Below are 72,089 nucleotides of genomic sequence, written 5' to 3'. Positions count from 1 at the left end.
AAATCTGCCTTCCTGCATTTATCCTTACTGACAGACATTTGGTCAGGGTTTAGGGCCCAGGAAGAAGCATTCAATATAAGACATTCCCAGATATGCAAAGACATAGAATTACTACATTCCCAAAGTTGTTGATTCATAGCTGCTAAGATGGATAGAAAAAAATTTACTGCTTGTATTTCCCCTGAGAAGATAACAACACAGGTAATCAGTCCATTTGATCATCCTCAGGGAAAAGAACTTTCCTGAAGGCCTGCGCAGCCACTGAGGCCAGAACACTGGAAGGGCCAGGCTCTGCTTCTTGTGCAAATTAAACTTAGACAATCTCCCTTACCTACAGCCCTAAGCAATTGATGCTAAAAGTTTCTTTTAGCAGTTTTAGTTTATTGCTCTGCAAATAAATCTTATCTGCTTTGCTAACCCTGAGAAACATAAGCTTCATGTGGTATTGCAAAGATAATTACTGTTGCAAATGTATATATATTGGTAACCCCAAGAACTGGAGGGAAGAAAGAGAACAGGAAGAAGAAGAAGAAGAGGAGGAGGAGGAGGAGGAAGAGGAGGAGAAGAAGGAGATGTGGATAGAGAGATCATGTTGTAAGTAGATTATTTTTTCCCCTCAGATTTTAGTTCCTTCCCTTATTTGTGGCTCTTTTTTCCCCCCTGAACCTTGAGCAAAGATTTTAGAAGCTGGCTTTCTAAAGTTTTTGATAGGTATTCACTAGTCTGATTACAGGGGAAGACCAGTTCGAGCACCCTCTCCACTATTGTTAGGAGTCTTAGCTGGGGCCATCCTTGTGGATTCTTGGGAATTTCCCTAGCACCAGGTTTCTCCCTAACTCCATAGTGGCTCTCTCTATCAAGATATCTCTTTCATTGCTCTCCCACTCTGTCCCTTCTCCTGCCCTTACCCATACTATTTTAAAAATGGAGTACAGAGCTAAACAGAATTTTTATCAGAAGAACCTCAAATGGCTGAAAGACATTTAAGGAATTGCTCAACACCCTTAATCACCAGGGAAATGCAAATCAAAATGATTCTGAGATACCATCTTAAATCTGCCACAATGGCTAAGATCAAAAATACTGAGACAGCTTATGTTGGGGAAGATGTGGAGTGAGGGGAACGTTCCTCCATTGCTTGTGGGAGTGCAAACTTGTACAGCCACCTTGGAAATCAGTATGGTGGTTTCTCAGAAAATTGGAAATCAATTTACCTCAGACAGTAATGCTACTATTGGGCATATACCCAAAGGATGCACATTCATACCACAAAGACAGTTGTTTAACAATGTTCATTGCAGCATTATTCATAATAGTCAGAACCTGGAAACAACCTAGATGCCTCTCAACTGAAGAATGGACAAAGAAAATGTGGTGTATTTACACAATGGAGTACTACTTAGCAGTAAAAAACCAAAGCAAAACAAAACAAAAACAAAAAACGAAAAACAATGACATCATGAAATTTGCAGGCAAATGAATGGAACTAGAAAAAAAGTCATCCTGAATGAGGTAACCCAGAATCAGAAGGACAAACATGGTATGTATTCACTCACAAGTAGATACTAGATGTAAAGCAAAGGATAACCAGCCTACAATTCACAGCTTCAGAGAAGCTAGGTAACAAGGAAAGCCCTAAGAGGGATGCAAGGATCCCCCTGGGAGGGGAAATTTGACTCAGATCTCCTGGGTAAAATGCGAATGATGGGGGTGGGGGGGTGGGGTGGTAAAGGGGAGAGAAGGGGGAGAAAAACAATTTTTTTTAAAAAAATATATTTTTAATTATCTTATATATGGCTTGCCTATATGGTCTTAGTTTTGGTTTACCCTCCATCCCATCCTGTATTTCCTTCATTCCTCTGCTCCATACCTGGTTAAACCTTTCCAATTTTGGTAACACTTCCTCCACTTTTGTACATCTTCCTTCTTTCCTTCGTCCCTCCCTCCCTCCCTCCCTCCCTCCCTCCCTTCCTCCCTTCTTTCCTCCCTCCCTTCCTGTCTTCCTTTCTCCCTCCATTCTTTCCTCCCTTCCTCCCCCTCCTTCCCTCTCTCCCTACCCATCCCTCCCTTCTCTCCCTCCCTTCTCTCCCTCCCTCCCTCCCTTTTTCTTTCTCCCTTCTCCCTCCCTCCTTCCCTCTCTCTCTCTCTCTCCCTCCCTCCCTCCCTTCCATCCTTCCTTCTTTCCTTTCTTCCTTTCTTGGGATTCCATTTGATAATAAGACATACAATGTAAAGAGAAGATGATGCTGACTTTGATAGCTGACCATCTGTTTTTACCCTTTTCAACAAAAATAGACTTCTTAAACTTTAGCTGAATCATATCAGTGCATGATGAAGACCATATTTCCCAGCATCACTTTGAATCAGCTTTGCAATGTGCCTAACTTTGGCTAAAGGATATAATGATGATGAAATGTGCAATGTTTGTGGATTATCCCCAAGGGGTGAAGTGCTCTCTGCTACTGAATTCTTGCAGGCCAGAATGTGAACATGATGTCTGAGTTTCAGTGGTCTGTATAGATTAGGCACATTTCTGGTGTTCATGCCTGGAGCCATGTGTAGTTCAGCACATGCTCGAATTGTTGTATTTTCCATTTTTCTAGTACTGGGACACATACTAGAGATAATTAACTTATAAACAATCATGCTTATGTGGGTAGAGGTGGACCATAACCCAACTTCAGAGTCAGCTGTAATAAAGTAGAACAGCATAAGAAAATGCTTAAATATTATCCATACCTCACAGATGCTTGAATCATTGCAAAACCGAATCCTGTGATCAGAGGGAGTGACCAGAGCAGGCAGAGAACACAGACAGCTTAGGGATAAGACATTCTGTGTGAGGACCAGCTGCAATAGTGCACTGAGCAGCAGGCAGAGGAACAGGGGGCTTGTGGTGCCCTTAAAGGCTGTGTGCCAGAGATGCAGGCGGCACAGGGGTGTGCGGCAGTGGCAGCCAGAGCTTCACAGGTGTCAGCAGGGGGATAGAGCAAACAGGTAAAAAGAATTCTTCAAATAGAGGGAGGGAAAAACATCGCCACGAGGAGGATATAGAGAAGTCCCTGATGCACCAGGCTCCAGCAAGCCAATGAGAAGGATAGACTCAGAGCTTGTGTGGAGACAGCCAAGAGATCATAGCATTCAGCTCAGGGACGACTTGGCTGTGCTCAGTCAGATGCTCATCCCAGCAGCAAAACTTGAAAACACAAATCCAACAGACAACAGAGAACAATGGGAAAGACGGTGTAATAACACAACCAGGGGAGACTAGACAGGCTCAGATATGTGGCGATCACCTTCATTCATATACCCAAACTGGAAGGACAGAAGGGCATCCCTTCTGCCCCCGATACTGGGTCTATGATATGGTCCATCTCTCTCCTCTTTGTCTCTCCAAGTATTTGGACTCCAAAACAGAGCGGAACAACTCAACAGTGGGTCTGAGCTTCCAAAGCATGCTGGCCAGCAATTCTTACTTTGCTTTCTCTTTCAACTTGCAAATTTGGGGCAGTTGCAGTCTGGACTTACTGGGGCCTATCAAGTTCCCTTGGGCTTTCTTCCTCAGGGGTTCTATCTAGCTCCTTTGATTTATGGAAACCATGGTCTTGGGCTTCTTGGACTTCCAAGTCCACCAGGGATATCAGATCGGCCCAGAGTCTGATGTCTCCCAGGGATCTTGCTGGGGCCCTCCAAATGTTATAGAGCTTCTGACCCATGGGAAAAGACCATAGATGCAATTCAACTATAATCAAAAGATTTATTGACCAGCTGGTAGCAGGACAACAATCTCAGTGCCAGACTTGAGAAAGGCAGTGAGGGGAAGGATTTTTAAAAGGTGAAAACCGGTATCTACACAAACAAGCCAAGAGTAGTTTTGCTCTGCCAAGATTGGGTAGTCAAGGCCACCTGAATATCTGCATAAGCAGGTTATAGAAACCAAAAAAGCAGTTAGTCATAACATAACAAGGAGGTGGTCACAGCTGTACATTTCTGGGTGGAAGGTCACTGAGTCACGGTTACTTGGAACTTATCTTCTGGGGACTGGAGTCAGAGACAAGTGGTTAGTGGGTACCAAGAGGAATGCCAAGCAGAAAATGGAGCCCCCCTCGCCCCATCACAGCTATGGACATTTAACCATCAGAGAGCAGTACTTGCCTTCTTTCTTCAAGCTCTTGTCACGTTGGGGTCCTTAATTATGTCAACCAACCTATTCAGTAAGAATGAGCAAGCCTGGATATGGAGACTGGCCAACAGGACCAACAGGGAGCTACTTATGAGAGCCTGAACTCATTAGTAGCAGCTGGAGTGGTGAGGAGAGCTGCTGCCAGAGTTGGGGGGAGCGTGGCCCAGCTGGATGGACAACGGGATAAATAAAAGGAAAGGCAGAGCATTCACTTGGGTTTCTGTATTGGATGGTCAAGTGTGAAGTCCTGAACTCTGAGGAACACCCAGTAAAGAGTGAGCAGTTAAAGAGACCGTTGGCTAGAGGGTACACCAGGACCAAGGACTGAGAGATGAGTGGTGTCACTGTGGGAAGTAATGTTTGATTCAGAACTCAACCCTTGAAGATCTTTTCATAAAATCCCCCAAGACATGGAAGCGGCTTAGGAGTCAGTGTGAGGTGAGGACGGATACCTGTAAAGGCGGGGTCCACTGTAAATGATGTTAGTAATGGAAAGGAGAGAATGCTGCTGTTGTGGTGGGATTCTTGTGGTGCATACCCTCCGCAGGGTGTTCGGAGGACAGGAGGGAACAATTTGCTTGCGATGGGAAAGTGAAATCTCTGATGGAACACTGAAGGTAGGGACCACTGCCCAGGCAGGAGCCGGGAATAGGTGCTCTGGTTCCTCTGGGGGCTGAGGAAAAGTAGCATGTGTGGGGTATGGAGAGAACAATGCCTTGGAGGTGTTGGTTCGAAGAACTGAGGGGGTTTATACTTTTCAGCATCAGCGTTCTTGATGAGGTAGGAGAGACTGACATCCTTGAGGAAGAGAAGGTGATGGCACCGATTCAGTTTGAGGAAGAAAAAGGTCTGAAAGAGTACTTTGGGGAAGGAGAAGACAAGCCAATCCGAATCCTGTAGAAGTGGGCAGCTGGCCTCTAGGCTCTGTAGTGTCAGTGTGACTTTAAGCTTTACTGATGGCAAAGGAAAAGACTAAGCACGGCAACGTGACCCTAGAAGTTGATGTAATAACTAACGGCACAGACACGATCTGCCTAATACCTTTGCTGTCAAGGCTTCAGTTTGTGTGGATGTAAAGATGTCCAGGGACTGATGCTGTGTGGACAGGGCCTTCTCCATGTCCACCCTCACAAGCAACCACCCCCAAAAGGATGAGCAGCAGTGGCCGGTGCACTTACTGGCTTGTTTCCCATCACGGTAACCAGGTTATAAGAAAAATAAAGAATACAGATTGGAATCCGTCCTCAACAGCCCAGTGGTGGCATTGACAATGACAGTATCAGGATATCATCCAGTAGCCAGGAAGCGATGCTTCAAACACGCATGGCCTGTCCCTAGCCTATAAGTGTGAAGAGGGCTGAGGCTGCCATTCAGCATGTCCTGCCCCATAGCAGGCTTTGTTTAGTGGCCCAAATATTCTATCGTGCTTTTCTCAAGTTCTGACTTTCAGAAGATGAAATCGGTCTTTAAAAAAGTTTCTCAGATTCCACTCGCAAGGCTGCACTGGATGTGGTGTGGCGATTTTAGCACCAGGCCTCTGACATCAGGCATAAACTTTTCTATCTTGGCACCTATAGTGCTTGTCCCCAAGTTGAAGCTCTACCTTCCAATGTGATGCCACAAGATGAGGCTGTGTGTGTCACGTGATTCCAGGAGGACATGAGGATGGGCTCTCTGGGTGGAGTACTTCTACTTATAGGAAGGTGAAAAATCTCTCTTTCCACACACATGAAGAAAAGGCTCCATGAGGACATAGTGAAAAGCTGGCCATCTGAATGTCAGGAAGACAACCCTCACAGGAAAATAAATTAGCTGGCACCCCCATTCTATACTTCTAGTTTCCAAACTGAGGAATGAATTTCTGCTGTATAAGCCACTCAGTCTATTGGTGTTTTATTGTGGCCACTCAAACCAACTAAAGATAGCATCATAATATTAAACCACCCGTACATCGAAAAGACCACATGTATAGTCAGTCAAATTACTTTTTATTAGAGGATTCCTCTTGGCTTTTGAGCAGCAAGTATCCCAAATGCTGGATAACATGCCTCAGAAGACAGAGTGGCCTGTCTAGCGCACTCAGCATAGTTTGTAGCCGCTGTTTCTTCAGGCTTGTTTAGGTGCTTGGCTCTTGATCATGGCTTTATTAGGACTAAGTTTCAGCTAGAGACTGGTATGAAGTATGCTGGGAACACTTGCTCTCTAGGGCCATTAAATCACCTGGTTATTTATCACCCTCTAGAATCCTCTAATTTACATGTGGTCTCTTCTCATAGAAGTGCCTCAAGTTAATCTGAATGTGTTTAGACAATTTTATGGGTATTATAAAACCACAATTGAATTTCAGACCTTTGTAGCAGCCCAGCTGAGATGCACTCCAATTAGAAGTAATTGCTGTTAATGCTGTTATGATGTGGTGGGTGCCCACTCAGTCTTGGACCTTTGTTCTGCTGAATTCCCCAAGAGCCTCTTCTTTATCCTTCAACTAAATAGACAGGCCCCAGAATACATGCTCTTAGAATTGCAGTATAGGAGCAATATTGTGCCTCTCTCCTAATTAACCTTGTTAGCCAAGGATTTACACCATCAGTTGGTTGGTCTGAGGGGTCTTTGATCATCTCACTACACATCCACAGTGGTGGAGGATGGCTGTGAGAAATGAAGTGCTTTGTATTCTTTGGCATACACTAAATCCCCTTTTTCATTCTTTGGGGCTCGATGGAGTGGTTTTATTTAATGAAATGATGTGTGGGAAGCATTTATCTTAGTGCTGGACATAATAGATGTTAGTCATCATTGCTGTCACGACATGGTATTTGAGGTTGAATGTACAGGAACAGAACCATGTTCTAGGATCAGGAAGGACATGCGAGAGCATCCAGTCTGCAGTGTCCCTGGACCTAACTGACCTCAAAGAGCATCTCACCCAGAAGAAACTTAAATTCTGGGTTCTCTCGGCTTTTACAGAGTCTGCTAAGATAACGTACCCTTCCAGCTCCATCAGAGGCAAGTCACAAAAAGAACCCATGTCGCCCACAGGGGGGATGCTCCAGCAGCTTGGGAATGAGTTGCTGGGATATGGTAATTAACATGTGTTTCTTAATCTTGCTTTTATCGTTAAATTACAAAGCATGAAAGCAGTTTGCCAGTTGATTAGACCTCAAGAACACAGTAGCGTGGAGGCAAGGGTGCCTCTGATGAATACAGATGAATGAAATTGTTCACTCTGTGAAAAACAGCTAACTGTGAATCTCGGCTTGAATTACTAAGTTAAACAGGGGAATCAACCCTGGGTGTGGCCTTCGGATCAGTTAGTAATAACAAACCAACTCAGTAGAATTTCATTTTCAAAGTAAGAAACACGCAGGTTTTGATCTCACCTTGGGTAAAAATGTGACCCCATCCGAGAGTCTGGACTAACGTCACCACCAGTAAATCCCTGGTGCCGTGTGTGTGTGTGTGTGTGTGTGTGTGTGTGTGTGTCTGATAGGTGTTCATCTAACAAGCAGCACTGGTTGGGGCCTTGTGGACTGGGATGCTTAATGCTACCAATCTGACAGGACCCAACCAACTATGAGAGCTTCCTCTGTCTGTGAGGGTTACCCGGGGTAGGTAAGCTAGGTAGGAAGACCCACTGTGTGTGGGGCCCCAGTGCATGGGCTGCATGAACGGTCTGGGGCTATGTGGGCACCAGCTTTCATTTCTGCTCCATGACTTCCAGGTACAACTCCCCCACACTGGGGACTGTCCTTTCTAACTGAGTCAGAATGAATGCTCTCTTCTCCAAGCTACCTTTGTCATGGGTTCTGTCACAGCATAGGAAACAACTGAAACAACAGGCCCCTTGCACACTAGTGGCCCGGATTTTGTGTCTTGCAGCAAGACACTCATTAAGCCTCTTTGGGCCCACAAAAGTTCAACCACAACCACCTGCCCCATAGGAGTCACCATACTCAGGGCAGCTCTCCTTTAATTGAAATTTCTGTTTTATTTTAAAATGTTTTTAATGGGTATAGAATGTAATTGAAACACCCCCCCCCAATGCTTCGTCTTCCTCTAGCCCTTCCCAGTTACTCTCCCTCCAGCTTCTTCTTACACCACCCCTCATATAGACAGCCTCATTTTCTTTGGTTATATTTGTTTCATACATGTGCATGCATGAATGTATGTATAAATAGAACTCTCTGAGTCCACTTTTGCTGTTTGTGTGTACATGGTTTCACTGATACGGTTGTTGAAATGGAAATGACAAAAGGGCTATTCTTTATTTTTCCAACAACAAACAACAACAGTATTCAACAAAAAAGAAAACAGTAGCATTGCATTTAAATGACACTGGGCGGGCATTCTGGTTCATAGAAGAACATGGGTGCTACCTGTCTGTGGGTTTGGTCAAACAGAAATACCTTTCTTCTTTGAAAGAAGCCTGCTGGAGCAATGGGGATCAGATGACGTCTGGGCATGGAACTTAACTTTGAACTTTCTTCTTTTGGCCAGTGAAGCCATCCATCACATGAAAGACTCCCAGATAGTCAGCTATAAGCATTCCTGTCTCGATAGGCAAGAAGCTGAAAAGAACACAAGAATAAGTGTTTTTGGCCATCAGCTGTGAAAACATCATGGCTAGATCAGCTGAAGACTGTCGCTTTTACAGATCAAGCCATTGGTCACTCACTGATGACTAAGGCTTGGGCTCAGAGGTCTCCTGCACTGCTTACGACATTCAGCTCACTTACTCTGCTCTCCAAAATACCACCAATTTAGTGTGCTCTAAAGATGTACGTTGGAGAACTGGCATTGTCAGCATGTTTGGAGGAGGCAGATATGCCTGCAGATTAGCTTTGGCACTTTCAATACCAGTTTAGGCAACTTACCAGCTTGTATACTTCCATATCCTTAGATATAAACTGAGGGCATCCTTCTTCCTGAGGCCACAGTGAGGATGAAATGCAACTGATCCTCCTGCAGATGGCCAGCCAAGCTAAGATGCTTATCCCTTCCATCCCCATCTGCGCCTGAGAAGACCCACAAGATACCCCTGACCACATCCGGCACTCTGCCCCTGTTGACCTTGACACCTACCATTTCAGAGTGAGTAAATTGACAAGCAGGTGCAGAAAACCTGAGATTTGTTTGAGGGGTAGAGTGAGGGAAAGGATCTGTGTTCCCACTCCTGTTAGACACATGGAGGCCTCCAAGTGGTTTATGCCCTCCACGATTTCCATCAGCACCTAAATCTCCACTTGCTTCCCTTTATCACTGCAGCTCTGAGATTCCCTTTTCTGGCTTAATATTTATGCGCAGTACTTATGATGCCCAGGGTAGCTTCTTTTGGCAGGGGTGAGTGAGGGTCTCGAGACAGGATCGCACTATGCAGCACAGGATGGCTGCAAACTCAGCCGTTCACTAACGCTAGTGTCAGAGGTATGAGACAGCCTGCCCACCTGGCCAACTTTCCATCTCCTTTTGTTTTCTCACCTGACATCTATCCCTGAGAAGACAATTTCTACCATGATAGGGGCTGCTTTGTGTTTTGTTCTTTTCTATGGTGAGCCGTGCCTGGTTCACACACTGCTTTCCCCTTGTTTGAAGGAGTGTTTAATGTAATTTCTCTCATTGAGCATGCTTATTTTCCTTCCACTTCTTAAGAGTGATCTAGACCCTTCCCAAAACATGTCCTAGAACGGATATGCTGTTAAAGTGATATAGCTTCTACAATTATTCAGAGTTAAAAACGAGGCTTCGTGTTCTTAGAGTTGTCATAGCACAGTCTGTTACTACACAGGACATACCCACTGAGCTGTGGGGACACATACTGTCCAATAACCAGACATTATGCTAATCTGTGTGCACTGCCAAACACTATCATTGTGAACAAGGCAAGTGAGACCTGGAGAACACAGGGCATGTAAGAATTACAGGCTTGATAAAGAGCATGGTTATAACCTTGGGTTTCAATTGCTACTCCAAGACCCCCACAGCCCACCAGCCACAGGGATCCCTCCTGCGGCAGAGGAAGTGTGGAAAGGGCAGGGGTGTAAGAATGATTTCTGGTTCAGTGCACAAAGAAGATATAATTAGTAATGGGAAAAAGCAGGTCTGTGACTGTTAGCTGTGTGACGAACTTGAAGACTAATACCTATGCTCAAACATTTGAAGACTGTCATTGTCCTAGGGAGTAGAGCTGTGTTCAGAACTGGTGGACCAAGAGAGAAGGAATAGGGACACAGAAGACCAATTCAACTCAACAGAAAGTGCTGGCTGGCATGGAATGTGTTCTTTGTGAAGGGGTGGTCCCTGTCCGGAGACACACACACACACACACACACACACACACACACACACACACACACACACACACGAGGCATCACTGAAACAGAACTGAGAAACTGGGAAGGAACAGCAGAGTCAGCATGTTAGCAGCAGCCTGCACTTATGCCAGAGATCCCAAGTTGTTGCTGCTGGATTTCAGCCCACAGGGAGTAATCAGCAAAGCTCTCTTTTCCTTCCTTCTCTCCCGCCTTCCTTCCTGCCTTTCTTCCTTTCATTTTTTCCACCCTTCCCTTTTCTTCCTTCATTTATTTCCTCCTTCCTTCCTCTGTTCTTTCATCCCTCTCACCCACTCTCTTTTCCTTCCTTCCTTCCTTCCTTCTTTTAAATTGTTAGAGAGGGTCTCTCTAATCCTGGCGGTGGGCACTGCAACTGAATACATTTGAGGTTGTGTCAATAAAGGGTCATGGAGAGGAAAATCAGTATGGAGAAGATGTTCCTTTTAAAATCCATTAATTTAACAAGTATTTTCTGGATGGTTCTTCCTGGTAGGACCTGGCATAATCTGGTGATTGGCACACGGGAAGACATAGAAGCAGATACCATTACCTTTTTAAGAACATAATGAAGTATAAAAACTTTGGAATATACAAGTATAGCTTCTCCTGCAGAATAGCTTGTACTATTTTTCTGACTGCATAATCTGGGTCCAAAATTGGTAACAAAGTAGGACACCTGAGGACAGAAAAAAAAATCAAATAAATAAAATAATCATTCCTTAAGGTTAGGGATAAAGAATGTATAAGACATTGTCATTCCCCTTCTCTCTCAATCCCCATCTATTTCTATATTTACTCACTTATTGTCCAAATACTAATAGCACAAGTATAATGTGGAATGGAAACTCATTGCAATTGATAGATTGATTTTACAATCAGTCCTCCAAATAGAACTTTATTGAATGGTGTGAGAGTGAAGTGAGTTAGTGGGAACAAACTGGGTATTTGTGTCTGTAAGGGTGTGAACGTGTTCCCCCACATTTACCCTTAAGCCCAATCACCGCATGATGCATCTGGATCAGGAATTGGAGAGTGGGGCCGCTGCGAATAAGATTAGTGCCCTTATGGGAATTGCCACAGCGGACATGGACCTTCCTTCTGTCCTCCCCTCTCCTTTTCTCTTGGTAAACAAGGTCTGACAAGAAGAAGGTGGCTATACGCCTCACTCCATACTGGCTCTTGAACTTATAGCCCATAGTGCTATGAGTAGGACCTGTCTGTAGTCAAACCACAATTCTGACATTAATCTAGTCAGGTAGAGTGATTTTAAGGATTCCACCAGGCTGTTTTCCTTCAGTGGCTTCTGGTTTGCCTAGGCTCAGTGAAGTTCTCTGAATGGCACTGGGTGGCAGAGAGGAACTTTGTCCTAGACAGCAAGCAGAGGAGCAGATCAGGGACCACAGAATGGGTACCAGTTGGATGCTGATGATAAACCACATGTATCAACCAACCCCTTTAACACACACGTGAGAGACAATTCTGAAACCACTCATGGGTCAGAAAATACTTTACAAAAAGACCCAAGCAGCTCCAAGAAAAGAATAAAATTGGATGGGCAGAAAGTCAATTTAAATGCCTTCAAAATCAAAAGGCATACTTACTTAGTCGTGCAACCTTCAAACATTCCAGTTTTTATAAAGAATGGGCACACAATTGTAGTTTTGATCCCCTTTTGGTTTTGGGCAAATGTTTCGATGAACATAGATTCAGCGAATCCAAAGGCTGCGAATTTACTCGCACAATAGTCTGGAAGAGAGAGAGCGAGCTGAAATGTCCAAGCCTGCGCGGCCCTTGCATTTTATGTCACCATGCAGCTCAGTACTGAGTTCTTTATGGTTCAAAGATGAATGACAACCTTGGACTGAGCAGGTTTGCCTTTGTCTTTCCAATAGCTCAGCTGATCATTAGCACCAACTTTTAGCAGTTGCATTGTGCTGGCTAGTCTTAAGTAAGCTTGACACAGCTCGAGTTATTGAAGAGGAGGGAGCCTCAGTTGAGAAAATGCCATGATTATACCAGTCAAGCAGGCTTTTAAACAAACCCCTAGCAATTTGCACACAGGTGCAGATAATGTCAATGTAACAATTTAAAACCAGACTCCTGGAGAAGGCGAGTGTCCCAAGTTAGCCCTTATTGTGTATCTCTTTGTCACCTGCCAACTGGGATTATCAAAGAAGTGAGGTGTGGGAAGAGAGGTGATAATGACACACAGTGCAGGCATCCAGCCAGTGGAAAAGTGAAGAGGTTCCATTACTTTCCATATTCTGTAGGTTCACAACTAGGGACCACCTAATGGAAGTTCAGGAGAAGGCTGGTGGTCTTCTTAGCATCCTCCACATGTGCCCAGTGAATTTGATCTCTGCTCACACAACTGTGCTGGTGAGTTTTCTTCCTCCCTCCTTGTCTCCATTCTCCCTTAAATATAGCGGGCTGCACGAGACCACATGGCCCAAAGCACATGGTCTAGGTTGATGTTAGTCTGTGTGACAGAGGTTCTGCCACACAAATTCTCACTTCCCTTATTGATCAGACCTTTAGTTCATTGGTGTTTTTATTATGAGGACATGGAGTGAATGGCAGAGACTTAGTGGGATTCTGCAAGTTAAGGTTGTCAGGAATTCTCTTACCTGCCAGCCCATTTACTCCAATTAGTCCAGCTGAACTTGAAATGCAAACCAAATGACCATGGTTGTTAGTAATCATAGCAGGCAGGAAGGCTTTATACGTCTAAGAAGAGGAAAGGAAAGCTGTTAATAGCTAATAGCACACTCTAGGCTTTTCTCAGGTGTGAATACAAATACCATGATTAAAAATTTTTTTTTAAGCTAATGAAATTATCTAAAGACATTGGATGTAAAAACCTAAGCTCACATTAAAGAGTATTTTATGCAGTTGAAGCATTATCTCACCATGAAATTGTCAAGAATACTAAAAACAGTTTATCCATATGAATGCATTATTTACATATGTAATATATATTAATACAATACATAATGTTCACATATATATGTATAACACTAAGACTACAATCCACATGATGCAGGAAATTTTAGTTGTGACAACTGTAATCCAAAGCACAAGTTCTTATGACATCATTGTTTAGGTGTTTACTTTGTTTCCTTCCTTGACTTAATTCTGATTTTAAAACTTTTCCAGAACACAGTTTACAAGACACCCTGCTTCCATTGAGAAATAACTTTGTTTTAAACCAGTCAATATTTCCTTGAAAGGTGGTCTTTTATTTTACTAATTCAGAAAGTGAAGTATGTTTTTAGACAGTGAGTGCTTAGGCTGTGTCTCAGTCATACACATCTTCACCTTTTTTTAAAAAACCCGGGAACCTGGTACAGGAAGAACAACAAACTTTTGAGGAAGATACCTTGGGCATCAAGCAGAAATCAGCCACAAATACAGACAAGGATGTTAAGAAAATAGATTTTAGGCTCAAGAAATAGCTCAGTGGGTGTTTGTTGTCTACACACACGCACGCAGCACAAATGGAAGGACATTTGGGACTGGAGAAGTTCCAACAAGGACGTGGTAGTTACTAATATCTGGATCTTTCCAATTTTTTCTCCTGAAGATCATGCAGGACAGCAAGAACACCAGCGGACTCACTATCCTGTAGCGAAAGTGGAGACAGAGAGCATAGAAGCTCCAAATGTGTGTCAGAGCATCTGCAGGGGAGCTGGAGAAGGTGTGGGAAGAGGAGAGGATGATCTTCAGCACATCCTCTCAAGAAAGAGTCTTGTTTAGAGACGGCTGAGCTGTGAACAGGACCGAAGACAACTGAATAAGAAACAGCAAGGCAGGAAGAGGCTACGGAAGAGGCAGAGTGTGGCGCTGGAAAAGGTTGGTCACAGGAAAGGCCAGGAAAATGTATCCTCTGGGCCTGGGTGCAGGCCCTGTGAAAGTCAGGGCTCAGTCCCTTGGTGATGGTGACATGTGGTACACAATGAGAGAAGCTATGGGTTAGTGCCGAGTGAGGAGTGAGGTCTTGGTTAGCCTAGGACATTTCCTGATTAATACTTGCTCATTAATAATGCCACTTTCACTTCCAAATTATCCTAGTCATGACAAAATAAATTTACTCACTAGCTATTCTTGAAAAAAAAATTTTAAGTTTTGTGGTGCCTTACAAACACCTCTCCAGCCTACTACAGGGAGCACAGTCATTCCTTTGTTAAGAAAGGGTCAGGCCCAGGACCTCCTATAAAGGGCACACTTCATGGATGCTCAAATTCCTTTATAAACTAGTGAAGCCTTTTCATAGAGCCACACACATCCTAGCTACACTTTCAACCCCTTTAGACCATTTAATATCCAACACAGTGTAAATCTGTGTAAGTAAATAAACAAGGCTGATAACAAGGAATGTCTGTACATGTTTGGAACAGACACAATATTTTAAAAACCATTTTGATCTGTGATTGGCTGGACGAACAGATGTGAAACCAGCAGATATGAAATCTAATTGTGCGTGTAAGGCAAGTGGGCTAGCCTTGACGCTTGCTGCTGATAGATGAATAGTAACTCAATGACAAACACCGTTCTGCCCTTGAAGGAACTTTGAAGCTCTGTTGCTGAGTAGAGGTTCTGGGAGCTGTAAGACCAGGTTGGATCAAGAAGGAACAACTGAGTGGACAAACCCAAAACTAAGAGGCTAAGCTGGGATGTAACTCAGTGGTTCAGCACTTACATAGGCTGAGTAGGGACCAATGTGGATTCCTATCCTTAGGTTGAGTAGGGATCCGTGTGGATTCGTATCCTTAGGCTGTGTAAAGACCCATGTGGATTCCTAACCTCCCCCGTGATTAAGATGTGTGTTTTATTTAATATTGTTACAGAGCAAGAGAAAAATACTTTGAATGTCAGAATAAGTTTGCACATAGTAGAGAATAAAAAAAAAAAAAAACAATCACCCATAAATGTGCTTTGAAATTGACATCGAGTGACTTTTCCATGAGCTCATCAGGGCAGTCAAGGAACTTCTTGCCTGTTACGATGCCAGCATTATTGATGAGAATAGAGACATCACCAACTTCTTTTTTAACCTGAATTGGATAAGGAGAGTGCCACCATCAGACTAGTAATTCCGTATACGCTCTCTTTCCCAATATCTATATACTCTTGACCCATACTTCAGGCTGTGTTCATGTGCTCATTGCTGAGTCTCCCCTGCACTGGACCCCTGAGGTTACCAGGGCTCTTCACCCTCCTCTCCAGCAAAGACTCCAATGCTAAAATACCACTTTCTTTCTCCCCTTAGAGCTAGTCCTACCACCCGGTCTAGTAGCTCTGTGTTGTGTTTTGCATAAGTAGCAGATCGTTTTAGACAAGTGGTGGATATAAGAACAGCTCTATATAACCAAATAGCATAGCAACCCCATCCTGTCATACACAAAGACAGGGAGAAGGCAGGAGCCAATGGGAAGAAAGATAGTGAGTATCTTGAACACAAGGCAGATTAGAATCTGCCAGTCTTGTTTTCTTCAACAGACTGGCTTTCTTCTCTTCACTTCAAATTTTAGGAACAAGGTCTGTGAGTCATGTTTGTCTCTGAAATTCCAGCTTGAAGCAGCATCTGGTCACTGTCACTTTAGGATGAAGGGCTCTGGGTGTAACAGTAGACCTTTCCCCTCTAACAAGCCTCCAGTTGGTCCTCTTGGCTCCTAGTGCATGCGAGCCTCTGCAGGATGATGACAAAGCTGGCACTGTCCCTATGTTCGGTTGTGTTCTGAATTTCATCATTGCAATTTGAACCATATTCTAGCAGTCCTGATCATCACCATTGAGAAAGGGCTACCACAGCAGTTCCCATGGCTTCATAAAGAAAGCTCACAGTAGTTCCTGTTGTAGCTCTGTGTGTATGCAGCTGTGTGTGTGTATGTGTGCATGCATGTGTGCATGTTCATGTGTTTATGTGTTTGTGTATGTCTGTGTATATGTGTATGCATGTGGGTATGTTTGTATGTGTGCATGTGTGTATGAATGTGTGTGTGTGTGCATGCGTGTGTGCATGTTCATGTGTTTATGTGTTTGTGTATGTCTGTGTATATGTGTATGCATGTGGGTATGTTTATATGTGTGCATATGTGTATGAATGTGTGTGTGCACCTGACAGGATGGATAGTGGAAAATACATTACAAGGATAAGTGAAAACTGCATAATCCAAGCTTGTCCTTGTTTTATTGTTCAAAATAACCTGCCACCCAGATGTATCACGAAGTAATACTGGACTTTCCAAACTCACAGCTAATCTATGATTCTGAGATACAAACTCTTAAAGCCACTCAAGACTGAGCAGAGAGAAAACACTAGGTACCACTTCAAATTTTGATCCTTAGTCATGTTCCCTCTCTCTCTCCCTCCCTCTCCCTCCCCCTCCATCCCTCCCTCCCTCTTCCATGCCCTCTGACCACCCTCCCATTCTCCACAGGGAGGTTGATGCCTAGTTTCCTGCTATCTAGGATAAGTAGTATGTCAGTTTATAAGTAAAGTTGTTTGTCCTAAATGCAGAAGAACACATTGTCAATACTCTTCAAGACCACAAAGTGACAAAAGGTGAACAACAAGCTAGACTATGGCATGGCAGACCATTTCAGAAGTCAACCAGCTGGGACAGAGATAGGGAAGTAATTATTTACAGATCCTATATAAATTTGCCATTAAGACAAAGGTTTTCAGTGTATGCACATAAACTCACGACTGCTGTAGCCTGGGTAGAGAAGTGTAGTTAGAGCAAGTCGACATGTTAGGTGATAGATGCTTCATAGGTAAACAGGTGTAGATGGCCAGTTGGCTGCACTTGGGATGTGGTCTCAGAGTAAACCTGAGTGAGTTTAACAGGTTTGGATCCTCAGTCAGCATCAGACAGCCTGTAATTGGAATTACTTGTGAGAAAGATGGGAAGTAGAAAGGCTGTTGGATCAAACTGGCTTGGCTTCTCCCTTTCCACTAAATTGGTCTGGGAGATTGGTGTGTGGTTTACACATCACAGAGTGGGTATAGGGATGTGGTATATACATCCCTGGATGAGGTAGCAGCCTCTCTGCCAATATGCAGAGTTTCAGTTTCCTGAAACTTTAAAAGTCCACTCTGTTATTACCAAAGAAGCATTTAGAGCAGTTGTTCTCGCCATTTCTAATGCTGAGACCCTTTAATACTCTTCCTCATGTTGTGCTGACCCCCAACCATAAAATTATTTTCATTGCTACTTCATGACTGTGATTTTGTCTTTGTTCTGAATGGCAATGTAACTGATATGCAACACCCGTGGAAAGGTTGTTCCACCCCTGAGAAGAGAACTGCTGGTTTAGAGGATTTGTGTGCTAGAGCAAATGCCTCATAAGCAACAAGGTCCTGGGTTCAAGTCTCACTACCACCAAAACCCAAATACACGATCTCAGGATAAGATTAGGATTTCCTGTGAAAAACACCTGTTCTGAGGAAGTAATGGAGGGAGGGGGACATAGCCTGGGTTTAGCTCAGACTAAACAGGGTGCACATAGACTACCTATTTGATCTTGGACGAAGTGCTTGACATCTGTTTCTGACCCAGCAAAGATGCTTCCAGTAATGCAGTTGCATGCGGTAGGGGTGTGATCCAGAGCACGGAGTGCCACACAGGGAATCAAGAATCTCAAGTCCTGGCCATACCTTCGTTAACTGTCAGCTTTTCCTAAAGTAAACTTCATGCCCGCACAGGGTCACTGTTCCTGTTTCCCAAGAGGGGTAATAATTTACCCTATAGTGCCATCATAGGCTTTCTAGCATAACAGTTTGTATACAATAAGAATGAAAAACTCCTAAGTTGTATTCCCCAAGATTATTTTTTAAAGTAGAGGGATATCGGAGACAATTGGAAGGCACTGAGGCAGACGGGCCAACGAACAAAACTGATGCACGCCAACGTAATTGCATAGGATTCTCACAACCCGCAAAAAGCAATGAGATCCCCAGACGTACCTGGTCGGCCACTCTGTACACTTCCTCCTTGTGGCTGCAGTCACAAGTGTAGGCATGAGCTCTGGTGGCTCCTGCTTCCCGAGCTTCCTGGAGGGTCTTCTCATTTGCCTCCTTATTCACATCCCAGAGGACGAGCACTGATCCCAGGCGGGCAAACTGCAAGGCTAAGAGCCTTCCGAGTCCACTCCCAGCACCTGTTATGAGGACTATTTCACCAGCAACATTCTTCTGTGGCTTTGGGAACACTTGAAAAAGTAGGGCCTCCAGAATACTAAGCAGTGACTTTCCTAAGAAAACAAGCGTGTCCTTCACGGATTCCAGGTTGGAAGACATGTTCTGGCCACCACCTTTAAGGCAAGAGAGAGTTTGCTCAGTTCCCCTCTCTGAAGGGGAGTGCTGAGAACGTGGTGTAAATGTTCTCTCCAGTAGCTGACACTGAGCACAGTGTACAACTTTCACATACGTTCCATTCAGATCTGCACGCCAGCAATGTGTCACACAACAACAGTGCCTGTTAATTGGCAACTGGAACCACCTCACCCAAGGGGCATGCCAGCATCTCTTTCTAGTTAACCTTTGCCTTACTAACTACGCGTCCTGATGCGATGTACAATGATTCTGTCAGATCAGGATGTGTATGCTGTAACTCTTAGTGCGTTAACCTTTTTTTTTTTTTTTTTTTTAAATCTCCTTTTAGGTTTTTTCTTTCTCATTTGCCATGCAGTTCTTTCATTTGGTGATGTAATTTAATATTTGAAGGCTAGAGATTTAGTTCGGTGCAGGAGTGCTTGCTAGTAGGTGACTTCTATCTTATCCCTGGCATAAGAGCAAAAGAGATTAACATAAAAGACAGAGTTATAAAACCTTGTCTGCATAAAGTCTCTGAAGTGACTGGTTTTGCATCAACACTCCAAGTCCCTTCCCAAGGCGGAGGCCCCATCAGTCAACTCCCTTCACTTACAGATTTTGTGAGACAGATTTGGGTGTCTTCTCTGAACCTCTCTCTCCTCTTTACCAGGCTTAGGTCTTAGGGAGGTTCTGTGTCTAAGATGGGGATGCTCTATGCTTTATCATAGCTCTGGCTCACACAGAGTCTTTTGCATATGGTATTAGTTTTCTTGGGTACATAGTGCATATCACCAAAAAGGCTCCCAGCAGGTTTTTGTGAAGGGGTGAAGGGCTTCCCTGAGCAATATGTTCTACTGAGAGGCTCGGTACAGGTACAGGTTTCCAGAGACAGAAAGACAGAGAGTAGCAGGCTATTACTTTGCTGGTTGGCAGACGACCAACTAAGTGCTGTTAATGATAATGGGTGGTCTAGGTCAGTTTTTGAAGGTTTAACACAAAATTGGAATGGCCTAAACTAGTTCCTGGCTTGTTCTGCAGATAAGACTGACAGATAAAGAGAATGTATTCAGGACCCGTCCAAGGTCACTGTGTTAGTATAGTGCTAGGCTGATTCCATGTTAATCTTACCAAGTAGCAGCTCCAGCAGGTTCTCTGCTCTGGAGCTGGGACTTGGTTTTCTCATAACCTCAGCACCGGGGACCCAACTCACCTAGAAGGTGAGGAAAGAGTCTGCAAGCACATAATTGAATCATCACAAGCAATAGTGTCATAAAGAAAAGTTCTAGGTGGTGGAAGGCTTGATCCACGCTGCAAAGAAGCAAGAGGGAAGGATGGCTGGGGACTGACTCTCCCAATGATGGGCAGTGATTGCTGGGGACTGACCCTCCCAATGATGGGCAGTGATGGCTGGGGACTGACCCTCCCAATGATGGGCGGTGATGGCTGGGGACTGACCCTCCCAATGATGGGCAATGATGGCTGGGGACTGACCCTCTCAATGATGGGCAGTGATGGCTGGGGACTGACCCTCTCAATGATGGGCAGTGATGGCTGGGGACTGACCCTCCTAATGATGGGCAGCAGGCATCAGAGATCGGGCAATACTTGGTAGGTCTTAAGGTAGATCTGTGTACCTGGGGCTTTTCCGGGGGGGGGGGGTGTAAAAAGACTCTTGGGAGGGTCTGAAGTTCTTATCTGTGGTTCAACACTGAGCTTTACTCTACTTTGGATGCAATGACTCAAACATCTGCCAGTTTTGCTCTGATTTATTTCCAGAGTAACTTTTGGATGATTGATCAAGGCCTTCGAGGAGGCAATCTGTGATGACATCTTGAAGGAAGACTCCCATTTTAATACACAGTCACAGGGAAAACACCTGCGGCCCTGTCAGAGTATATACCAAATTTTGCACATAGTGAAGGGACACTCTGGTCATCCTTCCTACAACTCAGCATCCCATTTCCATTATTCTTCCTATAGGGAACATACAGCAGGTGACCCCACGTCATGTGATCTGCCAGGAGACAGAGCTCTGCTCCGTGTCTTTAGCTCTGTGGGGGAAGTGTCAGGATGAGGCAAACCCTGGAACAAGGGCTGCCTTTTCCCTGTCTTTGCAGATGTATCCTAGGTTCTTAGGAGCCTGGTAGCATGTAGTAGCCCCTGTGTCCAATTTAGGGTGTCTTCTTTGTACTCATGTGCAGTGAGGACAGAGACTAATATTTGGGCTGGGATGCTACATCTGTCACTGTCTTACTTGGCAACTTTGACCAGAATTATTTCATTGCTGATATCTCAGTTCTCTAAGATGCTAATAATGTTTATACAAATGCTACTGCCCTGGGGGCCGCAGGTGTGAGTATGAGCAGCGCATGGCCACTACTAGTCTTCAAAACCATTTGGACGAATTACAAAGAAATAAAGGTAGGCATCAGCCTGCACGCAAATGTCATCTAGGGAACAAAATTTGGAAGAGTTGGCTGGCTTTTAGTCACATCATCCTCCATCTTTGCCTCAGTTTCCAGAAGGTGGACATAATCAGAACAAGAGTGCCTCACTAGAAAGTATGGCCCAGAGGCGGCACAGTAATTTTCCAGTGATGGGCATTGGTGGGGACAAGTAGATCAATGTTCTTTGGCTATACTCTTGAAAGGTCATCATAGTAACTAAGTACACTGACAAACAAAAAGTGCATATATACCATAATTTTACCGCAATGATTCCTTCTTAGGAGGATACAAGTGTATTCCATTTAATCAGGCTGAAAAAAAACTTGGCGTCTTCATCCCCAGCCCCAAAGCTGAGCTAACCAGGCACAAAGTAAAGCCCGTGACACTTGTTTCCAAGTGCAGGGTCCCTATGCAGCCATACTGCCCTGGTTACCGACATGGTCGTGGCAGACGACGACCACAGCTCCCGAGAGGCGTGAACCAGAGGTTGTAGGGAGGAAGTTGTGCATGTGTGGGCCTGGGCAGAATGCACGAACACAATGCCAAGCAGGTTATCACTCTGTTCGGAAGCTGCCAGCAGTTCACTCCCAAGGGAAAGACGTCTGGGTTTGTCTGGTACACCACTCCTGTGGTGGAGTCAGACATTGCTGTCGCCGGCTTGGTGCTAGTCCCAGACAGCGACAGCTGCTGAGGTTTCCCTGGGTTAAACTCTCATGATTGGGTCTGGCCACCCTGAGGCTTTTGTAACCTCTCTAGGAGCAGCCCCCTAGTCTGGGATCTCCCCCAAGCAACTCACCTCGCACACAGCACACAGCACACAGCACACAGCTTCCTCTCTGGCCACCACTGCGAAGCCGACTTCCTAGGCCTCAGGCACCCAGGTCCCTGGCTCACAGCTCAGCGAGGTTTGGGCGTTTATTCCCAGCAGGCTGAAGCCCAAGCCCAAGGGCGGGACTGCACGCCTGCGGGGGTGGGGCCCGCACACACGGGGCCTTGTGCACCCCATGGGTCCGGAGTCCTTTCCTGCAAGGTGGTAACTGGATAGTGGACACTGGACAATCGCCCCAGTACTGCCCATGTCTTTGAAAAAGTCCCATGCCCAGGCGGGATGCAGGATTGTTAAAACAGATGCTCTGAGTTGAAAAGGGCAGAATCAGTGGTAAGAGACCTCCCCAAACCAGGTGTGTTTGCAAGCACAAGCAAGGTTTTTACAGGGTTTAGGAACCAAACAACATGCAGCTCAGGTCGCAGCTGTGAAATTCTTCAATGCTGTCTGACCCTGCCACTTAGAACCTTAAGTCCCAGGTGTCTGAAAGGAACGTGGGTGTGAGCCTGGGATATGCCAGGAGGTGGGTGGGTGGTGGCACAGGGTGCCTGTGGCTCAGGCAGCTGTCCAGGGGAGAGAGAGTTTGTTTTAGCAAGACGAGGTTGAGAAATAAAAGTTGAGTAAGTGTCCTTAATGTACTATGACCTGTTTCTAAAGCATTGCTTGTGTACAAGGACCCCAATAAAGCATAGCTATGACATGGCAGCCAGAAAAGAAAGTCAATACAATTAGTGGGTGTCTGATGTGAGTTTCTCACTACCACGATGGTTATGATGGAGGGGAGTATTGTATAGGCGGCACCACACCAAACGGGAAAAACCGGGAGCAAGAACCAGCTTAGGCTGTATGGAAACTTCCAGAGTGGGAAGGGACAGAGAAAGTGGGCAAGGCCACAGTCAGGTTTGATCTGGGACAGGCTCAGGCAAGAAGAGAAAGCCTGGAAAACAGGGGCAGGGAAAGCCTTGACTGTGAGCTCAGTGTGTTAGAAGTTTGCCTGGCAAAGGCAGGCAAAGTTTTGGGTGGCTGTCTGTTCTGTGGGATAGGCATGTGACCATGGCTGTTAGGTTAGCCGCCATTGCTCTGGGGAATGGCAGAGTTTTTAATGAGTGGAGACCATGAACGGTTGTATAGTGAGGAGTCACCTCAGATGCCCCTATGAGCCATGACAGAGGGCCAGGCAGCCTGGAGGGAAGAGGTGGCAGGCTTGGGGCCTGGAGCTGCTGTAAAGGGAGAACAGGCCAGGGTGGACAGGTGAGCAGCACCTACGGATGATGGTGGCCTGAGGTTTGAAGAGAAGGTAGCTGATGGGCCTGCATCACACAGCTTGCCCGTGAGTTCAGACGGATGGACACTGGAGGACACCAGCTTCTCTGAGCAGAATCCTGGGACATCACCCTTCCCTCTGGCCACACATTGGGGATTGACCTCACAGAAGAAATGGAGCATTATTAGAAAATTCATCAATACAAAATATGGGTATGGGCAACGTGGGCAATATGGCTACATTGCAGGTGCAGCTGAAGCAGCTGGAAACCTGAAAGGTGACGGCTCTGCTTTGACTCCATGGTGGGGGATCAGAGGCTTGGTTGCTAATCTGAAGGCTAAGAGAGGGCCCCAGAACAGAGTCTCTGCAAGGCAAAGAAATGCACAGTTTATGATGGAAGCCATTTCATGAGCTAACTGACATGGTATCAGTGCAGCCTGAGCTTCTTGGATTCAATCGATACACACTAAAGGGTAATTTCCTCTCAAGTGGACAGATGTAGTCCTCAAAGACCTACACAGACACACACACACACACACACACACACACACACACACACACGTAAGACCTGAAGAGCACATACCCTCTGACCCAGTTCTCTCCAGAGAGTCAGGCACTATTGTTGCTTTTAAGAAGACAAAATGGGTCTCAGGAAGTCAGAGATGGAAAAAAGACATTTGTTCTTAATCGTGGCATTTATTACCTTCTCAGAAAATAAGTGTATTAAGGAAAATCTTTGATTATTCATTTTTAAGAGTTATGTGCAAATGGGGTAGACCAGATGGTTCTATAAAGTCAAGTCAAGTTTTACTCTTCATAAAATATGAGTTTTATAAACATAACTATTTAATGAAATTTTCACCTACAGGGATTAAAGCCCCTGCAAATGATTCTCTGAGTTTAGCAGCTTTGCTTATTGAAGCAGTGGCACTTTGATGGATTTTTGCTGTTTCCCTGGGCTTTTGTTTGCATTCTTCAAAGGTTCGATTTGCATGTGATTTTGTTTCACATAGAATGATTCTGAGGAAACACACGTGCAGACACCTTCCTTTCAGATGGTGAACTGAACGTGTGCATTTAGATCTTGCTGTCTCCTACAGTTCCACCAAAATGAGAGAAAAGACATGACATGGATCAACGTCTAGAAATGTGACAAACAGAGAAAAGGGAAGAGAAGTGACCCCCAGTGAGGGCTGCCTAGAGACCGGCAAGTAATTGATCCCATTTCCAGACACCAAGCAAAAGCACACGATGCCGAGAGCTGGGACGCACCCAGAAGGCACTGCAGAGATGAGTCATTCTTCTGCACAGATACGCAAATAATCAGATCCCGTAAGAAGCACAAAGAAAGGAAGTGGGACACGGGGCTCACAGATGGACGGTATGACAAACGACTAGTAGAAGACTGTGATGACATGTAGGAGACCATTTTATAACGTGGGGCAAGGCAGAACAAAAGCCACATGTAAATGCCCAAGCCACGGAAAAGTCTGGACAGAAAGAAAAATAAGTGAAGTGAAAGAGCTGGAAAATAGTGGAAAATGATCACAGGTAGGTCACTAGCTACAACAGTGATGCTTCTGTGGACCAGTTAGAATAAACTAAGAAAAGGGGATAGAGAAATGACAGGGAATTCACCGGCAAACAGAAATAACAGAAAGCCCTGAAAAGGGGCTACGTTTTACTGGTTTTTGGAAAAAAGTCAGTTGAAGGGATTGTTGTTTTCTCTCTTCCCCAACCCCCACCCCAGCGACCAATATCCACCCTTAAAACACTAGATGGTGGTGCATGACTTTCGTCCCAGCACTTGGGAGGCAGAGTCAGATTGATCTCAGTGAGTTCGAAGCCAGACTGGTCTATACAGTGAATTCCAGGACAGCCTGGACTGTTATACAGAGAAATATTGTCTCAAAAAAACAAAACAAAACAAAACAAAAACCCAACTCCCCCAAACAACAACAACAACAAATACTATATGAGAAACCAGAACCATGGGGTTCTGTTGTAATCTGTTGTGTCTCTTATGGATGACAGTTGGACTGTACTTTGCAAACGAGTTTTTCTCGATCAGAAGTTATTTCTGGTGGGTTGACACCTTGACTATCAATTGTTACTTCCTGTTTTCATGTCATCATAGCTCCCAGCAAATATCCACACACTAAAACACTAGATGAGAAACCAGAACCGTGGAGTATAATCCGGTGTGTCCCATATGGATGGCAGTTCGATGGTAGTATTGTCTGTTGACTGTTATGTCACAGCTTGGAATAGATCCCTGGGCATGAAGTGAAGAATTGTCACTGGGGCTTGTTTTACAAAGCAAACAAGCTGGACACCACTTAAGCCACCTCGGCTTCAGTAACTGTGCTGTAGTCAGGCAATAGAACTCTGAGGCTGACACTATACTTACTGGCAGGAAGTCTCCAGAAAGTAGTTAAGAAAAAAAAGGATAGAATAATTCCATCAACTTAGTTTCACAGTCACACTGTTTGTGCCTGCGTACACTTGCTGATGTGTTTACTATGCATGGGGATGCACAGAATGTGGCATCTAGAAGGATTCTTCACATTCCTCACGGTGGGGAACAGACTGAGCGGGGAAGAGAGGATGGTAGCTTCCCATGTTTTAACGTTGCTTCTGAGATGTTTGGTATTTTTAAAAGTCATTAGTTAGTCTGTGATATTAAAAATAAATTAAACATGTAGACTTATTTAAAGAGACTCATTTTGAGAACACATCCTTGGGGGGAATACTTTGTATAATACTGAAAGAAATAGTCACCAGCTGATTATTAAAATGTATCCATTTTATCAAAATGCATTGTACCGATGGAAGGGGATATTACAAAGCTTTCTGAGAACTGATTAGAAGAAAAACATCCATTTTGCTTGTGCCAGGACAAGAGGAGAACTCTAGTGGCTGGCTGGAGAGTGACACACACACATCTGACCTGTGAAAACAGTGTCTGTGAGTCATCCAGGGCTGACTGGGTGGGGTGTTTGTCCTGTCACCTTATTGGGGGAAAGTCAGTGCATAGCAAAGAGATGCAGACATGTCAGGAACTCGAGACTAGAGGAAGGTGGTGATAGGAACAGGCACATGACTGGACTTCACTATGAACTACGTTTGTCAGGATGGCTGGGCAGGAAGCCAAACATTCATTCCACCTCACCCAAACACAAAAGAGCGTATTGTTATATGTTGGTTCTTGCTCTTCTATTTATTTCAAGATCATTATCACTGCTAACAATTTTCCCCCTGAGTAATTGCAGTGTGAATGGCATGGTAATGAATTTATGTGATTTGACCTAGATTGCTGTGTTTAAACCATGCTGGAAGATGATTCAGACAGAGCTAGTGTCCCATGGCCCAGTTTCCCTTCGTTTTCCCTTTCTTTTCTGAGATCCTTTTCCCTTTGGAGGCTTTGATCAATGGAAATGCTACTAACAAAGGACATTAACTGTTTATATTGGTTATGGAAAGAATTAATAGCGATCAGGGTGAGGAGCAAGGAGGTCTCTTTTTCTATCTGTTTGGTTTTATTGTGCTGAAATTACAAAGCTCATGCATTTTAAGCACATAGTCTGAGTGTTAGTGTGTTGTGAAGTTTTGCATTAACACCTTTACCAATAAGTTCTGTTGCAGACATTTTAAACCACAGTTGGCTTACAATTTATTGGGCAATCGAAATAAAATTAATGATAGAGATTCAGACCCTAAACACACGTGATAACAGACTCTGAGGATTGCTTTTCCAGCTTTCTTTTTCACTTAACTCTGAGATATGGGACGTCTTCGATGTGTCTGTCCACGCCATCCCTCAGCGTCCCCCTTTTTTGCTTCCATCCCTTTGACAACAACATTGTTCCAGGATTCTCATTTCCTGTGGATGTTTTCAAGTCTATCCTCTCTCATTTTACAGGCTTCTAGGATTCGAAGTTGTCCTTAGAAGTGCATGTGTTGGAAAGTTAAAGTCCAGATTCAGTGCTAGTGGTACTGGAACTTGTAAGGGAGGGGCCCCTATCGCCAGAACAATGGCTTAATTAGAGGAAGAGACCTGAACACACAGACACAGAGCCTCTCTCATGGAGTGCCTGCCGTCATGTGATACTGTGTTAAGATCATCCCACCGGATGCTGGTGACTTCCCGGTCTCCAGACCTGAGAGAAATGTATTTATTTCCTCTGTATTTTACCAGGAGTTGGTGTTCTGAGATGGTGGCTGATGGTGCACGAAGACACACCTGGCATAGGTGAGACAATTTAAGGACATTGGTTTAGAGGTCTTTAAACATGCACTCCTCCTCACACGTGCTCTGCCTGAGACCTCCTGGCTCCTCTGCAGTTCTACAGTCACACCTCTTTTCAGAGTCAACTTCATCCCACTGTACACAATGTGAGTGACTCTTGGATGATTCGGGAAACCAAGAAGCTTCCCAGGAAGAGATCAGCAAGAGCAAAACCAAGGTTCAAAGTGCTAGAAAGGGCATCATGTTGTCTCCTCAAAGCGGGACCTGGGGAGGAAGACATGGATGCCTCCCACCACAGCAGGGTACAGCAAGAAGGCTTCATCACCTGAACTTCCCAGCCTCTGGGACTGCTAGAAAGGTTTCTTCTCTCTGTGTTGTTTCCAGTCGAAGTCTGTTAAAGCAGTAGGAAACACGTGAAGGCCCCCGTTTTTCATGTTTTGGTCTATTCTCTCTAGGGCCTGAGTACTCCAGACACCAAAACACTGCTGCTACACTATGCTCCCAATTCCCCAGCCTTTGTAATGGCCGCCAGACAGAAATCCCACCCCCAGTATTTTTCACTCTAACTTTTGATGTGTTGTCAGTCTGTCTCCAGAGTGAGAAGGTGAGTGTGGTTATCATCACAGGATTGCGTGTTAACACCCAGCTTCAAATCGAAGTTTTTGGAACAGTTTAAGTGTGATTATATTGTGCGTTGGTTTGACACTTGCTGTGAAGAGACACCATGACCTTGGCAACTCTTATAAAACAAAGCATATAATTGGGACTGCTTTACAGTTTCAGAGGTTTCTTCCATTGTCATCATGGCAGGAAGCATGGCAGGACACAGGTAGCCATGATGCTGGAGGAGTATCTGAGAGCTGGGGCATCAGGAAGAGAAAGATTCTGGGATTAGAATGGGCTTCTTCTTGAGACCTCAAAGCCCATCGCCAGGGTTACACTTCCTCCAACAAGGCCACTCCTCCTAATCCTTTCAAATAGTGCCATTCCCTGGTAACTCAGTATTTCAGTCTACGAGTCTATGGGGGCCATTCTTCTCCAAAATACCACAATACTGAAGGCAGGCATTGTCCTTTAAGCCATACTGTGGACACCAATTGAAAGGGCTAAATGCATAGCTTCAAAGTTATGAAGAAAAATACTTCTAAAGTATATGAAGTACACACCAGATTGAACGCACATCTTTGAATTACAATAGTGATTAAAAAAGTTGTAGGTGCCAAATTAAAAACACCAGAAGTAATAGGTAAATCATTTTCAGGGTCGTCACCTTTGAAGACAAATGGCATATGCCGTTTTTTCCCCTTCTTTCAAGGTTTTATCTTTTTATTTCCACAATTCTTGTTTTAATATTTCACCGCTTTTGTAATAATAGTAGTAATTTTTGAGATTTGTAATTTTTGAGTAATTTGTGAAACACGAACTTTTAAATTTGCGTTTGTGTGTGTGTGTTAAGTTGTGTGCTTCAGAGCACATATGGGGGTCACAGGGCAACTTCCCAACTCAGTCCCACCCTTCCACCACGGGCTCTGCGGATTGACTTAAGGTTGTCAAGCCATCGCTTCAGCCACCAAAGCATTTGTTTTAATTACTTAACTAATTAGTTAATAGATCAACCATATTGAGAATTGAGCCAGGGCTTTCCGAGTGCGTGGCAAGTGTTCTTCCACTGAGCTGTAACCCAGCCTGTCTTATATATCTTTGATTGTTGCTGCTGTGGGCCGTCCTACGCAGGAAACACAAGTGGGAATGTATAGCCTAAGCCCATGTGGACAGCATGGGTTCTTTGGGCCACTGGGAGCAGTGCGGTGAAAAATGACCAGTTGGAATACATTGTCATAGTCACAGACATAGGCTACCTCAGGACAATGGGTTTTTTTTTTTCTGTTAGACCAAGTGCCACCTGGTCAAGGACTCAAGACCTGGCTGATGCAATCTCTCCTGGGCATGTGCAATTGTGTGCAGGGTTTTTACGGAACACGTTATCACCTGAGCCGTGTTGCTTGCACCATCTCTCATTTCTGGTGGATTAGAACCAGGGCTTGAGATAATGCCAGCCCGAGGGGAAGATTTTCTTGTTCAGCTATGAGGCTGCCATCAGATTAAGACTTTAAATATTCACTATGGGCTTTCTGGGGCCCAAGTTTCCAGGCTGCTGAATGCCAGAGACAGAGGCAAGCACAGAGGACACAACTTTAGGCATAGGGCCACAGGGCTCCTGGCTATTACTACCATTGCTCCCTTCTCAGCCCACTGGAGATCAGGCTCTATAATTGGCACCGCAGTCTTCTCCCTTCTTGCCTGTTTCCCAGGGTGTTCTGCAGCAGGTTCCTAACCTACGGCACCAAGATAGACAATCTCTTGATTTTAGTCCCAACCCCTTAGAAATTGGACAGCAGATTTGTATTCTAGAGATAGGTTCATTCAGAGAGCTTCCACATGGTAAAGTGCGTATATCGCAATCTGAAGATGACAGTAGTAATGATCTGGAGTTCTGTTTGTTATACGAAGAGGTTCACCCTCTCTGATGTGTCAGACACCTGTCCCCTGCTTGGATCGGCAGCCAGTGGAACTGACTTCTATCCTGTGTAGCGAAGTCTTCCCTTGCCTTCTCTGTCTCTACTCATGTGGCTCTCCTGAGTGAGTCTGGAACCTCAGAGACACTTGTGCTTCTGGGAAGGACAGTTCCAGGAATGGAGGATGTCCCAATCAGCTATCTGCTGCTATGATAAAATACCTGAAATACTCAGTTGTGGTGATATACTGTTTATGATGTCGTAAAGCTTGTGTGGAGATCAGAATGCAAAGGTAGCCACAGCCATAGAAGCTGGGCAATGGTGGAGCACACTTTTAATCCCAGGACTCAGGAGACAGAGGCAGAGGAGTTCAAGGCCATCCTCAGCTACATGAGAGTTGATCAGTCTAAAAGAGAAACAGAGCTCATACTTTTAATCCCAGCACTAGAGACTATAAGGAGCGCAGTGCAGTCTCAGGAGCAGTCTGAGATTTGCTGAGGAGCAGTGCAGTCTGGAGATGCAGTCTGAAGTTTGGTGGATTGTCCCTTTGGTCGCAGCATGGGTAGAGGTGAGAACTCTCAAATGGCCTCTGCTTTGCTTCTCTGACTTCAGCTGGAACCCCAATATCTGTCTCTGGGTTCTTATTATTCATGTCACATTCAATTTAGCAGAGGAAAATTTTATTTTGTCATGCAGTTTCAGAGCTTGTAGCCCTGAGTTGGTTGGCACTCACATTCTTGGGTCTGTGGCGAGTCAGCACAGAGGAGGAGAGCGCATAATGGAGAGAATTGCTTTATCTGTGACAGTGAGGAAACAGAGCGGAGGCCCAATATTCCTTCAGGATCACACCCCTAATCACCTAACTTTCCCCCATGAGACCTCGCCCCCTACCAGTAATAGGCTGGCAACTAAGCCTTTAGCACTGACCTTTGTGGCGTCATTTAACATCTAAACTGTAACAGATAGGGAGAAGAGGTGGATAGAGAGAGAAGCCTGACACAACAGTCTCGGTAGAAGCCCTGGAGGAAATGCAACCATTAACTATGTTCAGAGGCAATGGGCAGCATCATTAAGAACACAGACATTGTCTATCTACTGATATCTGTTGAGGGTGGGCCAGCAGTATCAGTGTATACAGTAGAACTATATACAGATGGCTGGAATTCACAAGTATAGGATCAAGGATATGACAGAGAACAATTTTCCCATGTTAGAACTGGGAAGAATTTTGCAACTCTGTTACCTCTGGAAGTTTTCTATTTGTAGTTTTGCAGAAGTAACTTGGGAGCTGTGGGACCCTGACCACCAAGTGAGCTAGCTCAGTTCTGTTCCCATGGTTTCTATTTTGGGGAACAGCAAGAGTTATGAGGAGTGATCAGCCTCTGGAACACCCTGATCTGTAAGGAAATTGAGTTGTCTTGTATTTGAAGTGCACATCTCCCCATTTCCTGCAGTCTGATGTTGCGTAAACTCTAAGAGCTCAGTTTTCTTACCTGTGCAGTGGGCATAACATCACATGCCTACTCTAGTTGTCACCAGGAATAAATTATGATAATGAAAATATACCTATCTGACACTTAGTGTATATTCAATATATACCAACCACTTATCTGAGCTCTTTGTATATATTAATTGATGAATTTCATTACGGACAAGGGTCATGGAACACTTGCCCCGAGTAATGAAGGCTTACACATTATCAGTATCGATTCTGTGTCAATCAGGGTTATACTGCTCTACCTCTTGTAAGTATCAAGAGCTACAATTTACAATGTGTCAGATGAGTTTTAATATAGATTGCTGTAAAGCCTTTTTTTTCTGTAGAAATTCAGTTGTGATATGTTATAGCTCCCACTTTATATGCAAAAACCCCAAGGTTCAGTAGCTTTGATGAAGATCGCCAAGTTCCTAAGCTAGGAGTTTGACTCCACCATTTAAGCCTCCTTGAAGAAAATCTGGCCTTGTTTGTGACCTTAAATGGCAGGGCTGGCTTGGAGGTTGAACAAGTCCCTCTGCTTGGAAGATCCCAGGTTACTGTTCTGATGTCTTTGTATTCCACAAACCTGCCTTTGAATTTGTGCTTGTAAGTGAAGTCAATGGGACAATGAAGTCAGCACAGGAGCACAGATGTGTTCCAGAGGTTAGCATACACATACATGGTGGCGGTCCTCGCAAGTCTTCACAGTAGGGTTTGGTTTATGGGCATAGTGGGTAATCCCACATAGCAGGATTCTTGGGGAAGTTTGGAGTGCCACTGGGACTGAGGATCATATCTGGTCTGGATCTAGGCCCAGACTGCGGTGTTTACAGTGTTTACATTAGCATAACCAGGATGGCAGTGGCTTTCCCTGTAGGAGAGAGAATGGCTCTACATTGGAGTAACACCAAGATCTTTGTGGCAAGCTTTCCAGTCATATCTAGAGTGTGTTCCTGGGGCAGCCATACTAATAGTAAACACTTCCATCTGAGGCAGAAAAGGAGGTGTCAGCTCTTAGGAGGGAAACCTTAGAAAAAAATCACTACAGAGTACAATTTTATGTCTGGACTTTTAAATAAAGTATGTCAAAACATTACCAGAATTATTAAAAAAAACTTACAATTCTCAGTTCTGAAGCTTAAAATGTCATTGCAAAGCAAACATCACAGGCTTAGAAACAGAGATAGAAATTGAATGTGAAGATCTTCATTGGCAGCAAAAACCCTATTTTAATTTGAAGCTTGATGTGAACAAATGTGAAGTGAGGAAGATACTTTTGAAATCGGTTCTTTCCTTACAATTGAAGACATTTTAATGCATGAGCAGGCATTTAAATAAAATGTTACAAAGCCACTTTGATTTCTTTATCTAACACTCAGCAGTCACAGAAAAACTCAGGAAACTATTGTACAATGAATGTACACAATGCAATAAAGGTATACAAAGCTAATCATTCCAGAAAAATTACTCTCAATATGTGTTCATTATATTAAAATTAAAAATTAGTCAGAATATATATGTATAGATATAAATATTGTTATAGTCTGAAAGATACACTTGACAACAGAACTTTTCTCTTCAAAGCTGCTTAAAGAGCAGTTATGTTCTTAGAAACAATCTGCAAAAATTGTGAGAGAAAATTCTTGACATTAGTCAAGTTGTCACAGTCATAAATTACATTTGTTCTAACCATCTGTGTCATTTCTAATATATTAGAGTGGTCATAAGTATGCTTTATAAGTAATACATGTTAGCTAGGTGGTGGTGGCACAGGCCTTTAATTGCAGCATTTGGGAGGCAGAGGCAGGAGGATCTCTTTGAGTTTGAGACAAGCCTAGTCTACAAGAGCTAGTTCCAGGACAGGCTCCAAAACCACAGAAAAATCTTGTCTCAAAAAACAAACAAACAAACAAAGCAAAAAGAAAAACAAAAAAGTAATACATGTTTTATTATGTTTCAAAAAAAAAAAGAATTAGTTTTCTCTTCAGTGATATTTTTACACTCTGGTTTTTAAGAAGAGGGTCCCTCTGTCACACACACACACACACACACACACACACACACACACTGTTGAGACATCCTTTTACTTTCCTATCCATGGGCATCCTACACTAATCCTAGATGAATTACAATGGACAGTGTACTGTAAAGACGTAAAGACTGTAATAAGAAGGAAAAGCACAGTTGTTTATGGAGGCTTTTTATCTTCACCATACCTTCAATACAAAATCAAGAGCAGGTGTCGGCTCCAAGGTGGGAGAAAAGTCGCTACCCCAAGTTCCTCCTCCTACATCCCCTTGTCCACTCCATTGCCAGGATCTTGGACCAGAAATAGTCTATGTAGAAGTTAGCACAGAGGTCAGACACATTTTCTCTCTAGCTTTGGAGTGGGGTACATATGATGTCTGTCTTACAACCTCGTAGACTCAATACTTCAATGGACATAGCCTTCACGTTTAAAGTGAGCAGAATCCTCCAGCCCCAGGAAGCTGAGGGTGGTGTCATTCCCTAGTAGGAACATCTTGTCCATCTATCATTCCTATCAAGTTACAAACTGCCAACTTGGGACTCTCATAAACAATGTTTCTTAGAAACATATGATGCTTACTGGGTTACCAAGGGAATAGAATTAAGGAGTTGAGGCAATTGTCATACAGAGACATAAAGATTTTATTAACATTTCATCCAGAATATGTCATTATGAAAAAAAGCAGGAGAACAGACTGTGCAGTTTTTAAATACTGTAAGTCTACAATATTGACCAATAATATTGACCAGGAAAAGGGCAAAACCAAACCAAACCAAACCAAAGTTTCTGGCTAGCAGCATTCAGAAAGCTCTTGTTCTATAGTTAGTCTATGTCTTCCTCCTCTCTCTGTTTATAGTGTCACAGATAGCAGATACTTGGTAAATATGTATTGAACTAGTAGATACAAAGACTCTCCCTAGAGTACACAGTGAAAGCAAAACAGGTCCACTTTTAATACTTGCAAAACTGTCTAACATCTTCTCGCCTTACTGATGTCCTTGTTTGGACTGCTTCATTCTTGTTAGCCCAGCCTTTCCCTTCTTTTTCTGCCTCAAGGTAAGCTGTGCTTTAGTTACATGAATGTATAAGGACCATGTCCCCAGTCATGAAAGAATAGATATTAGTGTTAAGCTCTCTCTAATAGAGGCATATTGTAATACAGTAGAATGTAGGTTTCCAGTCTCACTATCACTAGTCCTGGAATGTAGGAGAGGATCATGGGATCAGTATGCAGTAACTACAGTTAGAGAACTACACTATTTCTAGCCCAGATATCACCAGAAATTCCAATGCAAGGAATGGCCGTTAAATGGCCAGATGGGAACTATAAATTCCCATGTTGGGTGTTTGAAAAATACTTTGAATTAAGATATAGTAATCAAAGCAGACTTTCCTGATGTTATTACAAAATAAGTTTTATTTATAAGCCAGCAGAGTATAGAAGGTCTAAAGTGTTTATTTTTCTTATGGAGTAAAAGAGTGAAGAATTGCTCAACACATTGGGATGCAAACAAAACTGGTGTTACAGATTTTTAAAGATCCAATAGGCATGTTCAGTTTTAGTCCCACTAACAGTCTTCATATAATCATCTAAACCTGGTAGGGATTACTAAGACAATATAAATCAGCCTTCATTTTGTGAAGTAAACATTTTTAACTACAAAATTAATATGCATGTTTAAACAGGATATTGAAAAGTATAAGCTCATTACTAAAATAATTACCTCTTTCCTGGAAGTGTCTTATATTTGACTTTTAAATAGGATTAGGGCCAACTTTCATTAACATTTTGTATAAATATAACCTGTATGCTCAGAGTCCACTGAAGGGACCGTGCCATTTTTATTTACCAAACTGAAGAATTACATGGAAATTTGGATAGATAATATAAATGTTTGGAAAAATATAAGTGTGGTGACACATGTCTACAAAGCCAGCCCTCAGAGCTAAAGCATGGAGGATTATGAGATGACAGCCTGGACAGTATATTAGGAACCTGTTCAAGGAAGAAAAGGAAAAAACATCCTAGGAGAGAGAAGAAAAGGGAAAGCTGAGTGTACGCTGTCTCCGGGAAGAGGAGCTGCAAATTTTCAAAAGCCTGGGCGATTCTAAGTAGGCTGGCACGATGCAACTGCTAGGGGGGTCCCAAACCGTGCGCCATCTCATCTCCGTACACGGTCATCGTATTTGAGACATGGGCTATTGCTGTTTCCTTTCTGTTCCAGCCTGTAGTTCTTCTGCTTTTATTTTCCCTTTGAATGACGTCATACAGGTGTCCATGCCAAGGTACTCACCAAGGGCAATCATCATTTTTGGAGATATTATTCTAGAAAAAAGCAGAGGAATGTTACGATCCTTTAAGACTCTTAAAGTCACCGAAGGGACTACTTTGCAAAGACGAAGAGCAAATAAAGTGTGAAAGATCAAGACTCGTGCTGTTCATCTGTCACTTAATGGCAGGGATGAATGGAAACCTACCACCCAATCGTAGTTCAGGGCCATCAACATCATGGATCATGGCAGATGCTTTTAGTCCTTCCTATACCCTAGAATCGTTCCCAAAGCATTGAAAACAATCCCAGTTTCTCTACATGCTATACTTCCTGATCCTTTGGAGAGACAAGATAGCTCCTTACTTACTCTGTATATCCTTATTTACTAGAAAATAATAGCAAGAACTAGACTAAAAACATACCAGTTAAGACTATGTGTGGCACAGTAGTTTTAAGTGTAAGGATGTTTCTAATGGGCATGTGAGACCAAGAATCGTTGCTTAAATCAAGGATAATATTGGATCAGCCCAGTTCTGCTCAACTTAACTGAACAAATACTTTTGCATGTTTATTCTTTATAAGATCCTGTCTTGGGTATATGCAGAGACCAGGAAAGCACTTACAAATTGTATCCTCAGAGAACACACAAGCAGGCAAGTGTCTAGTATGTTAAATGCTAGAAAGCCATGACAAGTATGATGGTCATATTACCACAAATGTTGGTTTTCTTAAGCAATTAGGGAAGCTGAGGAAGAATAGGGAATGTAATGAGTAGGTAAAAATAGCAAAGGAAATAATGTATTTCCTAAGAACACGATCCTCATGCTCCAGCTTTCAAATCACCAACATGATGCCATGAGAGGGGAACTCCACACCTGACTAATGAAAGTGCTTCATCAGATGGCCTTTGGGTTGTGTGTAGGTGTTCTGGAAACACGTGGGTACCTGTTCAGACTTAGCTTCTATATTCAAGATACCTCATATGTATAAACTACTTCATATTTGAATAAATGAAGCCATAAACACTTGTGATCCTAAGCATTGTTCACAAGGGCAATAGGTCTTGTGCATACAGCAGGGGGAGGGCCTGATGTGAAAGTTACAGTCTCTCTGCTTCATCTTGCAGATTCTCAGTCCTCTCTACACTCTGATCGTGCTATGCTGGAAAGCTTCCTGAACAGCCATCAGGGCTAGAGGCAGCAGACAGAAGACACTGCCTCCATGGTAGATGTGACAGTGTGAGAGTCTACTCACAAATACCCCAGAATGCATTGTGTTGACCTCCAAGGAACTTGTAGGGATTGGAGAAATTACCAACTACCTTAGCATTTTCCCAGAAAAAAAAATCAGGATTTTTGTCCATTATTGCAAAAATATAACTTTGCATCATACAAACTAAATTAATTGATAAAAAAAAAACAAAGACATAAAAACAACAATAAAAGAAGCAGAATGTGGTGTTTTATACAGCAATCAGGGAAGTTGAGGAAAGGACTTGAAAGCCTGCTCCTTGCGATATAATATTATCTCAAAGAACGAAAGTGAATAAACACACACACACACACACACACACACACACACTGCTGCCACCACCACCACCCAAACAACAGGAAAGGACCTTAAAACTTCTCCCAATGCTTCCCACCCCAGAATTTGTGTACTATTTGGTTCCGTGAAGGGACAAACATGGTGTGTTCTTGAGAGGCTTAAATGATGCATTAATTTAACAAAGACATAGTTCACACTAATCCAGTAAATTTTCCTTGTGTAATATTAAATTCTTTTTCATCATTTTAAGTAACGGTGAAGTTACCTTGTAAATAGAAAAGCTAGCAATGATTAGACAGTTTGTTTATAATCAGCCCAAAGACCAACTAGGTCGTCATAAACTTACTGTTTGAGAAACAATGCAAAATACGAAAACTTGGGTATGAGGAGGTAAACTTGTTCCTCTAAGATAGCATTGAAAACTTTCTGAGCCACATACTCCTGTTCCAGTAGAGGTAGCAGAAGGGGATACCTGGAATGAAAAATAGAGCCAGAGATTGAGTTAATAGAATGGTCTTTCCTATGTGGTCAGTACTGAGTGTTAGATTTCAGATATCAAATTACAACAGAAACAATGGCTGTAAGAAGTGAAAACATTATCAAATACTTGGGGTTATCTTGTGTTTCTGCTCATGGCCAACACTGGACCTATGTGGACATCTTTTACTGACTCATGTGATTGCCCAGTCCTTGCTTATTTTCTGTTCTATGGTCTGGATATAAAGATCCAATTACTAATCTAGGCAGATTGCTCAGTGGTTAAGTGCTTTGGTCACAAGTTTGAGGACCAGTGTTTGATGCATAGGACCCATGAAAATACAAGATGGGCGTGGCAGACCACTTGTAATTCCAGGCTCAGAAGTTTGTGATGGGATCAAGCTGGTTAAGAGGACTAGCCAGATTGTCAAGATCTGAGTCTGATTCACACAGAGAGCCTGCCTCAATGAAAAGATTAAAGGGTAGTCATGATGATTTCTCATATCATCCATAAGCTTCCATGTACACATTTGCATGTGTGGCCATAGCTGAAGAAACCTGCACCACACACACACACACACACACACACACACACAATGTAAAAATGATGCAATTATTTACTTTTAGATTTTTTTGTATCAACCTTTCCTCTCCTCTCAAACATATTGAATTAGACACAAAGACATGCTATTAAGAAGTAAAATTGCGGTTACTGAATCCTTAGAATAAGTGAGGAAGAAAAGTCCGATACTGTGTTCCCCTTTTTGGATAAGGTATACAGGAGTGGTGAAAAATAAACTTGTGGCATTTCAGTATTGACTGATCTGCCCTCCTGACCTAAAAAAGAAGTAAAATTGCAAAAATCATTTACCAAAATTATCTCTTGAGCATGAGCAATGTATCATTTTAGGCAGAGGATCAAGTAAAATGGTTTATAAAGCAATGGGAGATATTGCATTAGACTGAAAGTAAAGGGTCTCTATTTCCTTCTTATTTTATATTTTTATATATTTTTCAATCACTTGAGCCATATACATCCAGGCACTGTTTCTCTCAGCTGATTTGGAAAGTAATCAATTTTTCTGTGACTGAATTTTGACAACTCTTCAAAGTCTCTGTTGCTCCAGCTTAAGGGGCTCAACATATTTAGATACAAACTCTGCAGACCATTTTCATTTCGTCCTTTAAGGGTCACTTTAGGATTAACAAGCTTTCTTTTCCTCCTCTTCTTCCCCCTTCTCCTTCTCCTCTTCCTCCTCTTTCTTCTTCTTTTCCTTCTTCTTCTTTTCTGGAGACTTCTTTCTTGGCTTTTAAGTATGTAGGTATGCCAAGCTTATATAAACCATTGTTTAACATCATAGCTTTTACTTGATACCATTTTACAATTTTCTGGCATTTATATTCCTTTTGTGACTTTGACAACCTAGCATTAAAACATATACTTGGTGCTTGAGAGTACCTCAGTGGTTAAGAACACTTACTGCTCTTGCAGAGGAGCTGGGTTCTGTTCCTAGCAAGCAATCATAGTTCACAGGCCTGTGTAACTCCAGTTCCAGGGGATCTGATACTCTCTTATGACCTCTTCAGGTAGCAGGGTTACTTACACATGATATACATACACATAAGCAAGCAAAAACACTCACGCATAAAATAAAGTAGGTGAATCTAAACATTTAAAAAGTATTTACTTATGTTATTATCAACTTTTGCCGATATTGCTGTAAATTAATGTTAGAAATAAAATAGTTAAGATATTGTGCCAGCTAGCTTTTTGTCAACTTGGCGCAAGCTAGAATCAGTTGGGGGGGGGGAGGAACCTCAGTTGAGAAAATGACCCCACCAAATTGGCCTGTGGGCAAGCCTGTAGTAAATTTTCGTGACTGATGATTGATATGGGAGGGCTAAGGTCACTGTAGGTGGCACCACTCCTGGAAAGTGGCCCTAGGTGCTCTAAGGGGCAGGCTGAGCAAGCCACTAAGAGGCACTCCACCATGGCCTCTGGGTCAGTGCTTGCCTTCAGGCACCTGTCCCGATCTGCTTCAATGATGGATGGACTGTGATATGAAAGTGTAAGAGAAGTAAACTTTTTGTCTCCTAAGTTAGTTAACGGTCATGGAGTTTTATCACAGCAATAGAACCCTAACTAAGACGGATACCAAAGGCATAAAGCATATGTGTCACTACTTACACATGGGGAAATATTTATTGAGCTTTGCCAATTGTAAAATTTGGGTTGCTTTTCTTTTACTAGTCCATTGTTAAATTTTCTTTATGTAGCTTAGAAAGAAGACCTTAATAAGCTTTATTATTATTGATGTCCTTTGAAGAATAGAGGTTCTTTTTTTTTTTTTTTTTTTTTTTTTTTTTGAGAAAGGGTTTCTCTGTGTAGCTTTGTAGATCATGCTGGCCTCGAACTCACAGAGATCTGTCTGCCTCTGCCTCCGCCCCCAGCTTAAGTAAGTTTCTTCTCCTCCTCCTCCTTTCTTTCTTTCTTCTTTCCCTCCATTCCTCCCTCCCCCCTCCCATCTTAAGTAAGTTTTTAAAACTGGAACATATTAATTGTCTGTGATACTAGGATTCGTGATGACATTTTCAAACAAGTATATAAGGTACTTGGGGCACACTAGTCCCCCACATAGTTCCCCCTCATCTTTCTGTCCCTTTCCTCCCCCACTTTCAATCTCCTTTCTCTAGACAGATTCGCCTCTGCTTTCAGGTTGAACATACACACGCGCGCTTGCTCATATACTCAGTTGTATGTATCCATGTAGAATCTAGGATACACAAGTGAGAAAGCACACAGCCACTAAATTCATGCGTGATTACCTCTGAAGCACAGATATTTTAAAACTTGATGGATCCAGTTTGCTTTCTGTTGCTGTTTGTACTTCCGGTGTTTCAGCTGGTAGATTACCACACGATCCAAGGCTACAAAAATCCAGTTTTTCTTTATGATTTAACTGCTATGCATTTGCAGTTAACTTCTGTGTGACGGGGATTTGTGTGGTGATATTTTTTTGTGCTATAACAAGTAAGTTTGTCTGAAGGTCAGAGGGTGGGTGGAGCAACTACTTAACCATAGTAGGCCTGGCAGTGGTGGCACACACCTTTGATCTCAGCACTTGAGAGGTGGAGACAGGAAGTAACATGGCTGGGGGGGGGGAGATATAAGGAGGGAGGAGACTGGAGCTCAGCCTTTAAAAAATTATTTCATTTTAAAACTATCTTTTCTCAGTTTACATACCAATCCCAGTTCCCACTCCCTCTCCTCCTCCTTCCCCCACCTTCCTCCCCCTGACCCCCCCATCCATTCCTCAGAGAGGGTAAAGCTTCCCATGGGGAGTCAACAAAGTCTGGCACATGATTTGAGGCAGGACCAATCCCCCGCCACCCCCATATCTAGGTTGAGCAAGGTATCCCTCCAAGCGAAAAGGACTCTGAAAAGCCAGTTCAAGCACTGGGGATAAATCCTGGTCCCACTGCCAATGGCCTCACAGTCTGCCCAAGCCATACACTGTCACCACATTCCTATGTAGGATCCCTGCCGTCCGTCTGGAGTATGTGAGGAGCTCAGGCTGAGGACTTGATAGAACTTTGGTGGCTGCTTTACTGCTCTGATCTTTCAACATTTACCCAGCTATCTCACTCTGACCAATTTGAATTCCAGTTGTCCCATCACTATTTGTTGAAAACTGTTAATTTTGACATTTTGGTTGAGAGTCTATTCTTTAGTGGCTGAACCATCTCTCCATCCCCAACCTTGTCTTGCCACTCTTATCGAAATTTAATGGAGGATTAATGTAAAGTGTATTTTTTTTCTTTTTTACTATCAACTTTATTCTATTGATTTGTGACTCTGCTGGTTGGAGTATTCTTGTGTGCTGCTGAGAGCTTCTACAGAGTTTGACATTGGAAACATGGATTCGGTTTACCTTTCTTCTGCATTTTCAGGGTAGTTTAGGTTTAGCCAAATTTTCTAGCTCTTTGCATCTCCGCATACATTTTAGCAACACCTTGGCAATTCTTGGAAAGAAGTCAGCTTGGGCTCTTTATTGTTCAGTGTTTTGTACATGAGTTCTGTATTTACATCTTTTGCATCCTTCCTCTCCACATACAACTCCTCTCATAGCCTCCCTCTCAAGTTCATGATCTCTCCTGTGACTATTATTGTTACATGTATATATAAATAACAATAATATATGCACACATACCTCACATGCATATACGTACACATTATGTATTTATAACTTACCAAGACTATTTAGTGTTACTTGTTTGTACACACGTTTAGGGCTGACCACTTGGGATGGGAGAACCTATCAAGGAGTGTGTTCCCAGAGAAGGCTGATTCCCATCTCACAGCAGCCATTGGTTGCCTGTTGCTCTTCATCTAAGGGTGGTGGGGCCTTTTGAGTTTCCTCTAGAAATTTCGTTGAATCTAGGTAGAAGTAGAACCTTAATAGTACTGAGTCTGTCTGTCCATGAACATGGAATTTAGTCTGTTTTCATTTCTATCAAAGATATACTTAAAATATTTTTTCACAGTATAAGTGCTTACCTTCTACTAAATCTGTTCTGTGTTTTATTACTTTTATGCTATTATAAACGGAATTGCTTTTATTAATTTCACCTTGGGTTTATTTGTTGTAAGTATATAGAAGTGTAACTGATTTTGTGTTGATTTTGTATATTGATCTTGTACAATTCATTTCTTAGACATAATAGTTTTATGTGCACATGAGTGCTGCACTTCAGTATGTATGTTCATGCGTGTGCCTTAGGATTTTCTACACACCCTGTCTGGGAACAGGTTTTCTTCTCTTTCTTCTCCGTTTCTACTTCCCTGTCTTTTATTTCATATGACATGGTGAGCATGCACACATTTGCTTTGTTTTTTTGTTCTTGACTATTTTTGTGCTGGAGACAGAACGTAGGATCTATCTAGCACATGGTAGCGAAGCATCCTTCCACTGCACCTCCCTTCCCTGAGGTATTCTTGCTCTTAGGGGCAAAGCAATGTTTTCAGCACTGAGTACAAGGCAACCGGTGACTTTTTCACAGATGTCATTTACCTGGTTGCATCAATTCCCTTCTATTTCTTGTTTCTTGAGTGCTGTTGTCTCAAAAGGGGTTGAATCTTGTTAATGCTGATGCCTTTTCTGTGACATTGAGATGATCATGTAGGTTTTGCCTCTTATCTACAGATATGATGTATTATATGAAATTATCAGCTGGGTGGTGGTGGTGGTGCATGCCTTTAATCCCAGCACTCAGGAAGCAGAGATAGGCGGATCTCTGTGAGTTCCAGGCCAGCCTGGTCTACAGAAAGTTCCAGGACATGTTCCAAAGCTACAGAGAAACCCTGTCTCATAAAGCCAATGCCCCCCCAAAACATTATGTAAAATATGACCTCAACCTGGTATTCCCAATATAAATGATAAATACTCTTTTATCATGACACATATCCATCACTGGATGGCACTGGATTTGGTTTGTTGATATCTTATTGAGGATTTTTTGTTTTGTTTTGTTTGTAGGAGTTGTTGATCTTTAGGTTTATGTTCTTGTGGGGTTTTGTCTGACTTTGGCATCAGGGTAATATTACATTCATTGAGTGAGTTGTAAAATGTCTGGTCTCAATCAAATTTCAGTAATAGTGTTCAGAATTTGGGTGTTTAATTCTTCTGATGCTTAATATATCCCCTCCCCCTGAAGCCATCTTGAGTGGGCTGTTGGTATTTGGAAACCTTTTGGGTTACTAATTCAGTATTTCCCTCCAAGTCAGTTCTGTCAGGCAGTTTGTCTTCACACCAGTGACATCTGGCTTGATAGTGTGTGAGTTCTCATACTTTTTCTTATGATGCTTTCCCATTTGGAAGGACAGTAATGGCTTTCTCTCTTTAGTTCTTGTTTACAGCAGTGAGTCTTTCCTTTCCATTTTCTTTTACTAGTATAGCAAGAGTTACACTAAGTCTATTCATCTTTTCAGTGAGCCAGCTTTTGGGTTAGTCACTTTTCTCTAATCTTTTGATTTATTTCTATGCTGAGATTTAGTATTTCTGCTTGCATTGGATTCATTGCGATCTTAGTCTACAGTTTCTGAAGACAGAAGATGAAGTATGGACAATATTTTTATATAGTCATTTACAATAATAAATGTTCCTGAATAGTTGAACCTCCTTAAAAGATTACATGTTATATTTTAACATATTTGGAAATTTCTCAAATTTTTTTTGTTTTGATTTACAATTTCATTCAATTTTAGCTAGACAGTATACTTTATGTGAGTTTATTCTTTTAGATTTTATTGATGGTGCTTTATGGCCAGGCAGATGCGTCCTTCTGGGCAATGTCTGAGGCACGCTTAGCAGGAGTGTGCACTCCACTATTCATGCTCAGCATGAGTATGCACTCTGTTTCTCTTGAGCAGAGTGACTGCCAACATCCATTACATCTGCTTGATTGGGGCTTTTTGCTCTTAAAGCATCCTTTAATATCTTAAAATTTTATTTCTGAAGTTATTTGCTATTTATTTTTGCTGAGGTATGTAATATATATCTTACTCTAGCAGAATCCACTTTTGATATATAGCACCTTAATTCTGGTGTAACAAAAAATTTTTGTTCCTACACAGCTAAATTATTATTTTTCTTCCTTTATGCCACAATAGTATTACTATAGAAATACTATGATATATAACTATATATATATATATATATATATATATATATATCTCAACATTGTGGTTATTACTTTAGAAGTTCTGTGTTTTAAGAAGGTGAAGGGACAAGAGAAAACAGGTACATATTACAGAGGCCTTCATTGCTGCTTCTTTCTATCTGCAATCATTTCCTAAGTCCAATACGGTTTTGTTCGCACTCATCTCATTTGAGCTTTTAACAATACTATTATGTAAACATTGTTTATGACCTTGTATTCATGATTAGTTCAAGGGAGGAAAAGAAATACACAACTCTACTGCCCTTTACACAGTTATCTAGTTTGATGAGTTTTTGATTGTTTTCTAATGAGAATTCTGATATCACCTGCTGCAGCCTGAGAACTCCTTTTTCTGTTTCTTGTACAGTGGAGTATGAATTCTCTTTTTAGTGGTTTTCATTTTTGCAACATAGTTTTGCAGGAAAAGATTCTTGGTTGATTTTTCTTTTAGTTTCTTGACCATGTCATGTGTCATTGATTCTGTTGGAAGTTCACCTGTTAATCTCATGTGAGTTGACTTGCTTTTGATAAGATACTTTTCTTCTTGCTGCTTTTAAGGTTCTTTTGTTTTATCGCTTCTCGGCCTTTTGGCTAAGATCAAGTGTAGTATCTGTTCTTATCAGTTTAATATCTAAAGTTAACTACACTCACAAAGACACAGGCAATAGATAATCCCACTTTACCAGAACCCAAAAGAAAAAGCACATCAATTATACTCACAATACCACTGCAAACAAAAAAATTTAAAACAAACAAGAATTCAATCAATGGTCCTTGCTTTTCCTCAATATTAATGGTCTCAACTCACCTATAAAAAGACATAGGCTAACAGAATGGATAGGAAGACAGAATCCTTCCTTCTTTTGCATACAAGAAACAGATCTAATCTTCAAAGACAGATATAACGTCAGGGTAAAGGGTTGGGTCACATGGACCCAAGAAGCAAGCAGGTACAGTATACTAATACCTAACAAGTTAGACTTCAAGCCAAAATTAATCAAAAGAGATGAAGAAGGTCATTTCATATTAATCACCGGAGGAATCTGAATATCTATGCCCCTAATACAAAGGCACCCATGTTCGTAAACAAAACACTACTAAAACTCAAAGCTCATATAAATGTTCACACACTCATAGTGGGAGACTTCAATACCCCACTGTCACCACTAGACAGGAACACCAGACAGAAATTTAACAAACAAAGAACTAACAGAAGTTATGTCCCAATTGGATTTAACAGATATTTATAGAACATTCCATCCAAACACAAAAGAATATATCTTCTTCTCAGTTCCACATGGAACCTTCTCTAAAATCAGTCACATACATGAAAACATAACAAACCTCAACAGATACAAAAAAATTGGGATAGCCACCTGTATCTTATCAGACCACCATATTTTAAAGCTGGAATTCAACAACAACATGGATTGAAGAAACCCTACAAAGTCATGGAAACTGAACAATGCACAATTGCACCCTTCCTGGGTCAAGGAAGAAATAAAGAAAGAAATTAAAGATTTCCTAGAATTCAATGAGAATGAAGACACAACATACCCAAACTTATTGGACACTTTGAAAGCAGTACTACGAGGGAAGTTCATTGCACTACGTGCCCATATGAAGAAAACGAAGGATAGTCACTTAAGAGAATTAACAGCACAACTGAAAGCCCTGCTACAAAAGAAGCAAACTCACCTTCAAGGAGGAGACACCAGGAAATAATCACTTTGAGGGCTGAAATCAATAAAGTAGAAACTGGGAAAATAATACAAAGAATCAATGTAACAAAGAGTTGGTTCTTTGAGAAAATTAACAAGATAGGCAAACCTTTATCCAAATTAACCAAAAAGCAGAGAGACAATATGCAAATCAGCAAAATTAGAAATGAAAAGTGGGACATAACAACAGACACAGAGCAAATCCAGAGAGAATTCAGGTCATACTTTGAAGACCTGTACTCCACAAATTAAAAAATTCAAAGGAAATGGACAATTTTCTGGATAACTATCACTTACCAAAATTAAGTCAAGAGCAAATAAGCAATTTAAATAGGCTTATAATCCCTAATGAAATAGAAGCAGTCGTCAAAGCCTTCCAACCAAAAAAAAAAAAATCCCAGTGCTTCAGTGCAGAATTCTACCAGAAATTCAAAGAAGAGCTAATACAGATATTCCTCAAATTGTTCCACACAATAGAAGCAGAAGGGTCATTACCAAACTCATTTTTATGGGGCTACAATTACCTTATACTCAATTCACAAAAAGACACAACTAAGAAAGAAAACTACAGACCATTGATGCAAAAGTACTCAATAAAATACTGGCAAATCTAATAAAAGAACACATCAGAAAAATCATCCACTATGACCAAGTAAGCTTCATCCCAGGGATGCAGGGATGGTTCAAGATAAGAACATTTATCAATGTGATCCATATAAACAAAGTGAAAAAGAAAAATCATATGATCATCTCACTATATGCTGAAAAAAATCTTTGACAAAATCCAACACCCTTTCATGATAAAGGTTTTGGAGAGATCAGGGATAACAGGAACATACATACCTAAACATAATAAAAGCAATATATGAAAACGTGAAACTAAATGGAGAGAAGCTTAAGGTGATTCCTCTAAAATCAGGAACAAGACAAGGCTGTGCACTCTCTCCATATCACTTCAATATTGTACTTAAAGTTCTAGATAGAACATTAAGACGACAAAAGGAGATTAATGGGATACAAATTGGAAAGGAAGATGTCAAACTTTCACTATTTGCAGGTGATATGATAGTAAGTGACCCAAAAAACTCTACCAGGGAACTCCTACAGCTGCTAAACACCTTCAGCAAATTGGCAGGATACAAGATTAACTAAAAAAAAAAAAATCAGCAGCCCTACTAATACAGATGATAAATAGGCTGATAAAGAAATAAGAGAAACATTACCCTTTACAATAGCCATAAATAACATAAAATATTTTGGGGATAACACTAATTAAACAAGTGAAAGACCTATATAGCAAGAACTTTGTGTCTTTTAAAAAAGAAATTAAAGAAGATTCCAGAAAATGGAAATATTTCCCATGCTCTTGGATAGGTAGGATAAACATAGTAAAAATGGCAATCTTGCCAATATCAATGTACAGATTCAATGAAATCCCCATCAAAATCCCAGCACAATTCTTCACTGACCTTAAAAGGATAATACTCAACTTTTTATGGAAAAACAAAAGACCCAGGATATCCAAAACAATCCTGTACAATAAAGGAACTTCAGGAGCATCACCATCCCTGACTTCAAGCTCTATTATAGAGCTATAGTCCTGAAAACAGCTTGGTTACTGGCAAAACAAAACAAAACAAAACAAAACAAACAAAAAGACAGGTAGACCAATGGAATCAAATTGAAAATCCTGATATTAAACCACACATGTATGAACACCTGATTTTTTACAAAATGGCTAAAATTATACAATGGAAGGAAACAAGCATCTTGAACAAATGGTGCTGGCACAACAAGATGAAGGTGTGTAGAAGACTTCATATAGACCCATGTCTGTCGCCATGCACAATATTTAAATACAAATGGATTAAAGACCTCAACATAAATCCAGCCACACTGAACCTCTTAGAAGAGAAAATAAGAGGTACTCTTGAATGAGTTGATACAGGAGACTGCTTCCTGAACATAACACCAGTAGCACAGACGCTGAGAATGACAATTAATAAATGGGACCTTCTGAAACTGAGAAGCTCCTGTAAGGCAAAGGACATTTGGACAAGACCAAACGGCAGCCCACAGACTGGGAAAAGATCTTCACCAACCCCACATCTGACAGAGGGCTGATAACCAAAATATGCAAAGATCTCCAGAAATTAGTCACCAAAACACCAAATAATCCTATTCAAAAGTGGGGTACAGAACTGAATAGAGAATTCTCAAGAGAGGAACCCAAAATGGCTGAAAGACACTTACTTAAGAAAGTGCTCAACATCCTTTGCCATCAGGGAAATGAAAATCAAAACAACTCTGAGATATCATCGTACTCCTGCCAGAATGGCTAAAATCAGAAACACCATTGACAGCTTATGCTGGAGAGGATGTGGAGAAAGGGGAACACTCCTCCCCTGCTGGTCGGAGTGCAAACTTGTACAGCCACTTTGGGAATCAGTATGGAGGTTCCTCAGGCAAATGGGAATTGGTCTACCACAGAACTCGGCAATTCCACTCTTAGGTTTATACTCAAATGATCCACATCCATACAACAAAGACATCTGCTCAACTATGTTCATAGCAGCATTATTTGTAATAGCAAGAATCTGGAAGCAACCTGTATGCCTCTCAACTGAAGAATGGATAAAGAAGATATGATATATTTACAAATGGAATACTACTCAGCGGGGGAAAAAAAAAAGAAATGCAATCTTGAAATTCTCAGGCAAATGGATGGAACTTGAAGAAACTATCCTGAGTGAGATGACACAGTCACAAAAAGAGGAACATGGTATGTCCTCACTCATACATGGATTTTAGAAACAGTGCAAAGGATCACTAGTGTATGATTCGCATCGCCAGAGAAACTAGGATACAAGGAGGATTCTAAGAGATTCATATAAGGTCCCTTATAGAAGGGGAAAGTGCCATGATCTCCTGAGCATATTGGGAGTGGGAAGGTCATTCATTGAGTGGAGAGTGAGTTAGGAGAAAGAGAATGGGAGGAGAGGAGTACTTGTGGAACCGGGAAGATTGAGTTGGGAGACGTGTAGATGAGAGAAAGCAAAGAGATACCATAATAGAGGGAGCTATTATAGGCTTGAAGAGAAAACTGACTCTAGAGAAATGGCCAGAGACCTACAATGATGACCTTAACTAACAATGTGAACAACTGTGGAGAGGCTACCTTAAATGTTCTTCCCTGATAATGAGATTGATTACTAACTTATATGCCATTCTAGAACCTTCAACTAGTAGCTGTTGGAAACAGAAGCAGACACCCACTGCTAAACACTGAGCCAAACTCCTGGAATCCAGTTGCAGAGAGGGAGGAGTGATAAGCAAAGGGTTCAAGACCAGGCTATGGAAACCCACAGAGACAGCTGACCTGAACAATGGGGAGCTCAGACCCCCTGAACATGGGTCTCTGTAAGAAGACCTGGGCAGTCTATGGGACCTCTGACAGTGGATCCAGGATGTATCTCTGGTGCATGAAAGGACACTGGGAGCATATTCCCCATGGAGCAATACTTCCTTAGCCTACAGACAGGACGGAAGGCCTAGACCATACTCCCAATGACTTGACAGATTTTGATGATCCCTCTTGGAAGGCCTTACCTTCCCTGTGGAGTGTGTGGAGGAATGGGATGGGAGGGAGAGGGAACTGGGATGTAAAATAAGAAATAATAATAATAATAAAGATTCTTTTATTTGTCTTTCAGTATTTTGACCATCCATATTCGTGTATGGAACACCACATGTTTATTTTTCTTGGAGCTCACTGAGGTTATAGGAAGTTTCTATGGTGTCTACCAACATGATTAAGACTTTATTGAATAATAACAAAGAGGTTTAGATATGAAGATATTGTAGAAGGTACATCTCATAACCAATATTTGGAATTGAATGGACATATGTATTGTTTGTCCTTATTTTGTTTAAAAGATCCATTTATTGGTTCCCTAATAACATCACTATTACTTTGTTTAGAAACCGGTCCATTTTAGCAAACAATTCTAAAAACATCTTCAATTTTAACTGGAGTGACCTGCAGTTGTTGAGGAATCCTGGGTAAACAGTTGATGAAAATCCACTATTTTTGTTTTTAAAAAATACTCATTTTATACATAAAGAAATAATTAGTGTTTTAATCTTTCATCTTTCTTATACTTGGAAGGGCAGTCACCAGAAATCCCTTGACACTTAACTGAATTCAGCTCCTCTTTTGGCGGGTAGAGTCTCTTGTATGTTTAAACTGTCTTGAGAAAAGAGTCACTCTGTTCTGGTACCATGTAACAATTGCATTTGCTGCCTTTTATGCCCCTGAGTAGACTCTTCAAAGCTTAACCATAAACCAGCGTTTAAACACTACAGGAGGGTGATTTACTTGCTATTCCCAATTCTGTCCTGATTCCCCAAATTTCTGATATTTTCTCCCAGTTGTCCCTACAGGGATAAAAGAGAAGGACTCGGTGGGGATGACCTGCCTTCCAAAATACCAGACCTCCTTCCAAAGTCAGTGGCTGATCACAGTGGTGGCAAATTCAAGCTCTCTGTGATGTCACAATGAAACCTGACTTTCGTCATTCCTTCATTATAAGCAACACTCAGCGGTGTTTCTTCTGAAGCTGCTGTACAATAATTTCAGAAAGTTTGGCAGTATAAAGACTTTCAAAACGAGGGTCATGATTTTTGTGATTTGTTCATCTACAGAACCCAATAAAGATGTCTGTGTGCCCCCTAGTCCATATTTTGAGCAGTTTCTGACACTGTTCTAGTGACAACACTAGCTAAGCCTTTTCCTGAAGCCATCATTAGATGCAGATGTAGATAGTCCAGAAACAAATGGCAAAGGAATGGCATGGCTGTGTGAAGAGTGATTCAGATTTTTCCATGCTGCTAAGATGAGTGTGTCTTTATCAAGGTAACAGACACAACCAGAAATCACTCAGTTTTGATCTCCACTTCATACATCATACTAACAGAGTTGTCCTCCCTGCTGTCCGTGGCTGTGTAAACCACATATCACCAATATCATATTGGTCACATATCATGTTCATGCCTAGGGAATGGCTGGGTGGGCTACACAGCCTCCATATCCTCTGTCCCAGTCACATAAGACAGGTCAGCTGGGTGTCCTGGATATTCAATGATTCACTGATTAAGTGAGGGTGAGTGTTGCTGGCTGAGCATAGTGTGGCACACACCTATAATCATAGCCGTTGCAATCGGAGGCAAGAGGGTCACAAGTTCAACGTTAGTATGGGCTGCACAAACTAGTTCTGGCTGGCATGAACTATATCCTGGGATTCTGCCGCAAACAGACAAATAAATGAAGCAACACCCCAGACATGTCAATGGCATGGGGCATTGCTCTCCGGTGGGGCCTGTTGTACATATGCTTGTTGGTATGTTTATTTAATGGCTTTATTGACTAGTTCAGCAAAGTCTACCTTTTCTGACTGAATGCTGCCAATATGTGATTTTGATGTCATTTTATTTTTTCAGAGGATGTAGTCTCAGGTATAACAAAGTATAATAAAGTGTTACTAGCTGTCAGATATCACTGATGGCTATGGTTTTAACCAAAATCTTTTTTGTATAATATGTATGTTTATACCTGTGTGTGTGTATGGGTATATGTGTGAATGTGTGTGTACATATGTGTTTGTGCATGTTTGTGTACATGTGTGCATTAGCGCATGTTTTCATATGTGTGTATTTGTGCTTGTATGTATGTACATATGTGTATATGTCTATATTTGTGTCTGTGCATATGTTCATGCCTGTATATATATATAAAATATATACATATATATTATATATATATTACACACACATGCACACATACACATATGCACACAACTGGGAGCATGTGGAAGGCAAAGGATGACATCAAGATGTACTTCTCAATTGCCTTTCAATCTTACTTATTGTTCTGAGATATGATCTCTCACTGAACAGGCTGGCTAGCAAGCCCCCAGGATCCAGTTTTCTAACACTGGAGTTGCGGGTACATGCTGTTGCCCTGGCTGTGTATATGGGTGCTATAGGGACCTGAACTATCTTCCTCATTTTATTGCAGCAAGTCCTTTACTCCTGGAGTCATCTTCCTAGCCCTCAGCCAGCAGACTTTCCTAGTCAACTTCCTGGTTGGTCAGCAGCTATCCTATCACATCCAGCTCCAAAAGTTGCTATGTGGTTGTGCTAGTCCTAAAAAACATTCTAATCAGTGATCTCATCTAACTGAAGCCAGGTCCACAGAGAAAAAGATGCCCTTTTTTGAGATTGTCTTTGGCCTTCAGTGGTAGAATCTTGGCTATGGAGTAGGGCATGTGGGTCCTTGTTTTTCACCAACTAATTCACACAGACTGGTGCAGTATGGAGCTCCTAATGCCATGGTCTGTCAGGTTTATTATGGGATTTTGAGATATTCTTTGAACAGCTTTCTCAACTGCAGTAAGTTCTTTGATCTGTCCTTAGACATTTTAAATGATTGTCCTATGATTTTCAGCACCTTGGTAAACAACCTTGAGGTCAACGCTTCCCCTGCCCTTGTCCATTTAAACAATGCTTTGCCATGGGCTTTGGAGTTTCTAACTTAATTTTATAGCTTCAGTGGATTCAGTATCCTCATGGTCTTTTTGCTGGCCCTCTGTCTTCCTCTGGACACAGATGACTCATGTGTCACCGTGTCAGTTTCATTTTCCAACAATCATCACAACTGCCCAGTCCTCACGTTAAGGTCATTGTTGTCCACTGTTCACTGTGCAAAAGTCTCCATGCTGTATTAGCATTCTAGTTCTAATTATTCTAGATAAATTTTCTCTTCATATAAACAAACATTTATATTTGTCTATATTACCAAACATTTAAAAACATTTTATCTATAACTCCATATATTATGTAGGAAGCAAAAATTCTCATTGCCAACTTCTGTTATTTCTTAATATTATGTAAAACAAAAGATTGCTGAAAAAATTCACTTACTTGGTTGCACAACCTTCAAACATTCCAGTTTTGATGAAATACGGGCAAACGATGGTGCTTTTAACTTTAGATTTTTTTAGCATAGCTAATTCAATGAAGAGGGACTCGGCAAAGCCAAAGGCTGCAAATTTGCTTGAAGAATAATCTGAAATACAGTGAGAGGCCACAGTGATACAGCTTGGGAACTCGTCATGATGATTTAAAAATAATCCTCTTTTCTTTTTTCTGGCTTGTTCTTGAGGACAGAGTATGTCCACACTGTGTAGCCAATAAAAACACTGAAATCATTTCTATTTCTCTTAACCCAAGAATACCAACGAACCAATAGGTGTGTGCACACTATTTTTTATGTGTTTTTAAAAAGGAGAGTACCTTTCCCTGTCTGCCATTGTGAGGAGGAGTGCACTTGGTTTATGAGGAGGGTTGAATATTTTAGAGTTCTGTTTGGGGCAGGAAGAGCTACTCTGCATTCTGGAAGGGTCCCACTTCTGGGGGAATAGAAGGATATGTGGTAAATGGAAATACCCACCTGAGAGACTATTAGTGCCCACTAGTCCTGCAATGCTTGAAATACAGACCAGGTGACCATGGTCAGCCTTAATCATGGCAGGAAGGAAGGCCTTACATGTCTGGGAAATATAAACACATTAATCGATTAATTAATTATTTTCAGTATTCGGTAAAGCACTTGATGAACTTATTAATCCACTTAGTGAAGTTTTATTTAATGCTCATGGTGTGTTAAATTCTATGGATACACAAAAGTAGGAAGTATAGAGCTCTGTTCCTGTGGTTGGAGTTTATTATGGGCTCAGATACAGGAAATGGTATGTGTTTTCTTTTTTCTTTTGAAGTAAACTTTACTAATTTAACCAAATGAGATTTTTACACTCTGTTTTCTATAAATTGTAGTATTTTTTTTAAGTAGTCTGAGTTCTTTATAAAATTTTGACAATTTGCATTAAAATCAATCATACTTACCTTTCAGACTTTACTTTCGGGAATTAGGAGAAACGGAAGAAATTGCTAAAGGAAGATGAATTTAATGAAAGCTATGCACCTGCTGATAAGGATGCTTTGGAACTCCCAGGACTAACATGGTATGTGTTAGTAAACATTTATTTGGTATGCTTTGATAAACTTCATTCATTTTGTATGTTTTGGTAAGCTGCATTCATATACCTTTAAGCAATGTCCCCATGCCAAAAATACTGTTTTCTTTCCCTCATATAGTCTGTCAGGGAAGTGTCACGTTCTTTACTCAACCCCAATAACAGACTCCCTTTTTCTAGCCCTCATTCATAAGCAGTTTGTAAAAATCGTGAGAATAAGGAAGAGACTTATAGTATGCCGGGACATTTTCTTTAAAAGATTTCTAAAACTTGTGTATGTATAAATGTATGTATAAATGTATGTATGTATGTACGTAAGTAGTATAAATGTATGTATGTATGTATGTATGCATGTATGTATGTATTTAGTGTTTGTCTCCATGAATGTCCTCATTTACTTTCTATTGCTGTGATAAACATTATGACTAAAATCATAGCTTGTGGGGGATACTTACTCTTACAGTCTATATATAGCCCATAGGGAAAGAAGTAAGAGGAGGAACTCAAGGCAGGAGCCTGGATGCTGAGACTGGCACAGAGGCCATGAATGATTGCTACTTCGGGCTTGCTTCCAATAGCCCATTCTGTCTGCTTTCTTATATAACCCAGGGCTACCTGCTAAGGTGTGGCACTGGTCATTCACAGTGGGCTGAGCCCTCCCACATCAGTGATTATTTAAGAAAATGATCCACAGGTCAATCTGATGGGACATTGTCCCTATTGAAATTTCCTCTTCCCAGATATGTCTAGGTTGGGTCAAGTTGACAAAAACCAACCAGCACAGTGTGAGTGTGCATGTATACTGAGTGTGTGTATGTATACCACATGCACATGGATGTCCACAAAGGACAGAAATGGGTATATGATCCTATGGAATAGGCTATCTGATGTGGGTACTGGGAACCAACCCCAGATCTCCTGCAAGCAGCAAGTATTCATAACCACTGAGCTATCTCACTAGGACATTTTCTAACAAGCTCACTTGAGGATCAATACAGGTGTGAGTTCAGAGATCTTATTTCTGCGCTCCTTCATCACCAGGTAAGTCAGAGTTTCTCATGGCACCATTTTATCAGCGCTGACTCTGTGCTGGCTCAGTCAGACATGAGTTAAGTAAAACCCTGACATCTTCTGTTCACCACAGTTTCTACGAGACATGATTTTACCAATGTATTCTTTTCACATTGAAGTTTTTGAGGGGCAACCAAAGGTGCTCACCTAACAGAGAGAAGCCTCTGGACCAGAGCCAGCATCTTGGTTTCATGTTTTTCCTTTAACCTTGCTCTGTGGCTGCTGACCTAATGTCCAAGTCTCGGCATGGTAAATGACAATTGTGTTCTTTTCCCATTTCATGTCCACGAACAGTGGCAGCTAAAGGAGCTAGCTGTTTCTTATGGTTATGGCATCTTTCCCTTTAAATGATGAAAAACTGGTCATGACTGTACATTGGTTGGAAATGGTAAGAGCTGGTCATTGTCATTCAGCTCAAAAGCTTGGAGCTTCTGAGTTCTGTAGGTATTGTCTATGTGACCATCCACTAGATCCTGTGAAATGCACGGTCTGGAGGCCCAGGTCGAGGTCTCACTGTGGCGCCAGTTTATATCTGAAAGCTTATGCAATTTTCAAGAAAAGAAAGTGAATACAAGAGTTGAAGGTATGAGTCAGCGCCACTTGGAGGTAGAAACTCACTGCACCGAGGCAGAGAAAGCTCCCAGGTGTAAATGAGAGAGGGTTTTATGTTTATGCTAAGCAGCCAACCACCAGTGGGACAATGTGAGCCACTCTCAAAAGTTCAATCATTTTCAGAGATTTATGTTGTGCTGCGGTTGGATTTGCTGCTCTTTTTCTGTATTTTCAGCTGAAGATAAAAAGGCTGGGTATTTATAAGAGCCCTCACCCCTTATCCACAGAGGATGCATTTCCAGACTTGTATTAATGCCAAAACCTTGGAGAATATTAAAGCATATGTATGGGATATATTTCCCTATGCATAGCTACATGCCTATAATAAAATTTAATTCATAAATTAAGCAAGTAGACAAATAACAGTGACTAATAATAAGCCAGAACAATTATAATAATGTACCTGACAAAATTATATCAATGTGATCTCTCTGCTCAAAATATCTTAGTGTATTATGTATACTAGCAACTTTAACAAATTATTTTTTTTCTTACTAAAGGAAATGCTTCATCCTCTCTTTATCATATAAAAATTGACAACATCTCCAACCTTGTACTTTGAGGATATTATTAGTAAAATAAAAGTTGCTTGAGCACAAGCTGAGTAGTACCATAGAGTTGTCCTTGAGAGGATGACCAAGTGATTGATGGGTGGGTGGAAGGTACATATTTTGGATACATTGAAAAAGAAATGACTCCCTGGGTTAGAATTATATGTCTAAGATCTTACCATGCCACTCAGAATAGGCACATAATTTGAAGCTTAAGTACTCTTAAGTCTAGAATGTTCCATGTTATATATTCAAATGGTAGTTGAGCAAGGTTAACAGAAACTGAGAAGCAGAACTGTAATTAAGAAGGGGTACCATGGGAGAGCCTGTTTGGGACTGTCCCCATATTGGTAGAGGCTTTTTAGAGGATATTTTGAAGATAACTTTATCATAGAAATATATAATCAATACTCTTTATATGGGTATTATTGAAGCAAAGAAAAAGTACAGAGAAGTGTTCACTTAGCAATCATTTGTCTTAAATCATTAAAGAGGAATTTTTTTTTTAACTTTGTGAAGTAACTTTGTATCTGCTTGTGTATGTGTGTGGGGTATGTGTGTGTGTGTGCATGTGTAGAAGTACATGTGTATGTGTGTTGTGTGTTGTATATACATAGAACTAGAGGTTGATATTATGCTTCGTTTGAGATTGCTCACTGCCTAACGTATTGAGGTAGTCTCATCGTTGAACTCAGAGCTCACCAATTTGATTTATATAGCTAAGTAGCATGCTGCAGAGATCTCCTGTCTCTGACTCTCATGTACTAGGATTAGAGGCTGGCTGCCAGGCTTACTCAGAATTTATGCAGGGTCTGGGTCTCTGCTTTCCATGCTTGGAAAGCAAGTGCTTTTACCCACTGAGCTATCTCCTTAGCCCATGGAATATTTTTAATAACAGGGAATTAATAAGAGATTATATTGGATACAGATTTTATTATCTATATTAAATGTATAAACAAATCAAAATTGTTTTATAAACTGCTATATGTTTTCCTCAATTTTTTCATATGTAGGTTGTAATGTAAAGAATCATCAAATTCACTTGATTTTATTTTATTGCATTAGCTAAGGCTTTCTTTGAATGATCTTACTAAGTGTTTCCATACTGGTTTATAGGTTCAAAACTTATTCCTGTTTTCATGGAATATGTATTCATTCACACAAAAAGTGATTACTACTAAAAACAAAGTTGGTCATGTTGCACTTCTGATAACATTATGAATTGTTTGGACTTAAGTATGTGGATTATCTTGTACAAGTGTTAAGCTTAACCTCTTTTGACAACCTTTTAGCATCACCAGGATGCAAACTGTCAACTTTAATGACTTGAAGATTTAGAAGTTATATTAGTTGGGTAATTAGATAAGAATCTCAACCGTAGTATTTTAAAAGAAGTAAAAATTCATACTATGACTAGACCTCAGACCTTAGTAGGCTCCCAGACTTTAGCACACCTGACTGTCTCATAGAAATTCCACTCTGCCAAAATGAAAAGACCTGATCCATCAAAGTCCACAGAGTTCTGGGAAAATCTCTAAACATACTAAGCTTGCGTTTGGGCTTCTGTAGTTACACATCTGGCTAATTGTTATTGTTAACATGTCAACCCAGAACACTTTTTTTTTTGTTCTTGAAAGCTCATTCTGAGAAAGGCTTGGTGCTACATCAGGATTCTGAACACCCAGTGTAGTTGCGGCCAGTCAATAGACTTTGTATTAGTTGAAACCCATGTCTGAGCAGTCTTCTCTGCTGGATACCACAGAACAGGTAAATATAAATATTGAGTCATCAAGCACAGTTTTCACTTTTTAAAGGAACTTTTAATTGAGACAGTGAATTCAATGTTGCATATACCTTATCTTTTAATGGACAAAAAGATTAATTGCTGAAGTCACACTGAAAGATAAAAATAGTGTTTTTTAGTTATACTGCTTAAAACTGAACTCAAACTAGTGATCATGGAGGAGTAGAGTCTGACCAGGTCTTGAGGAATATTGGTTACTAGACTCCATGCTAAAATTCAAGGACCCTTGAATGGTATAGTATTTATGTATAATTATCCTTTTGAAAATTTAAACGTCTGTTATTTATAATGCACAATTCAATATAAATGTTATCTATATATTATTTTTATACTCTACTATTTAGGTAATAATAGCGAGAAAGTATTTATACATGTTCATGCCAGATACAACATCCTGTTTTAAATATTTTCAGTTAGTGCTTAATTGACTCTGTAGATATTGACAGACAGTAAAGGGCTAGAATATGGAATCAGTGAGGGATACTTAGCTCTTCATCCCCACCAATCAAGTTTCAAGTGGTACCATATGAGGATGCAGACAGAGAACACTTTTATAGCCAAAGACACTTAGAGATGTCCCTAAGAATTTGGAGTTAGGCAACCAGTAAAAACTAATACCTGTTAGGTAGAGAAGAGCCTGGTGAGGATGGGACTTACACCAGATGTCAATAGGAAACCACCAGATGCTATATTTATAGACAAATGACTGAACATTGCTTGGGATTTTTATACACACTACTAGAAATGAGAGAGAGAGACTTACCCAGAAATGAGAGAGGGCATTGACAAGAAATGATCTTTCCACCATGTGATCTGGAATATCAAGGAAAGGCTTCCCTGTAACAACACCTGCATTATTAATGAGAATGGTGACGTCACCAACTTCTTCTTTAACCTGGCCAGAAATGAGAGAGAATTGACATCGATTGAAGTACTGAACTTTTGACATTAACTTTCCTATGTCATATTTTCCCTCATTTTGCTCAATGCACTTTGTAGAATGCACACTGTGTCAATCAATGACAGATAAAGGCAGTCCTAAGATTAAATTTTCTGGTGACGCTGTAGCCATATTTGCTTGGTTAAGAAGACTAAAATGTACCCACTACTATGAAATCACTTAGTAATGTGTCCTTCAGAACACAGCTCCATCATTCAATCATACTTGACTACAATTTTGTTAAAACTATTTATTGCTATTGTTTCTCATAAGGAAATTCAGCCTTGTTTTGATATGGATTTCCCTGATGGCTAAGGATGTTGAACACTTTCTTAAGTGTCTTTCAGCCATTTTAGATTCCTCCATTGAGATTTCTCTATTTAGTTCTGTACCCCATTTTTTAAATTGGGTTATTTGGTGTTTTGGTGACTAGCTTCTTGAGTTCTTTGTATATTTTGGAAATTAGCCCTCTGTCAGATATAGGTTTGCTGAAGATCTTTTCCCATTCTGTGGGCTGCCATTTTGTCTTGTGGACTGTGTCCTTACAAAAGCTTCTCAGTTTCAGGAGGTCCCATTTATTAATTATTGATCTCAGTGTCTGTGCTACTGGTGTTATGTTAAGGAAGTGGTCTCCTGTACCAGTTTGTTCAAGGGTACCTCCCACTTTCTCATCTAAGAGACTTAGTGTGGTTGGATTTACGTTGAGGTCTTTGGTCCATTTGGATTTAAGTTTTGTACATGGTGATAGATATGGCTCTATCTGTAGTCTTCTACACACCATCACCCTGTTGTACCAGCATCATTTGTTAAAGTTGCTTTCTTTTTTCCATTGTATATTTTTAGCTGCTGTGTCAAAAATCAGGTGTTCACAGGCATGTGGATTAATATCAGGGTTTTCAATTCCATTCCATTGGTTTTCCTGTCTATTTTTGTGCCAATACCAAGCTGTTTTCAGGACTATAGCTCTATAGTAGAGCTTGAAGTTAGGGATGGTGATACCTCCTGAAGTTCCTTTATTGTACAGGGTTGTTTTGGCTATCCTGGGTCTTTTGTTTTTCATATGAAGTTGAATATTGTTCTTTCAAGATCTATGAAGAATTGAGCTGGGATTTTGATGGGGATTATATTGAATCTTTAGATTGCCTTTGGCAAGATTATGATTTTTACTATGGTTATTCTACCTATCCAAGAGCAAGGGAGATATTTCCATTTTCTGGTATCTTCTTTAATTTCTTTCTTGAGAGACCAAAAGTTCTTACTATACAGGTCTTTCGCTTGTTTGGTTAGTGTTAGCCCCAAGATATTTTATGTTGTTTGTGTCTATTGTGAAGGGTGGTGTTTCTCTGAATTCTTTCCCAGTCCCTGTATGGTCTGTATATAGTAGGGTTACTGATTTTTTTTTGAGTTAATCTTATATCTTGTCGCCTTGCTGAAGGTGTGTTTATCAGCTGCAGGAGTTCCCTGATAGAGTGTTTTGGGTCACTTATGTAAGCTATCATATCATATGCAAATAGTGGAAGTTTGACTTCTTCTTTTCCAATTTGTATCCCATTGATCTCCTTTTGTTGTCTTATTGCTCTAGCTAGAACTTCAAGTGCAATATTGAAGAGATATGGAGAGAGTGGACAACCTTGTCTTGTCCCTGATTTTAGAGAATCACATTGAGTTTCTCTCCATTCAATTTGATGTTGGTTGTTGCTTTGTTGTATATTTCTTTTATTGTATTTGGGTATGTTCCTGTTATCCCTGATCTCTCCAAGACATTTATCATAAAGGGGTGTTGGATTTTGCCAAAGGTTTTTTTTCAGCATCTAATGAGATGAGCATATGGTTTTTCTTTTTCAGTTTGCTTATATGGTAGATTACATTGATAGATTTTCATATGTTGAACCATCCCTGCATCCCTAGGATGAAGACTACTTGGTCATGGTGGATGATTTTTTTGATGTGTTTTTGGATTTGATTTGCCAGTATTTTGTTGAGTACTTTTGCATCAGTGTTCATGAGGGATATTGGTCTGTAGTTTTCTTTCTTAGTGTGTCTTTGTGTGGCTTGAGTACTAAGGTAATTGTAGCATCATAAAAAGAGTTTAGCAATGACTCGTCTGCTTCTATTGTGTGAAACAATTTGAAGAGTATTGGTATTAGCTCTTCTTTGAATTTCTGGTAGAATTCTGTACTGAAGCCATCTGGCCCTTAGCTTTTTCTGGTTGGGAGACTTTTGATGACTGCTTCTAATTCATTAGGGGTTATAGGTCTAGTTGCAAATCAAAACACCTCTGAGATACCATCTTACTCTTGTCAGAATGGCTAAAATAAAAAAAAAATATCAATGATAGTTTATGCTGGAGAGGATGTGGAGAAAGGGAACACTCCTCCACTGATAGTGGGAGTGCAAACTCCTATAGCCACTTTGAAAATCAGTATGGTGGTTCCTCAAGAAAATGACAATCAGTTTCCAAGAAGATTCAGCAATTCCACTTTTAGGCATATACCCAAAAGGTGCACTTTTGTGCAACAAAGACATCTGTTCAACTATGTTCATAGCAGCATTATTTGCAATAGCCAGAACCTGGACGCAACCTAGATATCCCTGGACTGAAGAATATATAAAGAAAATGTGGTACATTTACAAAATGGAGTACTATTTAGCAGGGGAAAAAACATGGAATCTTGAAATTCTCAGGCAAATGGATGGAATGAGAAGAAACCACTCTTGAGTGAGGTATGGCAATCATAAAAAGACAAAAATGGTATGCACTCACTCATATATGGATTTTAGATATAGAACAAATAATCACTAGCTTGCAATCCATACTGCCAGAGAAGCTAGGAAACAAGGAGGACCCTAAGGGAGGCATATATGGTCCCTTATAGAAGGGAGAAGGTACAAGATCTCCTGAGCAAATAGGGAGCAGGCAGGGGAGGAGAAAAAGAAATTAGGAGAAAGAGAAGGGGAGAAGAGGAGGGGAGAGGAGAAAATGAGGAGCAGGAAAATTGAGTTGGGGGAAGAATAGAAAGAACTAGAAAAGAGATATAATAATAGAGGGAGCCATTATAGGTTTAAAGAGAAATCTCTCACTAGAGAAATGTCCAGAGACCTACAAGGATGACCCCAACTAACAATCTAAGTAATAGTGGAGAGGCTACCTTAAATGCTCTTCCTCGATAATGAGATAATGAGATTGATGACTACCTTATATGCCATCCTAGTGCCCTCATCCAGTAGCTAATGGAAGCAGAAGCAGACAGCCACTGAGCCAAATGCTTGGAATCCAGTTGCAAAGAGGGAGAAGTGATGAGCAAAGGGGTCAAGACCAGACTGGAGAAACCCACAGAAACAGCTGACCTGAACAAGGGGGAGCTAATGGACCCCATAATGATACCTGGGAAGCCAGCATGAGACCCACCCAGACCCCCTGAATGCAGGTCTCAGTTAGAAGTCCTGGGAAGTCTATGGTGCCTCTGGCAATGAAGCAGGATGTATCCCTCAGGCAGGAACGGACATCAGAAGCCCATTCCCCATGGAGGGATACTCCCTTAGCCTAGAGACATGCGGGAGGGACTAGGCCCTACCCCAAATTATTTGACAGACTTTGACGATCGCTCTGACGATCGCTCATTTAAGGCCTCACCCTCCCTGGGGAGTGGATGTGGGATGAGATGGGGGTCTGCTGGGGGCATGGGAGGGTGGGAGGGAGAAGGAACAGGGATCGCTATGTAAAATAAGAAAAATATTTATTAAAAATAAATGTTAAAGAATCAGCAATTTAAAAGTAATCCTATGATCAATTACGCTAATATGATTTCCTCCAGAAGATGGCCTGCTATATAGGGCAGTAATCCTCTCTCTCTGTGTGTCTCTATCTCTCTTCTTCTCCCTCCCTCTATCTCTCTTTCTTTCTTTATTCTTTGATACTGAGGATTGAACCCTGGGTCTACTCCCAAGCTGCTTTGCCAGCCCTCTTTTTCCTGTGATGCTTCCCTTCGTTGCTTAGATGGATGTTGTTCTTGCTCTGTCATCCAGAGCGGGCCCGTTCCTGGGATCCTCTCACGGTTGTTTCCCGGGTATTGGGCTGGTGGCCCACAGGCCCAGTGCAGCCCGTTTCCCACTTGCTTCATCTCCTTGCTCCGTTCCCCCCCCCCCCCCCCGCTGGTCTTTAGTGACGATGGAGTGTGAGGACTCTCTGCCTGTGTATCTCTGAGCATTTTCCTTCTCGTAGCCAGGGCTTACTGTCAGTCTGTGGATACCTGATGATTAATTCTTTCAGCATCATTTCCTTGACTCCTGTTTGACTAGACCAAGTCAGTACTTGGAATGAAGACACTGCATACAATGATGTGTTTGATCCAATGCCCAGAGACTTCAGTGATTGTCAGGACCATCTATGGAATGCATTCCTTATTGCCACATGTTCAGAGAGCTCAGAGCATTTTTATTGTCCTAGAGACATTTAGTTCACTGGCTACTGGCTACAGGCTGCCTGGGCCTTGGTGGTGAATGGCTCTTCTCTAAATAACAATAGGCTTGGGCCCAGACAGCTTCACACTCATCCTGAAGGCAGAGAGTACATGCAGTTATGGAGTGCCTTTGGGATTAGGAGAAGTAATTGCTATTTGCCCTTTATACATGGTAATAGGAGTTCTCTGCGGTTAACCCCTCCTTTGGTTGATTACTTAAGTTTGGAGGTATGAAATAAACAGGGCATCAGTATGGACTGAATCTGCTCTCCTGACAACTATCCTGTGTTTCTCTCTCTTAATTCTCTTAGCTAGCCTTTCACTCATCCACACTTCCTGACTGGGGTATGGACCCAGGGCTGCTTGGCTGGTTCTGATTGCAGCCCCACAGAAATGGCCTGTAATCTAAATGCTATCTTCTACTGGTGCTGTTACAAGCTCTCATCTCTTCCCTCCCACATAACCCACTTCACTTGCTTACATAACCCAGTAAACGCATGAGTCCTGTTGGGAACATAGCATGTTCCAGGAAACACTAAGCAAACTTTCTCTTTCCTACCATGTTGAGTCAGAGTATAACTGTGTAAGTCACAGTAACAAAGCTGAAACAGTTTAAGTAATGACTATATCCTGAATCAAATCTTTTGGCAGATACAGCTACTCTTTCCTTCCTCCAGACAAGAAGCATTGTCTACTCTGACTCTTCTAATTCTTGGTTCATGCTATAAGTTAAACCTACCAGTTGGAGGCTTTGGAAACATTGTTGATATAGGTAAAGAGAGGTGGGTTATTAAAGGGAGCTTTAATGATGGTGATTTGGTGATGGGATGATGACTGGGTGGTGGAGAAAGGTAGGACTTAGTCTGTGAGAGACTATGGACATCTTGCTTGTTTAGTGGGACAATGAATGTAAATAAGGGCTCAGTCCTAGACCAGGGAGGGATGCCTGGTCAAAAATGGGGAGAAGGAGGTGAAATCTTTTGTGTAAAATCTGTAACATCTTAGGGAATGAATGGTCACTCAGGTCACTCCAAGAGTAAGTCCCCCCTCTGAGGGACACTGCAACAAGAGGAGAAATGTCTAGATTATGGGATTTAATGTTTGAGAAGACATTTATGAAGGCACTATTTTAGCTCATGGGTGAGAAAATAGGCTATGGGAAATTAAGAACCTTCCAAAAGACTCACTGCTGAGAGAACCTTGATTCACATGCAAGCTGAAGGCACATATGATACCTGCTTTTACATAAATTCACTCTTCTTCATGACCAAGATTATAGCCTCATTTCGCCCAGAACTCACAATCTTCCTGCCTCAACCTTCTCGATGCAGCAATTATGAGCATGTGTGTAGTGTTTGACTGTATTTGTTAACTTTGCATGCTGGGATTGAAAATTCTTGCTTCCTCTGCCTGTGGAAAGCTAATTACTGTGCCCTTTGGAACGCTGCCTGCTGAGTGTGAGCTCATTTCAAGGCTGAGGCTGATATCTTGCATTTGTTAACATCTTACAGATAAAGCATTGGGCTTCCCAGTACTTAATAACTGCCTACAATTAAGCCAAAACCAAGATAGAGTTGTAAACTTAGAAGAAGCTTACATGTAAGAGAGTGTCAAAGAAGGGACATTTCAGATATATTCCAATGGCAAATATTGTCAAATTTTTAGGGTGTTTTCCTACTGGACACAAGGAAATTTTAACCAGAACAGAATCCTTTGTAGGGGGGTTGGGGTGGTGGTGTAGCAGACGATGGTGCTTTTTAGCATAGAGGAAGGTTGGGAGATGTTCTCATTGTTTATTTACAGTTCGATGACAACGCTCATGTGATAAAGTAACAGGGCTTCTAGGATCACTTAAGGTCTGTAAATTTCCTTCAGTTCTCCCTCCCTCCATTTCACCACTGGCAAAGTATCCAAAGGATAGTTCCTGTTTCATTGTGAAGTTTACATACAATCAGAGACAGAAGCAAAGACCTCCCAGCCACCCTGAGCTGGATAGTGCCTGGTTCTGAGACATGAGCCCCTGAAAAAAACAGATTACATTAAGTTCACTCCAAATGCATTCTGCAGGGAGCTCTTCCTACCAAGTTCATTTCCTTTTTTGTAAAATGAGGACAAATCTTGATTTCCCATGTTCTGTACCAAAATGGATGCAGGGAACTATGATGCCCAGGTTGTTGGTATCTACCAGTGAGTTACAAACACACAAATCCTGTGGGTCCCCAAAGAAAGAGGAAGAAGAAAGCAAAGAAGTATTGAGAGGTTTGGAAAATATCACTGTGTGAGAACTCAATAATTAATATTTAATAAATCAAAAAATGAATTCTGCAAATAGAAATTGGATTGCAAAGAAATCTCTTGGAGATTCTGTGATCAAACGATATGTGCCTTGTGGCTTCCAGCTATGATTCTATCTCTTGCCAGGTTCTACCTGGTGATCTTGGGTGAGTTGTATGTTCAGTGCTCTTTGGCTTTAACATCTTTTTTTTTTTAACAGGAATGGTGGTAACAACATACATTTCCAAAGGTTGAGGTGCGGGGATTAACTGAGTTATTAGGTGCACAAATCGCTTAAAATTGTAATCTTCAACCAGCTTTGTGACTGTGGCTAGAGCCAGTACATTACCCCTTTTGAGAAAGTCTTATAAGACCAACTGTTTCCCTTAATAGGATTCCCATGGTCTAGTAGCCATGGTCTAGTCATCGACTAGAATACCAAGATGTCCTTACGACACATAGCCCTTTGAAATGATGGCGATTATCCAGTTACTAAATGTGCCTGCTCTTTCCTGTGGAAATAATAAAGATGTCTGCCCTCAGTTTCCCTTCTTCTTGATCCCTGCCACATTGCTATTTCCATTGGTGGTTCCCTGTGTGCTGTTCACTCTGTGTCTGCCAAAGGGGACTTGGGTAAAGTGGAACACCCCACCTGAAGTTAGACAATACCGGTAGGTAATCTGTGAGAAGAACTTTGTACACTGAGTGCTTACCCCCTCTTACTCCATATACTATGCTCAACAATCATAATATGTCAATAGACTTGCCATAAGATGGGATGGGATTTCAGTGTCATGAAAGTCACGAAGCAATAGGAAGTTAAAGCTGCATATGATCTTGCCAACCACTAGTGTTTCATTTCACGGGTGTGGAAACAAGGGTGTAGAAAGCTAAGTAGCTTGGTAAAAGTTGCACAACTAAAGCAGAAGAGCTGGGGTTTGACAAAGTGTCTAGCAACCAAGGATGTTGTGTGATTCACTAAGCAAAGTTGACAGGTAGGATGGGCTCTGAAGTGGGTGAGTTACTAAGCAAGTGAATCGGATAGTACTCTGCTCTGAAGCGGGACCAAACCCTACTACGTTTTGGGCTATGCTTGCTGCTTTTTGGAGGCCATGAAGTCATGTTTAAGACCAAGAGAATTAAACTGAAAGGACACAACACTCTTTGGGAGAACCTATAACAAATCACTCCCTCCGGTATTAGCAAAAGGCAGGCTAGAGGCAATTTTCTCAGAACCAAAGCAAAAGACAGCAATAAGCTCACCTGGTCGGCGACCCTGTACACCTCTTTCCTGTTGCTGCAGTCACACTTGTAGGCAAAGACTTTCACATCTCCTTTCTCTTTGGCCAATCTACATGTTTCCATGTTGCCTTCTTGATTAATATCCCAGAGAACTAAAATGGCCCCATGGCTGGCGAAATGCATGGCCAGAAGCCTTCCAAGTCCACTTCCAGCTCCTGTTATAAGTACGATCTCTCCAGAAACATCCTTTTTCCTTTTAGGAATGATCTTGAAGACTACAGATTCTAAAAAGTAATATAGAAATTTTCCAAAAAACACGGCTGTGTCTGCCAGTGCATTCATGATGACTGATTGAAGAAAGTGCTGACCTCCTAAGGAGAAAAGCAGCTGAAAGAAAAGTCTGTTTCCATACAACAACTGCAGTGCACACATCACTGAGTACAAGGGTTTTATATTTGAGACATTGGTTTCAACTTATGTGCCTTAGCAGAAGCTGTCACAACTGCTGAGTTGTAAATTGTATAAACGATGACTCTGAGAACATTTAGTGTTAACAAGAAACATGTTACTTTGTAGGATTTTCTTTTTCAGCTAATCTGGTTGATAGGTAGGCCATAGGTGGTAAGAATAACTTTGGAGTTATCCTTTGTCCCCACTCATGAATCCTTTTGTGACTCACTCAGCCTTACATAAGTAAACTAAGACTTTGGACACCTGGTCCAGTCATTTTTTCTACTGTAGTGTCCTAGTTCGCTTTCTATTGCTGTGACGAAGACCATGACCTTTGTACTTTTGTGCAGAAAGAGTTTAATTTACCTTACAGCTTTCAGTTCCTCATGGAGGGAAGTCAAGACAGGAATTAAAGGCAGGAACTTGAGGCAGAAACTGAAGTGGAGACCATGGAAGAGAGCTGCTTCCTGGGTTTCTCCCCATAGCTTGCTTAACCTGCTTTCTTATACAATCCATGACCACCTGCCCAGGGCTGGCACCACCCACAGTGGGCTGGGCCCTCCCACACCACTCATTAATCAAGAAAATAAATCCCTCTCAAACTTGCCTGCAGGCCATTTTTTCCCAGATGACACTGCATTGTGTCATCTGGGAAATAAATAAATAAATAAATAGGAAATGGATTAAAAATACATTAAAAATAAATAAATTTTAAAAAGGACAAACAAAGTAAGACTATAGGAAAAATATTGTACTACAAATAAAGCCTCCATTGTCTTTATGCCTGCTCCCTACAGTAATTTTTGAGAGAGATGAGCCAGGTACTGATATTTTATACTGAAACAGCAAATACCACATAGTTTCATGGGGGGGGGGTCATCTAGCTAGCTAATCACGAACATAAGTCTCCCTTCTGTTCTCCAGGTCTTTACAACTAGAATAGGCTGTGCTTGGAACAGCCAGCTTTAAAAAAAAAAAAGTTAAATGATTTTATATTTTCCCATTATCCTGATTTTTGATAGTTTTCTTCCATCATACTTTAATAATCCTACACCATAATCTCATGGAACCATTAGATATAGAGCATATAAAACCTATACTTACACCAGAACACCTCAACAGAATACCCACTGTAATGATGAACACAATGCTATCCCTGTGCAAATCCTCAGTGCCCAGTAGGCAGGAAGTCATTGAAGTTTCATAAGAGATGCCCATCTTACTGAAGAAAGTAAGGCTAATTAAACCACAGTTAGTAATAAGGGAGGCAGAGGTTGGCTCCACATCAGGACTTCAGGGTCTGAGTCCTAAAATCCAAGTGATAGCACATACTTTTCCATTCTCTGCAAAAGACAAAAACTGAGTCTGAAAAAGAATAGTCTTTCAAGACTTTTCTTTTTAAACCAGTCAAGAATTCATTTGGAGATGTCCTACTGGGGATGTCAAACAACATAAGGGGTGTCACCTTGCTGTTAGCCCTGTCCTGCCATGAATTTCCAGTGAGAGGAGATAGAAATAGAAGAACTGTGCTCCCAAATCATCACTGTAAATATTTCCACTTCAGAAGGGGAGGAATAAGAAAAGGGAAGTCATGTTGAAATAACGTGTTTTAAAGATGCTGAGTTACAGTCTACACCATAAAGGAAGCCTGTGGAGCTCTGAGACCTGGGAGGGAGGTAAACACAAGGCTGCAGCATGGTGAGTGCTACAAGGTGTCACCTTAGCAAATGGCCTGGCCCTAGACCTAAGTGAGAGGGAGAGTGCTTCTTACAGGATTGGCTTTTAGTTTATCTAGAAGATTTTTCAAGACAGAGCAGGCCATTTCCATTAACCTACCTTGATTTATGGATATTCTGAGAGATTATCCTTGGTATTTGCACTTACCTTGAATTTAGAGTTAATGTTGATTGCCAGTGTCTACTTAGGAAAGAGTTCAATAAGAAAATCCACCATCTTCTCTAAGCATATATAGTCCTTTCTGGGTCAAGCACAATCTCAAATAACAGGTACTACATTCAGTGAGGAAAGAAACTCATATCTGAGATGTTAGTAAAAACAGTTTCAGGTATGACAGAGAAGATGTGTTGGACCAAACAAGATAGGGAGAACAAGCGAGGGTTGAGGCTGGAGTGGTCTTCTCAGATTGCTGATTCTCAAAGTATAGGTCTCTAGAAATGAATCCAAGTGATCTTACTATAAATTTATCTTCCTACTTCAGCAACTTATTATGTTCAGAACTACTTGGAGAATAAACCATGTGTTTCTTAAAGACAGGAGACATCATATAAATATCCACTGAACTGCATTTTCAGACTACAGAAAGCATTCAATTTTGGTTGTAAGTTTAAAAAATACACACAACTCCTAATGTAGCTGGTGATGGACATAAGAATGATTGCTCCCAGGTGGGTGCTTAGATATTTGGGGCTACCAAGGAATCAGAAAAATGTCACGAAGCCTTATGATGAGCACACACTGATAAAGTGCCAGTTGTCATTACCTAACTTCCCTGCCTTATTTTTATTCAATACTCTATAGTCCAGAGGATTCACAAGGAAGCTCATGTGGTTATACAACTAGCCAAGGGTTGCACCACTCATGAATAGATTTGGATTGTAGCCCAGACTCCATGATTGCAGAACCCTTCTTTCTCTGGCTGCTACAAAGACAGCTTCCTCAAATAACTTCCAATAAACTGGACCTTAACTCATGAGGGCCTTCCTTCATTTTTTTCAGGCATGTGCTAAGGGCTCCAAGTTGAAGAACATACTCTGAGACTGGGGTAGGCATTGGTTATGGTTTCATGTGGATTTTAAGGCTGGAATTAGCAGGCTCATATATGGAGGCATGGATTATAGTTCAGTCTGCTCCTTGAGTATTTCAGAAATGCTTCTCTTTCTTGAACCTTTGGTTCTACATCTGTGAGGCAAGCATACTACTGACTTCTCACAAATGCCATATGTAATGAAATAACACATGTAAAAGGAATTTTACCAACTGCAAATGCATAGCAAACAGTAGTTTTTGTCCCTTTCACAAACTTCTCTTTGATGGGGACAACGGGTTTGCAGTCATCAATCCATAAATATGCTCAATAACAACACATGAAAAATATCTCTGGGGTGTCTAGCTAAACCTACATGATAAAACTATCCTGGATAACATGGAAGAGCAGTTTGTACAGAGATTCACCCAAAGTCACATTTTATGTACTGTTTGTTAGTAAGCCTAAGATCCTCTTAAGAGGTCAAATACAGGATCTTGTATACATACATTGTGTCATACACAAGCCAACTGTAGTTGCTTGTGAGGGTGTCTACTAGCTCACACAGGCCCTTCAAGTACTTCCCTTCATTCCCTGGGCATTTCCCTTCCTTCATCACACGTTCTCCTTAACCTGACAAAGGCCAAAGAAAGCAAGGGGAATCTACTAGAAAGGGATAATAATGAGCCATTGGAGATAGTAAATGTCAATTCAGGGCCCCATCTAGGAAATGTACTCATACTCAGAAAAACCAGCTCTTAACAACGATGTACAGCTGTGCTGAGGGTCCAAAGGATCTAATTAGACCTAAATAAATACTGCATTGAGATCGTGTGCTGGCTAGTTTTGTGTCAACATGACACATGCTAGAGTCATTTTGTAGGAGGAAACCTCAGTTGGGACAATAACCCCCCCCCCAACAAATTGGTCTGTACTGCATTTTCTTGATGAACAATGTGGGAGGGTCCAACCCCACTCTGAGTGTTGTCAATTCACAGGTTGGTGATCCTGGGTGCTATAAGAATGAAGACTGAGCAAACCATGATGAACAAACCAGTAAGTGGTCTCTCCATTGCATTAGCTCCTGCCTCCAGTTTCCTACTCAGATTTCCTTCAATGATAGAGGAGGAGGAGGAAGTGTAAGCAAAATAAGCCCCCTCCTCCCCAAGTTGTGTATGGTCATGACATTTTATCATAGCAATAAAAATCCTAATGAAGATAGCTGTGCTTCATGTGAATTTGTTTTATGGGTCCTCCCATGTTTTTGACATCTGTCTAGTACCTGATTCAGATACATCAACCATGGGAATGTGCCTATTGCTTCCTCTGTAGTTTCAGTCCTGCAATATATGACACATATCTTCGTAAGTTCAGCTGTCAAAATGGCCTGGAGTGAGAGATGTGTCTTTGTGTGTGAAAGCTCTTCTCCAATAAATAAATATGTACCTTGCA

General features: G+C 41.5%; 2 protein-coding genes and 1 pseudogene across 2 annotated transcripts; 1 reads left to right on the top strand and 2 right to left on the bottom strand.

The window, feature by feature from the left end:
• Positions 1–8,495: 8,495 nt before the first annotated feature.
• LOC127231788 (epidermal retinol dehydrogenase 2) lies at positions 8,496–22,086 on the bottom strand. The gene is made up of 7 exons (XM_051197533.1): positions 22,073–22,086; positions 18,482–18,828; positions 15,435–15,566; positions 13,140–13,239; positions 12,114–12,258; positions 11,063–11,188; positions 8,496–8,751 (listed from the first exon to the last, which is right to left on the bottom strand). Exons 2-7 carry the CDS (start codon positions 18,812–18,814, stop codon positions 8,652–8,654), a joined length of 936 nt encoding a protein of 311 aa, XP_051053490.1. The 5' UTR covers positions 18,815–18,828; positions 22,073–22,086; the 3' UTR covers positions 8,496–8,651.
• Positions 22,087–35,821: 13,735 nt separating this feature from the next.
• Sdr16c5 (short chain dehydrogenase/reductase family 16C member 5) lies at positions 35,822–67,793 on the bottom strand. Its single transcript, XM_051197521.1, has 6 exons — positions 67,445–67,793; positions 59,271–59,402; positions 53,887–53,986; positions 53,358–53,502; positions 37,805–37,930; positions 35,822–35,963 (listed from the first exon to the last, which is right to left on the bottom strand). The coding sequence occupies exons 1-6, from the start codon at positions 67,763–67,765 to the stop codon at positions 35,837–35,839; spliced, it is 951 nt and encodes a 316-aa protein (XP_051053478.1). The 5' UTR covers positions 67,766–67,793; the 3' UTR covers positions 35,822–35,836.
• On the top strand, positions 45,227–45,349 carry LOC127233607 (uncharacterized; annotated as a pseudogene).
• Positions 67,794–72,089: the final 4,296 nt, after the last annotated feature.

The sequence above is a fragment of the Phodopus roborovskii genome, unplaced genomic scaffold, assembly GCF_943737965.1.
Source record: "Phodopus roborovskii unplaced genomic scaffold, PHOROB, whole genome shotgun sequence".
Taxonomy (NCBI): domain Eukaryota; kingdom Metazoa; phylum Chordata; class Mammalia; order Rodentia; family Cricetidae; genus Phodopus; species Phodopus roborovskii.
Note: the sequence above shows the minus strand (reverse complement) of the source record. Positions and strands in the feature narration are given on the sequence as shown.

Coding starts and splice junctions, on each gene's coding strand:
- LOC127231788 (XM_051197533.1), bottom strand. CDS start 18,814: ATGTCTTCCAACCTGGAATCCGTGAAGGACACGCTTGTTTTCTTAGGA. Junction 12,259..13,139: donor TGGAGTAAATGGGCTGGCAG/GTAAGAGAATTC, acceptor TCTCTCTTCCAG/ACTATTGTGCGAGTAAATTC. Junction 8,752..11,062: donor TTCATTATGTTCTTAAAAAG/GTAATGGTATCT, acceptor TGTTCTTTTCAG/CTTCTTGCCTATCGAGACAG.
- Sdr16c5 (XM_051197521.1), bottom strand. CDS start 67,765: ATGAATGCACTGGCAGACACAGCCGTGTTTTTTGGAAAATTTCTATAT. Junction 53,987..59,270: donor ATGCCCTCTCTCATTTCTGG/GTAAGTCTCTCT, acceptor TATATTTCCCAG/ACATGTAAGGCCTTCCTTCC. Junction 35,964..37,804: donor TTTGCATTGTTTCTCAAACA/GTAAGTTTATGA, acceptor GCTTTTTTCTAG/AATAATATCTCCAAAAATGA.